Below are 72,089 nucleotides of genomic sequence, written 5' to 3'. Positions count from 1 at the left end.
TAATGGCCATGGAACCAAGCCAAAACCCAAGGCTAAACATAGCTAGACACAACCCGATATGAGAAACCTACCTCATATTGGCTGGGCAGAGCCACAAAACAACCCTCACTCCATATCCCTCGAAGACACTAGGACCCATTGGACGAATTCAAAGAGATGCTTGAACTCTAATAGTCTCAATGTGGGATTGCAAATGGCACCAAGGGGTGGATTTGGAGCTAATTTGTGCTCTTGGTGTGGGAGGAATGATGCCGATGATAAACATCAATGGGAGCACTTGCTACGGCGAGGGAATGGCCAAGGAGAGGCTCAATTGGTTTCCAAAGTAACGATTGCAATGCCAGACCACGAAAACTGATCTAAGCCATTTTTCAATGACGAAAAGGGCTAAAATTTGAAAATGTTGAGGTTGATCTGCTGCTTGGAAAAATACTAGGATGATTTGGGAGGAAAAACGCTAGGCTGATTTGCAGCTATGATAGCGCTTTCTCAACTTGTCCAATCGGTGAAGTATCTATCCTCTTTAGAGAAAAAGTTTGGGGTTCATAATCTCCTTAAGGTTGAGGTAGGGCAAAACCTATCAAGTTCTTACAAATAAAATCGTCAAAATGATTAATATGTAATTTTGATCGAGGGTTAGTGAGTGAAACTATCACACATCCACACCCGAGAATCCGATTGACATGCAGAATGACTCGTTGGATTCCTCAAACCGAAGACTATATACATGTCATGCCAAATATCCACCATAGTGTAATAACATCCGTGAAAACATGTGTACAAACCATTTACGCAAGAGGGTTCCAATAACTAGAAAACCTAATAAAATGAGCTTGTCGGGACATGCAAGCCAAACAAGCTCACGAAATTGTCGGTACTAATCCTCCTAAGATTTTAGACACTCCTATTTAGGGATAGGTGGAAAATTGGCTCCGACAGTCCATGAAGCATGTCCACATGGCACATAGAGCCATGTGCTCATGAAATCCATCAAAGTGAATTCCATCCACTCTTGACACTTTGTATCCTTTCATAATCTCTCCCAAACCGACTGTGTAAATAGCATTCTTGATCTCAAACAATGGAAAAGGGGAACCTATTTAAATGCCAACACCTTGGATGTGCCTCTTGAGCCACAATTTTTCTTGAAAGAAGGGGGTAAGTGTAGACAAAATTATGCCAAAGGCATCTCGACCAAGGGCTAAGATTTTCTTCACAATACATTGTCCTTGGAGTCATCAGCCTTCGAATATGGGAAACCGTGTATTAAAAAAATTGGCAGTGGTTCTTCTATGGATATGTATGTCTGTGTTTTATTGAACCAAGATTAATTGGATATGGTTCCATCTTGAAGTGGGGCAGTATGAAATGGCCATCTGATATACTTCACTTTACAATAGGGAAGTACGAATTGGACATGCTTGTAAAGCATATAGTACGGCCTGCCGACTTCGGCGGCCTCTCTCTTTCTCTCTTCCTTTTTCTCACGTGCACATGGGCTTCTCCTTCATGTCATAAATTTCAACACGTGCAAAGAGCTCCCCTTTCCTCTCTTTCTCTCTTCCTTTTTCTCACGTGCACATGGGCTTCTCCTTCATGTCATAAATTTCAACACGTGCAAAGAGCTCCCCCTTCCGCCGTATTATGTTAGTTTAGATACATCTCTTACCATCTATGAACTTTAGAAAACCGTCCAGCCAATTTATTTTCCTTTTACGGTTGACTCTACATGATGGCAGCTATAGGCTTGAGAATGGCGTAGGCCACAACATGTCCCCAGCTTCCCCTCACCAGAAACCACTCATATAGGGGAAACATTTTACATTCACTTTTGTTATGCAGTGATAACAGAAAAGATATTCTACTACATGCTAAGCTGGAAGCACAACTTATCAAAGTATCCCACCACGCTATGGGTTTAACAAGAGCAAAATATCTAGGGGCTATTTATTTTTTTTGTAATGGACTTCTGTTTTGAGATCATACTACTGGGAACAAAGGAGGTAGCCTGCTGGGGTTACAAGTTTTGTCAAACCTTTTGTAATGAGACTTACCTTTGGCCGATGTGAAGACAGCTATACTTGCACACGGCCGAAAACATCCCAGCGGACTGGATGTTATTCACCAATAGAAATTGGTAGGGAAAAACACACATGAACCGTGGTGAACTGGTGAGTGTGGCATATGCATGAGTGAGTGGGTTGACTGCAATGTCTTGTTAAATTTTGTGGAGTCTCATTCCACCTTTGTGAGCTAAGCACCAAAAGATAAATGAAAGATCTCGAATGGCAATGATCTAGGCATGTAAACAACTCAGAATTAAACCCATGAATGGATTCCCACTAGCAATATAGGAAGCGTGTTAGCATCCCAGATTCAGCTAAGAAAATCTAGCGAGCAGCAAAAGGACCACTTGCCCCCACTTGCCTGCTTAATCATGGCTGCTGCTTCAGCTCCAGTGATCAATTCAGCTGTAGTGAACCAAGTAAGAATCCCATTTAAGCAGCCAACTCAGCACCCGCACACCCATGACTATGTACGAGGAATGTGGTTGAAATTCTACCCACAATGCAACACAGAGAAGACCACAACAATGTGCAACCTTCAGTATACAGAATACAAAGAGCAGGAATGGTTTGAAAGCTACACGTACAAGGAGTATGAGATATTCCCTATTCTCTTTTGAACTTGGCTGGAGGACCCATTTGGGTCCGATGGGTTGAACCAATTTCCCCTAATCAAATTTTAACTGAATGCAAGTATGCTTTGCAAGACGCTTCATCCATCAAAATGTAGAAGAAAGAAAGCCGGAACTCTTTCATGCAGTGGACCCTTGCCATTCTGAAACGGGAAGGGTCTCTGTATCAATTGTACTGGAGCTCATGTCGCCGTACCTGGTACCAGCAGCGCAATTTTCATGAAATACAGCTTCCAATTCTTTCAGCTCTCTTTTTGAAAGCTTGACATCGAGAGCGCCAACATTCTCTTTCAAGTTTTCTAGCCTGGTGGTGCCTGGTATTGGAACAACATCATCCCCTTGATGATACAACCATGCAAGCGCAAGCTGTCCAGGTCTACAACGCTTTCTTGACGCTAGTTCATTCAGCTTCATATAGAGCTCCACATTGTGTTTCAAGTTCTCAGATGCAAACCTTGGTTGCTCTTTCTGTACAAACAATAAAATGCTTCTCACATCACTAGAACACAGTTGCCAATCATTAGTACAGTACTACGCAGCTGACATACATGTTTACGTTGAAGTACCTTGCGCATGTCTGTCTCCAATAGTCCTTCCAATATCTTTTCTCCCTTTGAAAAGAAGCCCCGCCCTAAGGGACTGAAAGGAACAATTCCAATGCCCAATTCCCTGCACTAGTCAAACATCAGAATGTTGCGAAAAATAAAGGTAGCCATTCAGCAATATATAGAAGAAAGGAATCCAAACCTGCATGTGGGGATCACTTCTTTCTCTGCATTACGGCTCCATAGTGACCACTCTAATTGGACAGCAGAAATAGGATGCACTGCATGAGCTCGTCGAATTGTAGAAGGAGACGCCTCAGAAAGGCCCACATACTTTATCTTTCCTTCTTGCACAAGCTGCTTCAGCTCCCTCATCTATGCACCATCACAATTTCTCCTCAAACCACTCAGCTTACATGTGATTTGAAAGCAGCAATGATCCAAAAGCAAGCCCACTTTGTCCCTTTTGAAAGCTACAACTAATCCCTTTTGCAGAATTTTATGTAGATGAATCTGCCAAGATCCAGCTCTACTGTTTGTAAAATTAAACAACAAGAAAAGATCCTTAACTGTGATTTCAATAGGAACCCTGGCATCAACGCGATGCACATAATATAAATCTATGCAGTCTATGTCAAGTCTTCTTAAGCTTGCTTCACAGCACGCTCGAACATATTCTGGGTTTCCTCTGTATGAACGTCGCCCATTTTCCACATGTATTCCGAACTTGGTGGCTATTTGAACCTTTTCACGGATCACTCCCTTTAAAGCCTGCCAAAGATCCGGGGAAACAGATTAAAACAACAAAGGCAAATGAGAGTCTTGATTTCTCCTGCAAAAAAAATTTAATCTGTATCAAGCATAATCTCGGGCTGAAAATTTTCCTTAAGCATAATGCAGTGAAAACAGTGTTTATTTTCACATTACATTTCAAAAAGTGCAGCTCTTGGTCGAAGTGCATGCTTGCAGCTTCTCTCCATAATCCGGCATCAAGCTAACCTGCAGGCTTTTGGGTGACACTGACTCAAATTGATACATGTCTCTAGATCACATATGCCAAGCGACCTTATTCATGAGCAAATTCACAAACAGAAATCTTCTGTTGTGCCAAGTAGAACTTTGCGATCTGTGCATGAGCATTGGACGAAGAAAGTCTCGCTACAGGAAAATAATCAACATGCAGAAGACCAGCATGGAAGCAATGCAAATAGAGTAGCATGTAAAAGCACCACAGCCAGTATTTGAGGCAGTTCCCTAGAACACAACGTGGGGATTTTCAAACGTAAGCTTGACCAATTAGAGTAGGCAGCTCCATGCAGGATGTGTGTGTGTGTGTGTGTGTGTGTGTGTGTGTGTGTGTGTGAGAGAGAGAGAGAGAGAGAGAGAGAGAGAGAGAGAGAGATCTACCTTACCAAGAAGACGCTCGTTGAGGAAAGGTCCATAAGCGTCTGCGGTGTCGAGGAAGGTAAGGCCGAGCTCGTTAACAGCAAAATGGAGGAGGTTGATCATGTCGAGTTCTGGTTTTGGGGGACCAAAGGCGAAGGACATGCCCATGCAGCCAAGGCCCTGCGCGGACACCTCCAGCCCCTGCGAGCCCAGGGACTTGCTTGGAGCCATCGCAGCTGCCGCTGCTCCTGCTCCTCCTCCTCCTCCTTTTTCCGAGCAAGCTAGCCAAACGCTCATATTGTCGCATCCAGGTGGTTGGGCTTGGCGCATTAGTTTACCATTAATGGTCTCATCATTCAGATTTCAATGCTGCAAAAGAGATTTCCCCTGTCAAATCTATACTAGCTATCAGGGTTGACCAATGACCACAGCGTGGCAAAGTTGAACGAAGCCTTCCAAGTTCCAACTTCCCTATCTCCACTCTGCCAAAAACGACAGAGTTGCTCTTGAGTTTCCTTCCTCGTTAACCGGCAGCGCATATGGAGGCCCACCTTTGCATTCAAGTCAATCAGGTCCGCATACAATCTCTGCACCACAAATAGCACCGTCTAGCCCACGACCTATAAGGGCATGGTCACGCGAGGCTTAGTTTCAACTAAATCTCGATCGTTTTTGACAGAGGCGTAAGAGCATTCACCGCTTGCAACAACAGGTAGAGAGAGGAAGAACCTTGCGCAGGCAGGAGAGAGAAGCCTAAGATTGACTTGCTGTGGACGGGCATAGTTGTGTGACTATGCCTTTTTAGGCATAGTTAGTGTACAATGCCGATCGACGCCTGTGAAAAGCTGCCTCACGTCAGAATTGGTCTGCTCAGGTTACGGAAAACTAAGCCTCGTGTGACCATAGCCTAGTACCTCCTCCCACGAGCAAAGGACAACAGGCGGTTGCCGATGCTGCCACGTGGAGTAAACGCGCTCTGTGTGAATGCACTCCCTCATCTTGGCAGCATGAGAAGCAAGGTTGGGCAGCAGTAGCATGAGTGGGGGGTAGCACCCCCCCACGTGCGGATACACAATTTTAAAAAATTCGTTAATAGTTGGAATCCTTGGCGATGCCCTCTCAAAGGTTGCATGACATTGACGGGGAGGCTTTTGCAAACGCTAAGACAACATTTGGAATACATCGGAGGGATATCGACGGAGGGAAGCCACTGCATCCCCATAGGCGAAGCGAGCTATAACACAGGGTTGCAGAGGTCACGAGGGAGGATTATATTTGTATAACGTAAGCAAGGCGTAGTGTTGCAGCATGGTGAATCCATTCGGATGGCTTAGGCCAACAGTCGTAGGGCCATTCGCACGATCGGGTGAGGGTTCGAGTCTAAGCATCTTCTTTTTGATGGATCACTCAAAAGGGAAAGATTGCACCGAATGGCATGTAGGCAGATTCCAGCCAATAAATTGAAGAACCTACCATTTTATACACTGTATTTGGCTCATACATCCTATAAGCTGGAATCTGCGCAAATTCCATTCACTCCCGCCTCCTACACTTGCTTTCACAGTCACCAACAAAAATTGACATGTTTGGTGTCGAGCTCTGGGCGATTTATCCTCACCAGTCAGTGAAATCTATGCTAAGCCGCGCAACCGGATGCCCGAGCTGCAGTAAAGGCGCATCACTTTATTTATTGAAAAAAATGTGTCCCCCTGACAGCACGTTCCCCTCACTCGATTTCGCTACCCTTGCTCATGACAAGTGATGCCCACGCGTCTGCAACAATTGATGGTGTTGCTAGCTGTTGACAACACACACTGCTATAGGATGTCGCCGACTGCAACAACGTTGACGATGCATCGTTCCTCTTTTTTCTTCTTCTGGATTCCATTTCTGAACGATTTTCTCAAAATCGTTGAGACATGATAATGGCAAAGAGTATGACTTTTACGTAAAGCCTTAACGGTTACTATTAAAATAGCTGGTTGTGAGTCCCAAGGCTTAGGAAAATGATTTTATGAAGCCGGTTTTGGATCCTTTTTGCCCCTTCACGAGAGATGAGAACCATTATTTGAGAAGGAAAATTCAATATAAATTTGAACTTTTCAATTAAAAATCTTGAAATTTAGTCTAGCCTCAAATGCTTTTTCAAAAATTGAGATGCCCAATTTTTTATTTGATCAGGTTTTGGATAAAGCGAACCTACCTTTCCCCTGGTTATGGCTATGACATAAAGCTTCTAACTCTTAATGTAGAGATTGCTTTTTCAATTTTAGGAAGAGCAATAAATTGTGGTTTGCCGACATCTACGAAGGTAAATTTAGGCCACTCTTTGCCCTAAGGACGATAGGTTGTCCTTTATTTTGATGAGAGATTCTATGGCCATATAATTGCAAGGGCCATAAGTTGCACTACCATTGTAATGAGAGACCGTATGGCCCTCGAGCCATAGGGTTGCCATGCTGTCAATGTAGGTGCCCTTGAATGGCCTAGATGCTCTTTGAGACCTTTTACGTTGACACCTAAGCTGACCTCTGGCCACAGGACCATAGGTTGCTCTCTATTTTGATGAGAGATCCTATGGCATTAGGGCCATATGACACCAATGTATAAGCTCATGGGTTATAAGTTGCCCTCTCTTTCAATGAAAGATCCTATGGCGCAAGAGATATAGAGGTTCCATGGTGCCCATGTAGGTGCCCTTGAATGGCCTAAATACTCTTGAGAGCTTCTACATTGACTCTTAGGCCACCCTTTGTCCCTAGGGCCATAGGTTGCCTTCTATTCTAATGAGAGATCATACGGCCTTAGAGTGCCAATGTGTAAACTGGAGGGCCATATGTTACCCTCTATTGTAATGAGAGATTCTATGGCCTTAGGGAGATAGGGTTCAAGGGCCATATATTTTTCTCTATTCTAATGAGAAATCATATGGCCCTAGGGTCTTATGGTGCCAATGTATAAGCTCAATGACCATAAGTTGCCCTCTATTATAATGAGATATTCTATGGCTCTAGGGCCATAGTGCTGCCATGGTGACCATCTAGACACACTAGAATAGCCTAATGCTTTTAAAGAGCTTTTACATTGACACCTAGGCCACCCTCTAGCCCTAGGGCCATAGGGTGCCCTCTATTCTAATGAGGGATCATATGGCCCTAGGGCCATAGGGTGCCAATGTATAATCTCAGGGTGAGAGATCATATGACCCTAGAGCCATAGGGCTCAAGTGATTTAGGTTGACCTCTTTTCAAAAGAGAGATCATGTGGCCCTAGGGCCATAGGGTGCCAATGCTAAGCTCAAGGGCCATAGGATTCTGTTTGTCCCAATGAGAGATCCTATGGCCGTAGGGATACCATGGTGCCCATGTAGGTGCCTTTGAATGGCCTAAATGCTCTTAGAGAGATTTTAGATTGATACTCTATGTTTTTTTGGGACACATGATGTTAATCATAGGTTTCTCTAAGAGTTTGCAAGAGCCTACAATACACCTTTTCATGGCCTTATGGCTATATGGATATGAATTTTTTATAGGTATAAACGGAGATAACTCTATATCCTTACGTCTATAGGATGCACCTCTATATTTGTACCATGCGGCCCAAGGGCTAGAGGATTTTTGCTAGAGCAGAGAGTGTGATAATATGTTTCTTCATGGAAACCATTCTTCATCCTATGGCTTTGTTTAGGTATCTTTAAGAATCTACGAGAGCCTAAAATATTTCTATCTTTCGCTTTAGGGCCATAGAGATAGGGGTTTTTGTAGGTATAATACAAAGAGAACTCTATAACCTTAGGATTGTAGTAGAGTACTTTTTGCATATGTCACCCTATAGCCCTAAGGCCATAGGACATGTACGGAAAAGTCTACAACCTTAGAATTGTAGGGTACTTTTTGTAGGTATAAAATAGAGAGAACTCTATAACCTCATCATTGTAGGGTACTTTTTGCTTGTAGCATCCTATGGCCCTAAGGCCATAGGGTGGTCTATGCATGTACCATTGTATGGTGCTAGGTCCATAGGACATTTATGAAGCACTTTATACATAAAGAAAAATAATAATAGCCTTTGGGCCAAATGATATACTTTAGTGAAACAACTCTTTTGTCTATTTACTTAGCATTATGTAGATCCTAAAGACAAAGGGTTCCTTTTATGTATGTCATAGCCTTATTTCCCTAAGGCCATATCTTAGCCAAGGTGCCCATTAAGAGAATAATATAATATATCTGAAGAGTATCTGATGGCCCCAAGGGTAATGGGTGGATTAGGTGTCCTTCTAGAGCATCTATATTGACACCCTTTGGCCATGGAACCATAGATACCCTCTATATGATTTTATGACCATAACATTTTTTGTTTTGAACCTAAGGGATTGTGGCCTTATTTTTATGTATCGGTATATTGGAACCCTAAGGACCGAGTTCCATAAGACTTAATCTATATTTTTTGATACAAGGATGTTGATAATAGGTTTCTAGAAGAAACTCACATTTTACCCTATGGCCTAAGGGCTATAGGATGCTCTTAAAGAACTCTATTATCCTCGAGTCATAGGGTGTTCTGACCAAACATCTACCTTTATCTGACTCACTATAAATGAGTTATAATAAACATCATATGATCACTCAACTTTAAAGTATTACATAATATATCTTATGACCATATATATGTAGGATGCTATTTGCCACAATATGTCCATATAATATCATACACTTAAGTCTAATTCATTTATTGTGCAAAAACTCAAACTCACAAGTTCACTTTTTTTTCAAAGAAAACAAATTGAGAAAAAAAACAAACTAAACATCAATGTTTTGAACATCATGGGTGGATTTGAGATGGGAAAAGTAAATAATCTAAACATCAATGATGTAATATCATGGGTGGCTAGCTTAACCTGTTTCCATTGGAATTTCTAGAATGGCATCAAAACTTGCATCCAATGGTTCTTCAATTTCTTCTTCCTCTGACTCCTTGGCATTCACTTCCTTTGTGGTATCCACACTTGCCCACCTTCTAAGATCAAGGTCTGAATGGAAAAGAGCTTCCAATTGCGTCATTTGATCACTAGTACATGCAACTAATATCACCTTTCTCTGTTGTTATATTCCTCTTTAGTCCCATAGCCTAATGAGAAAATGTCTATCACTTACCTTCTTTGACACAGATGATTTTGATTCCACGATGCACAAAAAAAAAGCTTTGGCCATGGTCACAACATCATACTCCTCGTCATTGATGCAGAGAGTATGCATTGGCTCCAATAGTGATCTTTTACACTAGAGTAGTTCATGTACTGCTTCCTTGACTAAAGAACGTATATTATGTCATGCCAAGGGATGAAAGCATGAGCAGGATGATGATATATCAAGGAACTCATCAACATGACATGAGGGATGGTACGTCGGAAGGGCTCACCGATAAAACCAAAGAAATCGTTGCACCAGCTCTCATTGTAGATAGACATGCATGCACACGAAACATACAAATGTGTGTGGCAAAGGAAATTGTGACAACAACTTTGATGCAAGTGGGGGGACTCTAGCCATGTACTTGGCGAGCAAGAATCTCTAAATGTAGATGAAGCAATGGGTCCCTTAGTGGAGGACAATTGGTGAGGATGATTACTTGTTTCTCTTGTTGTGCATATTATTTCAAAGTAACTTAACTCTGTTATATAGGTTTCGAAGGTCTATTGAAACAACAAGAAATGGGCCAACAAAGGAGAGCTTCGGTGTGGACTCCTTGTTGCGGCTAAAAAGGGATTGTACAAATGATTTTTTCACGGAACCAGGTTTCCTGAGCAAGGAGCGGAAGGGGAGCTGTGCTTTGTGTTCAAGATATCTACGGTCGTTCCTACATCTGGATTGGATTTGGTTAATCAAATACGATGAAGTGGACCTAGAGATCTTTGACACGCTTGGGTGCTCTGTGACCATGGGTATTATTTTAGGAACATATTTCTCAAGTTTGACATATCTTAAGAAACAACCAACAATATGTATACTAATATGAATGTCTTACGTTATAACATGCAAGATCTACAAATTATTTCTTTGGCATTGCATAAATGAAGTTATGGAGGGGCATGGATGTAGAAGAGCGGATTTTCTCGGATTCATGGCCAACGAAGCTCAAGCCAACTCGAATGCAGTTCACACCGTGTTCAATGGTGGGAAAGACAATGTTATACAACATCAAGAGCGATATTACCTTCTTCATTGGAAACATAGCATGGTGGCACACAGAACAAAGTACATTGTCTCTTCATCTCAACAAACTCACAAAGACATGTGCAAAAATTAGCATTTAATCCCCCTTTAGAGAGGCAGCTACAATAGAGTCTTGTCTCCTTCAACAATGGCGGCGCAATGAAAATTGCATGGATAGAAACATCCCTGCAATGGACTCTTGGTTGAGTTGGTGGGAGATGCGTATTGTACACCCGGGGCAGTCACTTATCAAAAGACCCCTATATCACGTGCATTCAAGAGGTAATTAATAATACTTCAATATACATACTATACTTACACTGTGAGCCTATTTAAAAAACCCCCACCCCCCTCTGTATGTATACATTTTTATACATTTTGGTCTTTTAATAATCCTCTCCGGTTAACTCACGTAATATCATACATTCTAAAAAGTGACCGCCCCGGAATTGTACATTGGGGGAGCATCATGAAAGCAGTAGAGAGAAGTGCTAATGGGGCAAACACTCCAAGAACCAACTTGGTCAAGAGTAAGCATGGGAGCTGGCTTGCAAAGAAAAATTAAAAAAAAAAACTCATTGTATGACGCATGTACTTCAGAGATGGCGAATGCAATACTATAAAGCACGAAGGCAGTTTCTTACTCTCAAGGTAAGCATATTGGAAATGGTCCTTCACTAGAGAGACTCAAGGAAAGAGTTTCCTCTAGTCCAACACAAGTGATAAGAGTAGTAAATGAGGCTACATCTAGAACACCCATATATAAAGCTCGTACCCCACTTGAAGGAGACAAAGGAACCGTTTGGAAAAGGCGAGGGCCATCGATTGTGATTGATGTTGAGGATGAATCGACACATAGACCAGAGTGCAATGCAAAAACACGACACACATAAGGCCAAGGAAGATTATTTTCATGGAAGATTCAGGGGTAGTAGATGGGAGTGAGAATTTCAAAGAGAAGACAAAGTCCTGTGTTTTGGAACGAAGGGTCAATGAAGCTATGTGGGCAATCGGAAGAACTCCTCTTGGCAGTCGTGTAACATATAGTGGCACCCCCAGCGGTAGAAAAAGATGTCGACAAAGTATAGTGGCATGTAGTAACGAGACTCTTGCACCATCCTTTGAGGGGTATAGAAAACATCCAAATGGGCTACTTAGGCAGTGATTTTGGTTATGTCCCAGACATGTTATTCATTGCTATGTGGTGGATCATAACATAGAACCAAGGCAAGCTACTCCTCCAACACTTTAGCCGGTTGATCTAGGAACAAATCTCATCGGATGAAGAAGTTGATGAAGAAGGATTTAAAGTGGAGATAGTTGGAAAAGAACAAATGAGTGAAACCACAATGCAGACTCATCCTATGGGTGGAGGTGATTTCTCTTTTGCTTCAACAAAATCAGGCAGGAGTGGAGAGTCGAATTTCGTACTTCCATTTTAGAGGAAGCAGCAAAGAAAATTGGTTTGGCTCTTTGTTTAAAGGCTAAGGTGATTGAAGAGAAATGCATTGTAGACAAAGCACATGGAGTCTTAAGGGTTGAGTCTCATGTAGTAGAAGGACATGTAGGGGTGTTTGAGGTGCACATCAAGGATGAACCATACTATACATGCCTTGATTTCACTGACAGGGAGGCCAAGAAAAAATCTTATTTGGCTTGCAAGAACTTGTACTTCATTTTCTTGAGAGTGCTTGGATTGAGCCAAAATGAAAACATGTTCGTACATCAACCTGTGCTAAGCAAAGTAGATGTCTACAATGCTCTTAGCCGTGAACGCACATATCCAAACTTAGAGTAAAGCCCCATGATTGTATAATTTTGTGTTCATTTTCTGCCATGTATTGAAACTGGCAAAGTTGATATGGACTGGGTAGGTATTGGACCTTTGGCAAAGATGTTTTGGATTATCTTGGTTTATAAATCATTTTGTCTCTCTTTTTGTTAGCATTAATCTTGATGTAAAATGATTTAGGTGTATACTTCTCCTTGTGTGTGTGTGTGTGTGTGTGTGTGTGTGTGTGAGAGAGAGAGAGAGAGAGAGAGAGAGAGAGAGAGAGAGGGTATGAGGCTGTTGAGGTGTCAGAGCAGTAAGAAAGTAATGAATAATAAATTAATATTCTCCCAATTGCTATAAAATTGATAGTTCCTTCAATTATTTTATGTAAGCATTCAACAACATCTTTGAGAGCTTCTCTATCTCGCTATAATGTCTGTCAACGATCTTGAGAATAGCATCAAGTCTGCTTGGGATGCCATGAAGGCCATCCCCAATGGAGGGGAAACATATGGAGCCAAATGGTTTAGGGAGGCTCACAAGGCAACATTAGAGGTGTATCGTCTTTATCGATGCCGCACGAAACTCAACTTGCACTCATTGTTGAACTTGAACGATAAGGGACAATTTACATTCTCTTGCTGGAAAAGAGTTGGAATCATCATAGAAGAGGATGAGAGGAGATATAAGATGCAACTTGAAGAAGAGGATGAGAGTAGATATAAGATGCAACTAGGGTCCGTGGTGAATCATCTCTTGCCTATAGAGGGCAGCACTCCTACAAAGCTCAAGGCCTCCAAAAAATGAATGTGGCCGCACCATATAAAATGCTGATGTATGTACTCCAAGCAACATAAATATAATGTTATCTCTCACTAATGGATGTTCTCTCCTCTCTCTCCCTCTATATTTCTATGAGAGAGAGAGAGAGAGCGAAAGCAATGGTGATGACGATGCTTGATCGAGGTGTATTTGCCAAGGGAAAAAATCAGAGAGAGAGAGAGAGAGAGAGAGAGAGAGGCCGAGGCCGACAAAGGATCAAGAGAGAGAAAAAAGGAGCAAAAGTGATGGTGACGACGACGTTTGATTGAGGTGTATTTGCGAAGGACAATAATGAGAGAGAGAGAGAGAGAGAGGCTGACGGAGGATCATGAGAGAATCTTTTTTGAAATCTACTCGTCGGATTCCAAAAAAGCGCTTGCCGAAAAATGCTCCACAAAAAATATTCCCCCTTTGGAAGGAATGTATATCAATCAGACATTGTGAGTGCTTTCTTAAATCGTGTTTTTTTTTTGAGGAAGTATATGTAACATAGCCTCGCGATTTTGTCAAGAAAGGACAAGAAAAGAAAGCGTGCAAAGGTAAGAATGCTTTATATAGGTTGAAACAGTCTTCTCGTGCTTGGTATAAGAAAGCTAACACTCATTTGGTCAAACAAAGCTTTCGTAACAGTCCAATCGAAAGCACTTTGATTCAAACATGTATTTCTCATCGTTGTTTGTATGCCTTGTCCAAATGAGATACATTTTATTAAATTCAAGGATTACAACTTTCAAGATGAAAAACTTGGGGCTTTTGCATTGAGGACTGCAAAGCTATTGCTACTCCAATGGAAACATTCTCTCACTAGGAGTTTTCCCCCCTGATGCATTGTATATACGTTCATCACTCTAGGAGTAACTTATCTTTCTATTTGCGCACTAAGCAACACACTCTCTATTGTGTGCCTTGAGCTTGTGTGCATCCTTGCAACCCTAATTCCAACAATTATGTCACTTCTAAGATTTTTCTTGCATGACTAGACAATGATATTATCCCCAAAATACGCACACAAGGGCAAGAGGGAAAGAATTAAATAAGTATGCACAAAAAAGGGAAGGGCTTCAATCAAATTTTGAATTTTCTTTTGCAAGCGTGCTAGTGTCTGAGAAGACTTAGAAACTAACTTATGCAATTTCGCCAATTTCCTTTCAAGAAAATGCAATTCCACCATTTGATAATTACTTTCAAGCACTTCAGGTTTAGGTTTTGTCTGATCAAATACTTTAACATAAGCAACAATGAAGATTTTAGTATCTTTAGAGATAGCAAAATCTTTGCCTTCAATCATACAAAACCGAATAGAATATGCAAAGGGAGATGTAGAAGTGCTACCCATGAGTCTTAGACAATGTTTATGAAGTGCGCAAGCGAGAGTGTGTGTGAGTGTGTGCAACAATGGGGAAGAGAGAAGAAGAGGAGACGTGTTCGCAGTGGCAACAACTCACCATGAATATGTGAGCCCCTTATTCTATTATGTACATAAAAGTATAAGTGTAGTGGATGGGCGCTTGTCCTAACGAGTCACATGGGGCTTGACCCCAACAACCTCCCACATAAAGGCCAATGTGGTCATGAGGGAGAAAACAAAAGAAAACCATATAGAACCTATACAAGGTCGTCATCAAGTATGAACTTAGCCAACGTCCACTGACTCACTGAATCCAACCATCTCAAATCGTAGGGAAAGTATAGAGCAATTGACCACATACTCCTCAACCAAAGTTGCACACATTTCGCATGTATCTGACAATAGGCTGCAAAGTGCCTCTGTGCTCAAATCTAGTATAAGCCACTGCACGGTTGACTGCTCCCACTACAAATGTACCTACCACAAATACAATCTCGAGACTCGAGATCAGTATTCCATACATGAGACTGCCGAATCTTGATCCAATCCTAGAAATCTCTGTCAATCTGACCATCTCAATCAAATCTGGCTCAGAACTCCACTCATGGCAATCATCTTGACACCCGAACTCTGATCCCAAGAATCCATCCTCGTGTCTACCGCATATCACATGTGCACCAAAAGAATTTGCTTGTCATGAACCATTTGTGTCAAGAGCAATGTCTAGCTCTGACTCACATGCATCAGCCTCCTCTAGCCTAAGCATATCCATGAATGACTGAACCATGGTTGAATCCTTAGCGCTCGAGTCATCCATATCTGTTATCGCATCCATGAATGAAAAACCCTACTACACAATTGTCTGCACAACTGGCTCAACATGCTCACCAATTGGATCATCTTGCATCCTATCCTCAAAGGAGAGAGATCTCCTCTCTACATGGTTGCATGCTCATATCGTCTCGAACGTGAAGTACTTGCATCACATGAATCATGCCAACATTAGCACCTCTCGCTATGACTAGTTGTCTGCAATGCAATCTGAAATAGTGCTTGTCCAACACTACATGGCATTTGATGTCTTGTTGACTGACTCACATAGATTAAGCTTTGCATCAAACCTAGAGCATGGGGTACATCTTGCAGCATGTATGATGCACCACTCAGCAATGATAGTATGAAATCTCCTGTACCGACTATGTCATACGTTGAACCATCAACTAGACACACATGTCCAAGCATACCACTAGCATATGTTCTAAACCACTCACAACTTGACATGACATGAAACCTAGCACTCACATATAGTATCAAACACAAAGTTAATGTGTCGCTAACCAACATTAGAAAGTCAAGAGTAAACATGGATGCAAACTTGACATCTTCGTCATGTGTGGCTTTATATGCTACCTCTACTCCCACATTAGTCGAAGTGATATTATATCTCCTGTGTTGTCTCCTACGCTGTCTCATCTGCCAAAAACAATGCCTACACACATGCCCTATATGACCACAATGCCAGCATACAATGTCTCTATGTCTACAAGATCGTCCTCTAACTGTACCATATCTCTAGACTCATCTGTGCCAAAAGCATTCCACAATCTTTGCCATAAATCTCTAGATGTACATGAACCCAAACCAATGTGATAGGCAGACGCACCAAGGTGTAACATGATCGTCAAACGTACAAGCTCATCCAAGTCCTCCCACTCATCATTAATCATAGACTCTAGCCTAGCATCCATGCCTTGCAATGGCAACATCTGGCCAACTGAGTCAATGCATCATGCATACCTACTCTCCAATGCTCAAAGTTTGGCCCATCAAACCTCCTATGTAAAAGTGTAAACTTTGACAAGGATGTACTTACCAAATCCATGGCAATCACCTACGAACAAGATCAAGCACAAATTGCAATAGCCAAAGCCTGGCTAATTCATATACCAAGCACTGTAAAAAGTATCATATATTCTGGCATAAGCTATCCAAGAGAACTGTCAGCACATATGGCGGTCAATGTAATGAGACAAGTGACTTGATGCCAAAACCACTCTAATCCAAGAGCCTATGTAACCAAGAGCTCTATGTGGTAATCGATGAATCTATCATTAACAATCTCCCTCCTAAAGACAGTAACGCATACATGTCAAATGACATAATCTGATGAGCAAATGCTTAAGCCCACAAGGGCAAACAATCTCACAATACAATGCCAAAACGTTATGGCAAAGCAGCCACTAAGTGCCAAAATGCAATCAAACATGATTGCAAACCATGTGCATGAACAAACAAAATTGCAAAAAAATCCGGAGAATTTTGATAGTATTTTAACTATCTGATCATATAACCATACATGCCATAGACATGCTCAACATGAGCAAAATCCGCACTCAAAATTACATGAGTTTTCCCAAAATCTCAACTCTCTGAACCTAGAAAACAATCCTATAATCCAAAACAAAAAGTGCATCAACCACACTCTACAAGCAAGGCAATTACTAGGAACAAACCTGGATGCAAACCAACCAAATATGACATAAATTGATGCTCAAATATAGCTGAAAATCAATACACATATCTCATTACAAAATGGATAAGATCATCGTTGAAAAGCACACATCATGTGTATCCACATGGAAATACAAACGAGTATCAAAACATGCATCAAATGAACATCTGAATCAGCTCACAATCATGCCATAAATGCCTGCAAAACTCTTTGCAAATCCATTCACCACACTCTCTGAAATCGGCTCAATCACACAAATCAATGCGCATAACCTATGATGAATCCGCTCTCTAATCCTGAGAGTGCACAAGAGTGCATACATCCACCAAATGTCCTCAACTTATGCACATGGAATTTTCAGCCCACACTCTCTTCACTTAGAGAAAACCATAAATGCATAAAATAAGAGAACGACTAAGCTCAGTCCAAAGTCTCTAGATGTTGCAGATCAGCTTTGAAAGCACTCTAAGTCACCACAATATGCATACATATTTTGCATATCAATATGCAAATGTATATGCGTATGCATACATATGCACACACCAAAAGCTCCTACAATGCAAAGAACATGTACACAAAAGAACCTGCAAAAGTAGACCACCCTTCTGTCTAAAAGAGATAACTCCCAAACCATGGAAAATTTGTAGAAATTTCCTTCTGCAAAGTTGTAGAGCATTCAAAACAGTTACGAATAGTGGGAATTGACCTAAAACGATGATTCTAACCAAGAAAAATCTGATTTGCAAAATTTGCAACCTGTCCTACACGACTTGTAGGCAGTTTGAGCAACATAAGTCAAAATTGATGAGGATTCTGAGAAAACTTTCTTTTGCAAAGAGCACAAAGAATTAGTCAGATATGAGGGAATCTACCTGAACAGACACCTTTTGACATATAAAAATAGATCTGCAAAAACGTAATGAAATTTTGCTATGTTTTGTCTGCTTCCCGCCTACTTCCTTGCCACGCTCCCATGGTGCTCTCCAATCCTCAAGCTTTGATACGAGTTGAAGTGCACGAGCGAGAGCGTGTGTGAGTGTGTGCAACAATGGGGAGAGAGAAAAAGAGGAGACATGTGTTTGCAGGGGCAACAAATCACCATGAATATGTGAGCCTCTTATTTTATTATGTACATAAGAGAATAAGTGTAGTGGACGGGCGCCTTGCCTAGCGAGCCACATGGAATATATAAAGTTTCTCATTAGACTCGAATGTTTCTAAGTGCTAGCTGGGTTTTTTTCACAATGCTCTAGATTTAGCTAGAGACTTTGGCCCAAGAGAAAATACAACTCTAGCTTCTTTGAAGTAATCGTATAATGAGAGGAATCCCAACCACCGAGCGAATATTTTTGAGAACGCAATAATCCGAGCTAGCAAATAGAAAAATATATGGACATGCGGTATGGTTCATCATCATTAAGGAAACCAACTCTTTCCTTGTCAATTTTGGGTTAAGGGATATCCAACATAGAACTTCAATTTACAGCTTTTATCCTCAAAAGTTTCTTAAGCACATCTAGTCAACCATATAGACTGGCACCTCTCTTACAAGGAAAAGCCAAGAGTTAAGATATGAAGCTTATAAACTCTCAAGCTTTGCAAATGGGAAACCCTCTTTTAAATACATTATTGCTTAGCAATTCTCTTACAATGCAAAACCTACAAGTTAAAGACGTAGTCAATAAGGGCATGATCATGTGAGGCTTAATTAACAATAAGCCATGATAGGTTCTGACTACGCTAGGTACAGAGGCTCAAATCATCACAGGCAGCAAAAGGTAGTGAGAGGGAGAGTGATGCACATACAAAAGAGAGGAAAAGAGAGTTGATCGGAAAGAGAGTGATGCACATACAAGAGAGAGGGAGAGTGATGGACATACAAGAGAGTGATGCACATACAAGAGAGAGGAAAAGAGAGTTGATCGGAAAGGGACCGACATCTCTGACAGTAGAGAAATTTCCACTGACACAATTGTGTTACTATGCCTAAAAAGGCACAATTCTCTCTCTCTCTCTCTCTCTCTCTCTCTCTCTCTCTCTCTCTCTCTCTCTCTCTCTCCTACTCACAAACAGGTATTGTCATAATCGCAATTGATGAACCACAATGTTATAATGAACAACTTCTAGATGACGTCAAACATACAATTCTCAATATATACAGTTATTGCACATAATAGCAGCCTGCCATTTAAGTCTCGATCGACACAATTAGTTCATGGAAAATGTAGTGGGATGCTGATAGTACAGAGACACCAACTTGATTGAAGATCCCACAAAACAACAATAGGAATTAGACCATACAGTAGACTAGCTGACACACCTTGGATGCCACCACTAGAGTAGGCAATGCCACCGCCTTCAAGAATGTCCCTAGGAGTCTGGAGCAAGATCATGAATAGGCCCTCTAGCTGACCACAAAGTAGATCATGCTGCCCTTTGCCCTCCTTAGGAGGAGACAGGACGGGCGACATCTCTCGCAGGTCCAAAAAGAATGGGCGTCAACAAAGGAGAAGCGTCGTTGGAGAAAAATACCACGCCTACGATAGACCACCCCAGCTCTGCCGCGCTTTGTTTCCCCACACAAGAGTCCCTTGCCGATCTTGACCTCTAGCTTGCTCTACCGTAGCACCCTCTTTGAGCATCTAAATCTGAGGCCTTGTAGGGAGAAAACAGAGAACGCAAATGCTCTAGCAAACCCTCTTATTCACTCTTGAAAGTTTACCAAGGTTTTCAAAAAAATATTTATTTTGAGCCTTGCTGGCAAAACAATGGTGGGTTACAGAATAGCAACGCACGCTGTTGTGCGGTTGTGGAGGCAAGTGCGGCAAGGAAGGAGGCAACTACGACAGAAGGAGGATGGGAGGAGGCAACTATGGTCATGGAGATATGTGCGACAACAATGGCACAGTATGGTGCAGGGAGAAGAAACGCTGATAGTGACATTTCAATTCTAGGTTTTCGTAGGGGAGCGCACAGCGGAGTGCGTTCATATAAGCTGTGCTCATTTATTTTTTTAAAATACTTCATTAGGAAAGCATAAGCTCATGCAGCAGAGATGCGCGCACACACACACACACACACACACATAGAGTGAGAGAGAGAGATAATGAGAAGAGTCTAAATTATATATACTTAGAACTCTATTTACTAAATTTTATTTTTGGGTAGGTTGTATATTTTTTGTCCAATTTTTTGTTAGTTTAACCTCATAACAAAAAATCTGATCACATTTTAACATCTGTGAATGATCATATGAATGCATAATAAATTTTTGACCCTTTATGATCGTTCTTTTCACTGGATGTTAGAGAAAGAAGCCTTGACACCATATGAGCATATTCTACTGTTTTGTTTTGGTTCATATCTATCTTATTGTAGTTGTTGTTTTAAGATGTGTACTTTCAACCCTTTTAATAGTAGTCTATGTGGTTTTGTTATTGCAGTCTTTTAATGTTGTTCATATTCGAATTGGATTATTATGGATTGTTAACCATTGAAATTGGCTTGTTGCAAACGATTTTTGTGCATGTGTCATTGTCTGGTTGATGGATAATCTTGTTGCACGATGTATATTATGATGTTTGAAAAGAGTGTGTGTGCTCTGATCTGGGTACATTTTTCGTGTTTGTATACGAGTGTGCATGTGTATGAGTGCACACAAGTGTGACGGAAAAGAGAGACACTTATCGAGTTGGTGGTTAAGCTTGTTGCCCAACAGTTATCAGAACATGACAAAATCGAAGCCATAAAAAAAGGCTATCATTTTGTACATCTTGGATGTGTATAGATAGGCATGATTAGAAATTTCTTGTCTTATGCCAATTCTATATACAAGACATAGGAACTTGCAAGATCCATTCATTGGCATAATTGAACGTAACCTTGCAAATGGTCCAGCCTTCTTGCAAGTAAGGCCTAAGTATAATGTGTCTCTAGAAGACCCTTATTTTGGTGAATCCTTAACACTTGGTATAAAAATAACCGACTGTGACCTAAAGTATCTAGCTCCTTATGTAGAGATTTTTTCTTTCTCTTTTAGGAAGAGTAATAAATTCTAGTTTTCCAGCAATCTACAAAGGCAAAATAACATCCAGTAAAGGGCAAAATATTATTATGCGTTTAGATGATCATTCACAGATGTTAAAATGTGATGAGATTGTTTGGTATGAGGATAAACAACCAAAAAACTGGGTGATCATGTAATCTTTAATTGATTTCCTTGCAAGTGGTGACAACTTGGGGTAATTTAACAAAGTGGGGTGGATTTTGAGAATCAGTTGGTGGCTTTCCCAACTTTGATCTTGTGGCATGGGACATAAAGTGGGATATTTTTTAATATTTGGTGAAGCTTGTTGTAGAGGATCAAGTATTGTGGATGCCAAGTGAGCTAGATTTTTCTTCACTTTTAATGGTTCAAACTTTATTAGTGGGTAGGGCAAGGAGTTTGCCATGTATAAATGATCTACTTTGACATCAATTGGGCCACATTTGTAGATTGCAAAATGAGTTCTTCCCACATCATTACTTCCTTCTAGATCTCCTTTGTTTCTTGTACTATGTTTACTTTTAGAGCCTTTTCTGCTTCCACAGTTACACTGCCAAGTGGCCTTGCTTTGCTTGTCTCTATCTCTATTAGAGCTATGTCTGGGAGCGAGGCGGTCCCTTCGGTCTCGTCCATAGAGTGTAAAAATTTCAATGTCTTGATGTCTTTCATGGGCTCTCAGATTTCCTCTTTGATGGTTGATTGTTTACCTTTGATCATTTCTTGGGGTTTTTGTAAGTCCTCTTTGCTTGTGATAATCTTATGCTTTTTGAGTAAAACTCAGTGAGAGTTCTCGCCTCTGTATTTGTTCTGGTTTGAGTTCTATTTCTAAGTCTTTGATCTTCTTCTCCATGGCTTGATAGGCTTCATCTATTCTTTGCAAGGAGACTAACATAAGGTTGGTTCTTGATTGAGTGAGAATCTGCTTTTGACCTCTTTTTCTCATCTCCGCATTGGCCCATTGGATATTTGCAACCTCAAGCTAAACTTGTAGCCATTGAGCATGTGCACTTGTGTTGGGAAATACGGTGGTCATTTTTTTATGTCGCTTTTCCTAGTCTTCAGTCGCCGTGGAGAGGCTTTCAATGACGCTATCCATTTTTCATAGCTCTTGTTGTTGGCTCTCATTCTATCTCTTGTTGATTTTTTTCATGTAAGTTGCTGAATTCATCATAGAAGGCATTTGCAACGTCCAATCGTGTTAGAGTGTGCCTAAGGGTTATTTCTTGGTCTTGAATGTGATCTTGCTTAGCATATTTATCTTGTTAATGATGTAGTAGAAAAAACTGGTGTAATCTTCAATGTCCTTCATCAGTGCCATTAGAGAGATGCTAGCCCCTTCTTGTCTTTCTACATCTTCAACTCTTTGGTCTCCCTTGTTTTTATTAGCTTTCTCATTTCCTTTGTCTTCATTTAATTTGTATTTATCTTGATCATTTGAGCTATTTCCCTCTTTGTCAATGGTTTCTTTAACTTCTTCCAATGATTGGGACAGAGATGTACTTTTTGGCAAGCTTTCTTCTAAAGGCTCTTTGGGGATGGGAGAGATGACCTTGTGCTAAGTTACATGCTCAATAGTGGTAGCGATTGTCCCCGACTCCTGTGGTTGTTCCCTTGGATTGGTATTCTCTCGTTGTGGGTTAGCTTGTGAGTTTATAAGTGTCTTGATTGCTTCATAATCCCTTCCTCTTTCTTGTAGACCATAAAGGAATTCCAATCCTTCTAATTGATGGGCTCCTTGTTGAAGCATTGGAGTTTTTCTCTCGAGCTTTCTAAGGTGGGATTTCCTCTCCTCAAAGCCCACTTTCCCTTTCAAATGATTTTGTTTCTCTTTCTAGTTGGAAACTTGTTGTGATGGCTCCTCAATGCCCTCCATAGCCAATGCCTTAAGACTCTCTCTCTCTCTCTCTCTCTCTCTCTCTCTCTCTCTCTCTCTCTCTCTCTCTCTCTCTCTCTCTCTCTCTCTCTCTCTCTCTCTCTCTCTCTCTCTCTCCCCCTTCAAGCCTTTGGATGTTGTCATTGACAGTAAGTTGCAACAACATGCGTCAAGTGGCTACCAAGTTAGTCTCCACCTCCCTTATTTTATCATTACACAAAGGGCTTTGTCATTGCAACTCAACAAGTCGTGCGTTGTATCCCACAATATCATCCTTCTCTTTGCTCCACAATATTTGAGCCTTCATACCACAGTAGAGTCTCCTTCTTCTGCTGGATATTAGCCCTTAGTGATGTTAGTCTAGTCATGGAAATTGTATTCTTACAAGGAATCCTATAAAGTAATGCTTGAAAATCAACGATGTAATCAACTACTGGCCCAAGGTATAAATGCTCTCTCTCTCTCTCTCTCTCTCTCTCTCTCTCTCTCTCTCTCTCTCTCTCTCTCTCTCTCTCTCTCTCTCTCTCTCTCTCTACAAATGTTACTGCCAATTTGTGTCATTCAAGGCTTCTTTTTTGTATTGGGAAAACCTCCATGGGAGGCACCATTAGCCCTCCATGTTTCAACGTTTCTCTTCAAACTTTCCACCTTGCTACTACACAAGATAAAATAGGAAAAAAAAAAGACTCTCACCAAAGCGGAGCCATGGAACCTTATGGGTGGTAGGGTTCTTCGTCTCACTGCATGACACCTTTTGAATGTGTAGCACCGTGCAGACTTACTTGTGTTGGGGTAAAGGTGTTGTGCCTTATGAGTTGTAGGGCTCTTTATCATTGCATGACACCTTTCAAATGTGTGGCACCATGCAAACTTACTTGTGTTGGGTTAAAGGTGTTGTGGCTTTGCCATGGGCCATACGTCCTAGCTCCTCCATACATATTCTTGAGGTTGCTCCACCCACACACATTGCCTCTTGCTTCTCCCTTTCCCTGCACACGCCGCACCACATCGTGCACTCATGCTTTCACGCACGAGCGCACTCACAAGTGGTATGAAAGCATTGGCGATCAATGGTGGTGGTCTCTCAATGGATTTACGATGAGATTGCTAGCTATGATGGAGCTTGGAGCTTGATTTCAAGCTTGGAGGTGGTAAATCCATCATGGAGGTGTTGGATCGGAGTGTTTTGGTGAGGACCTAGCATGGATCGGGGGTGAGATCTTGGATCTCAGACCACTGGGCGCACGTAGCTCCTCTTGAGAAGCTTGGAATCTTGAGAGGGCATCTTTATAGGAAATTAGGGATTTTTAGGAAAAATCCGGGCAAGTATACAGAGAGAGGAATCGAGTGCAGAGCATTTGGGTAAAGCTTGGGAACATGTGTGTGAACACACACACACACACACACACACATACTCATCACTTGTAGAAAATCGAGCTACAATAGTGCAATTGAGCGGAGGAGGAGAGCTTAGATGAGCTAGCATGGGAACCTTATAGTGGTGAAGCTTAGACAACAAGAAATCAAGCTCTATATGTGATTGTGTGTGTATACACACACTTCACACACATTAAAGCTAACTTTGCAGTGCACATGGGGATCCTGTAGCTTTTGGGAAAAGCAACGAGCCACCAATACCTAGAGTTGGGGAATTGAAGGCTTTTTCAACACCACTCAAAAGCTTTGAAGCAAGCTAGATAGAAAGGCTTCCGAGCTTTGAGAGCTTGTAGCCGAGTGACAATTGGGCAACAAAAGCCCAACAACAAGATCACACACACAATCAAAGGCATTGTGCAATCGATTGACAAGCAGAGAATCTGCTTGCAGTGTGTAGGAGGATGATCACTTACCCGCTACAAGGAGTATAAAATTGGGTTTCTCCAGCTAGTGTTAGATATCCTATATGGGTAGATGGTTTAATAGGTACTCTCTAGTGTAAGAACTGTCGTCGACTATGCTTTTTGCTAGTCCTTACTTTTTAGCCTCTAACCTTTCTCTGGTTTTTTCTGTGTTGGTTTTGGGTTGATGCTTTTTAAGTGCTTAGACATGCCAGGCTTGTTGTGTTTCGGAGTTTTAGCACTGTGGCATACACTATCATTACATAATTTTTTCCATACCAAGAAGAATAAGACTGTCACTTTTTTCAAAAAAAAGAGGGAAGGAATTTGTATTATATGATTAACATGGAATTTGTAACAGGTTGTGTAAAATATATGTCGGACATGACATAAGTTAAGAGACTGTGGAATTTGAAGATGGCAATTAATATGATTGAATCATCTTGCAAATCATAAAAGGAAATTTGCAAATGCCAAACATACGGGTTGTGACGCCTCTGGTCGTTTTGTTGGTTTCCAGAGAGCTGAACATTATAGTGTCGGTTTTTCTTTGAGGACATCACCTTAGAAAGTTGAATTTTTTTATGGCTTTTCTTTCTCTTTAATGCTACAGTAAACATTTAGGCTCCGTTAGTGAAATAAAATCTAGGTGGTTCATGTGTAATCAGTGATCCTCGAACACTTCTTGAGATGTGTTGAAATTGATTAGCTGTAAAAATATGATGCCTACTTTAATTTTTTTTGTCTCGAGCCAACTTGTGCTTGATCATGTGGTGAAAATTCTCCCTATATGGTTTTAAGAATGATTTCAAAAGTGTTGAACATAGTTTGTTTGAGAGAACCTCCTAAAGTTTTGTAAAAAACACTTAAAATTGGCTCTGGATTGTTTCGAAAAATTGGGAAATACTTTGAGCATTTACTATGGGAATCTCACTTTCTAAGAAAGATTTACGAAATACCAAAGACTTTTGTATAGTAAGAACTTGGCTTTTTTTTTTGTATCAAATTACAAATACATTACGACAACTGTTGTTTTTTCCATTGGGACATGGATAACAACTGGGATCCCCAAGCATAACTTGTACACAGTAACAATTGCTAACCGAGCGTTTTATTGTTTACTATAGGTGCATGTGAGGGCTACCTTCTTTGAAAAAAACATATTGTTCAACGTGGTTGATACATGTGGATTATCTTTTACCTTAAAGCAACATCACTCCTAAATTGGGGATTACTTTTTCCCTTGTTATACTTTGTTCTCTTCACTACCTTGTACAAAATTTATTTTCAATAGCAAATGAATTATTGTACAATTCCATTATATTTACCTATAATTTTTGGCCTGTGAACATGTCTGTTCTTTTGCGTATATGTATTTATTTAGAACTGCTACACACACAATAATCGCAAAAGAGAGATTGACTTGTCTATCTCTCTCAAACTTTAGTTCTAGGTCTTAGCGCATGTTACAGTATAATTTATTATATTCTAATAGGCAGGGATGCTAACACACAATCGTAGTGGTCCCCTTTGACCTGACTGGTGAAGGTTGATAGCACTACCATTCTATTCGAACTGTTCTCGTTCTCTCTTTCTAATGACCTTTTTGCCTTGTCTTTTCACTTTTTTTAAAAAAAATTCTGTCCACTAAGATACTCGAAAACTCACAACAAGAATGAAGGTCTGCTCTGACCTAGTAAAAAGGGCTTTGATCTCGGAGAAATTACAACTTGCTAGAGAATTAAAGATTGTCTTTCCAAATATCTCACTTAGGATTAGGCCCTATCTTCATAGGGCTGTAAAACTCAAAAAGAAGTTATTCTCTGTATAATCTATGTTGATCTGTCGACTCTTCTCATCAAAAAGGTGTCAATCTAACTTTTGTTATTAAATCTTTACAGATTATCTCCCTTTCCCAAGGTCTTGCTCTCCCTATGGAACCCCTCTCCTTTGCTTCTCTACTTGTGTTGAAATGTATCCAAGATTGTGAAGCTTCATCTTTAATTGTTGATGCCTCAAAAGATTCTAGTCTATCTCTTGTCCAGCTTATTTCGTTTGACCAATGGGTGAAAGTTCTTGCTCTCCTCTTTAAGAATAAAACTGAGGGTATCAAGCTGCTGCTCGAATTTACTTCTAACTTGGCTAGGCTTTCCAAAGCACATATTCAGGACTTAGCATCCTTCTCTTCTAAAGGCTCAGAATTATCCAATCTCCTCAGAAAATTTTGTGGGCTAAGTCCCAACTTTGTTACTACTCCCTCCACTCCAATAGCCCCTCCTCCTAATAACAACCTTTTTTGTAGAGATGCTGCAGCTTTGGAAGCTGTAAAAGAATTTCAAAAGGACCTTTATTCACTCAGTGAGGCTTCCCTTTTGGATATGGTGCCAAAAGTCTCTGGAGCCTTTCCGTTTTTACCTTCACGTCAGATTGAAGTTGAATCCCTGGGTGTAGAACACAGACTTTGGTTGTTCCCGAATAAAGGGTTTCTTGCTCCCATTTCTATGGAAACTTGGGTCTTCCTTGCCAACCTGTCACCTACCATTATTGAAGAATGCAAGCTTAAAGTTCTGAAAGGGATTCAGCTTCTGGACAAAGGAGATCTGATTAAAGCTACATTCAATATGAATTTCCTTGATGAAAAAAATGCGGATCTAATACAGGTTTATATGCAAGAACAAAAGGTGTGATGACCTTTAGTAAAAATAATGCTGATTACTACACTGAAACGGTGTGGAATGTGTTCATACCTTACCTTAAGTGTACATGCAGATTTTTAGATCCGAAAGCTGCTTGTGAGTCGAGCATCATTTGGTTTGACCATGCTATTTGGCATGCCCTCAACAATCTTCCAGATATCTTTCTTGACAAAGCTGAAGAGTTTCACCTTTCCCTCTTCTGTTCGTGGCTGGGTAGACAAGCTAGGGATCTGGTCTTAACTCAAATCGCCTTTATACATTACAAATCTTTTATGTGTGACACCCTCCAGGAGCTGGGTTCTGAAGGTTGTGGCACAATGTTAACCACTTGTGGAGGTTATAAAGAAATCAAAGGTATGGTTGGGCAAATCAAGCCGAATATTGATGATGAAGATACTCAAGTATCCAAACACCCCAACACTCTTGTCTCCCCGTCGGCTTCTTACACCTTTCTTGACTCCCCCCTCTAATGATTCTTTATTTGGTAGAGGGAGGGCTAAAAATTTTACTAGAGGCCGTGGCAGAAACCTACCAATCCAAAATCTTTTGGAAATGTGATGTGCAGGTACGAAGGAACGCCTATGGCAGAATTTACCTACCTCCAAAGGAAGAAGCTTGTAATAGAATACTTACACGCTGCTTATTTACTAGCAAGATTTTGGAAATTTTTACTTCCCAATCTATTTTTACTAAATGCTTTAGACATGTTTTTGGACCAAATCTAGTGCTAAAAGATGTTATGATTGGTTGGAAATACTTGCCATCTATCAAAAATCTTATTTATTCTAATGATTTCCTCCACAATGAAGAGGTTACTGTCTGTGTTTGTCACTTGTATCCTAAGTTTTGTCAGTCTTTTACTAATTTTGGCATACATGTGTGTACTTCGAACTTAGAAATCATATCTGATACACGTGTGAGGAGCCTCCTGGGTAAGGGCTTGAATCATATCCCTCCATTTTTGCTAAATCCTCAGCTTGCCTTCTTGGCCCTACTCGAATGCCTGGCCGACTTGGCCTTAAAAACTCCAACTGGAGGTTGATGTTCACTTTCTACTTACATCTACACTTAAAGAAATTTTCTGGAAAAAGATCAGTCTTTTACCACATGAGTGGTTAAGTATTGAGACTACCTGCCTGACTCCTAGTATTAAGACTTCCATCTTTGAGATTAAGGAGAGATAGTTCATTGCAAGCCTAGATAAAGCGTGTAACACTGCTTCCTTTATCTGTAAAAAAATAGCATTTGATGCTGCCTTTTTCAGACTCAATGGAATTGATTTTTTTAAACTTGATACCTCTCCTCTTAGAACTTCTACACTTCTAAAAGATAAATTATCAGAATTTGGCTATTATCCTAACTCTCAAAAAATACATGTACTCTTCCCAACATATAAAGTTCATAAACATAAGTTTAGATGGATCTCTGATGCATCTAATAGCCTGGATTTTATGTATTACTAATGACATCACCCTTTGCTTAAACTTTATTCTACTAGAAATTGAAGTAATTGCGCCATCAAGCATAATGATCTAAGACGATTTGTGACTTTAGACTGCTGCCCTTGTTGGATTGTAAAGAATGCAGCTAAGGTTTCTATTAACTTCCCAAAAAACATTTTCTCTATCTTTACGGCAAGCATAACACAATGTTATGAAAATAATCCTCTAACAGCGTCTATTGGTCTGTTTAATACCCTATCAAATCTTATAAAGATTGCTTTCTCCTACAGAGTGACGCTTGGATATACTTGTATCTCAACTAAAAAGAATAGAGGTTGGGTTAAAAATTCTAAAATGACAAAACCTATCGTCTTTAGAGAAGATGATCTATATAAATGTATTTTTTGGCTCCTTAATAATTGATGTCTCCAAAGTTGCTACAAACAAATTTTACGGATCCCAATGGGATTTTCTTGTTCTCATGTTATGTGTAATCTTTATCTTTGTCATTTTGAATACTAATGGCCCTTAAAAATGATGAGTGACCCTGACAGGGGTTCGCTACTCTCACACTTTGTTCATACATTTAGGTTTATGGATGACCTGTGTAGCCTTAACAATCCCATGTTCGAAGAAACGCTTAGAGAGATATATTCGACCTGTCTTAATATTGAACCTACCTTCTCTAATCGAATAATAAGGCTTGATAAATGGTTTGTCCCTAGGACTCGCTTCTTGAATATCGAGGTTACTTTAACTCCCCCATTCTTTGGTAGCTTTTATACTCGTTTCTTCTGGAAAAGAGAAAATTCCAAGCTCAAATCTTCTGAATTTACAAAAAGGAAAAGCAATAGACCCTTTAAAAATTCCTTACACACATGTCTAGGAATGGTATATCTTATATTGTATGCCTCGTCAGACAGTTTTTCACCGTATGAAGAAATCAACACTTTGATTACCATGTTTATCAATAATGGGTTTCCTAGAAAAGACCTTGTTTCATGTATCTGCAATTCCTTAAAAACGCATAAATGGTCCGGCCTTAAGTTCTACAAAACTTGATTATCTCATTAAACCAGAATGAGATACTCTTGAGTAAATATTTTCTTGAAGGAAACCCTCTTTACCTTAATTTTTTTTTTCTCTCTTGTTGAGGTAGTAGGCCCATATTCTATGGGTCTACTACCTCTTAGAGTATGGTGCCTAGGAATGGGTGGGCACACACACACACAAAATTGCATGGGGCCTTACTCATGCTTCACTACAAAAAAATTGGAGTGAAAGAGCATGGCCTTGAGTCTAAAAAACCTCTTTCCCCTTTTTTTCACCATTACATCTCTATTAACCCATCCATTACATGATCACACAGGCAGCTGTCACAATAGTAACAAATGTTTGGACAATCAGCCAAAGGTAAGATATGTTTGACTAAAATTACTCCTAACTCCCTGGTATAGGGTGTTTGGTTAAAATATCCTCATAAGGGTATGCCAAAATGGGGATACAAATATATTTATGATGAGGTAGGAACTATGCTAGCAAAATTCAAATATAACCGCTCAAAAAATCCACGCTTCATTAAATGTCCCACATAATAAAATTGTGGCCCTAACCCTAGGGCTTCCTTTACCATCACCATACGGATGTTGTTCCTGAAGTGTTCTTGACCCCAAAGGGTCACCCGTGTTACTTTATTTTGATATGTCCACCATTTTGTCTGCGCAACTGATGTTCCTAATCGAGGGAATAGAAGACGCTCATAATGGAGTATGGTGTTTTTTCGGATGGATTCTCTTGACTGTTGCAGATGAGCAAGGGATATCGCTAATACCTGTTCTTGAATGTAAGCCATAGCTGATGAAGTATAAAGACACAGCTTAAGACGAGCTATTGAAGAAACTTGTAAACTATGGGTGAGATAAGAAGTGCCCAAGTCGGTTACAATGCACTCTAAGGTATAATATGCATGTCTTATATAGACCCACATTGCAACCTCTATTCAGTGATTATCCGTACTAAATACCCGCATTACGTGCTCACTCTTCTTGAATCTTGCTACACTTTAACTCTTCTTTTGTTTTCATGACTCTTGTTTCTCCTAGGAACATACCCATTTGGCCATCCTACCGATATTAGTCTCATATAAAATGTCGGCACTATTAGTAATTGTTTGTTTGCAACCTTCCAGTGTCGGAGTCCTTACCTCATAAATATTTTTTGAGCCATGCATTGATTATAGTTTGAAGTGTCAAAACTAGCTACTGCGACTCATTTACTATTGCTCTTATGTTCACCACTAGCAGTAATGATGATGGCATTCATTGTAGCATTTTTTTTTGTAATTGTTTAAACTGGTTATTAATTGCCGTATATAAACCCTAACCTTTTTTTATCTCCTGTATAGCGTTTTCTTACTTATTGTATTATCGCCTGCGAATCGTGACCCTGACCATACGTTTGCTCTGTCGCACGCTACCTTCTGCTTACGAATGGAGTGTATACTGACTCGCGTCTTTTGCGCTCACGATTCACGGATCTTGTGCCATCAAAATCCCTAGAGACCCGGGTTGTAAGAGATACCATGATTGCGGGGATGCTGGCTATTGTCGGGTCCCATCACCTACAGTTGGACTTCATCTTCTATAAATCCCACACTGATGTGGATTAGGTGAGGATTAGGTGAGTTCTTGACTCACTTAGCAATTGTTATTCTGTGCATGTGCGTTCTAAATTATAAGCTGTGGGGACTGCAACATGCCTAAAAACAAAGAGAAAGCAGTGGTGGAGTTGTCATCTCCTCCGAGTTTACAGGTGCTTTATTTTTGGTGGTAGTTGTCACTTTGCTTGCTTTTAAGATGGGACTGAGCTGATTTAGTTAAATATTATGATAATTGGGATAAAATTAAGTAAATAGCATGTTTGGTGGTTTTAACTACTGCTCATTAGACAGTTTTATGATTGATTGGAGGTTTTGACTCTAGGGGGTTTGTCTACTCTGGAATCCTTAAAATAGTTGCTCAATATTGAATGAGTTCTGGGTACTGAGGTACTGCCAGTTTTTGAAAAGTTTTGGAAGGGTTAAAAACATCATGGCTTTTTTGTGCGGGGTTGGTTTGTCTAATATGATTGTTAAAAATTTGGGTAAATAGTAAAATCTTGGTATGTTTGACATTGGCTAATTGGACAGATTTAAGATCGAATGTGTTGCTCGATATCGGGGGTTTTTTTCACTGAATTTTCTAAGAAATTAGGAAGCTCACTATCATATGGTTACTGGTTTCTGAGGTGCTACCTTATCTTGAAAAGATTTGTAATGGTTGAAAAGCATCACATACCCTAATGATGTAGTATTTTTACATTAGAGCTTGATCTCTTTTACCTTCTTATGTCACCTACCCGTAAGATATTTGGCTGTTTTTGTGACTGACCACTTGCATGGTTTGTTGACTTATGATATCTGGTTACAGCTTGCTTGGTTATGGTTTGGGCCCTCCACTATACAATAATATAAGCTTTAATCTTTTAAGTTGGCCATTATTGGCTCACATTTTATTTCATTTCAGTGTGTAGGAGGATGATCACTTACCCGCATGATGCGACTACAAGGAGTATAAAACTGGGTTTCTCCAGCTAGTGTTAGATAGCCTATATGGGTAGATGGTTTAATAGGTACTCTCTAGTGTAAGAATTGTCGTCTATTATGCTTTTTGCCGGTCCTTACTTTTTAGCCTTACTCTAACTTTTCTCTGGTTTTTTCTATGTTGGTTTTGGGTTAATGCTTTTTTAGTGCTTAGACATGCCAGGCTTGTTGTGTTTCGGAGTTTTAGCACTGTGGCATACACTATCATTACATAATTTTTTCCATATCAAGAAGAATAAGACTGACACTTTTTTTCTTAAAAAAGAGGGAAGGAATTTGTATTATATGGTTAACATGGAATAAAATGGAATTTGTAACAGGTTGTGTAAAATATATGTCGGACATGATATAAGTTAAGAGACTGTGGAATTTGAAGATGGCAGTTAATATGATTGAATTAGCTCACAAATCATAAAAGAAAATTTGCAAAGGCCAGATATACGGGTTGTGACGCCTCTGGTCGTTTTCCTGGTTTCTAGAGATCTGAACATTATAGTGTCGGTTTTTCTTTGAGGACATCACCTTAGGAAGTTGAATTTTTTTTTGGCTTTGCTTTCTCTTTCATGCTACAGTAAACGTTTAGGCTCTGTATAAAATAAAATCTGGGTTCAACATGGTTCATGAGTAATCGACGATCCTCTAACACTTCTTGAGATGTGTTGAAATTGATTAGCTGTAAAAAATTGATGCCTACTATAAGATGGTTTGTCTCGAGCCAACTTGTGCTTGATCATGTGGAAAATTCTCTCTATACGGTTTTAAGAATGATTTCGAAAGTTTTGAACATAGTGTGTTTGAGAAAACCTCCTAAAATTTTGTTAAAAAAACTTAAAATTGGCTCTGGATTGTTTTGAAAAATCGGGAAATACTTTGATAATGGGAGCATTTACTATGGGAATCTCACTTTCTAAGAAAGATTTGCAAAATACCAAAGACTTTCGTATATTAAGAACTTGGCTTTTTTTTGTATCAAATTACAAATAAATTATGAGAACCGTTGTTTTTTTCATTGGGACATGGATAACAACTGGGAAGCCCATGCATCACCTGTACACAGTAACAATTGCTAACCGAGCGTTTTCTTGTTTAGTATGGGTGCAGGTGAGGGCTACCTTCTTTGAAAAAAACATATTGTTCGACGTGGTTGATGGCATGTGGATTATCTTTTACCTTAAAGCAACATCACTCCTAAATTGGGGATTACTTTTTCCCTTGTTATACTTTGTTCTCTTCACTACCTTGTAAAATTTTTATTTTCAACAACAAATGAATTATTGTACAATTCCATTGTATTTACCTAGAATTTTTGGTATGTGAATAGGTTCTGTTCTTATGCGTATATTTAGATCTGCTACACACACACACACACACACACACACACACACACACACACACACACACAGTTTACCCTTAGTAGATGGTAGCTTTTTACCTCATTCCTTCTTGTTCGAAATCTCTATCCTGTATTTTCAGCATGATTATCCTTGACAAGGGTTGGTAGCCCATACCCATTTTTGTTCTTGTCCATGTTCAGACTTCCCTCGATGGATCTTATGACACAAATTGCAAAGTTCTATCGCGTTATCTACTCCTCTTGCCACATGGTCCAACAATAGGAATCACATGCATTCTGTTTGTCCCAAACCGGGCGCATGGCACCTCTTAAATTGCGTATAAAGCATGATATACCTGTACAATTACACAATTTGTTAACCTGCACTTAACTCATTGCATGTGCACTCCTTTCTTGATCATTTGGCATATGAACACTAGAGGCTAATATTATGCTGATTTTACAATTTCACTCACCCACCGTATTAACCTCCTGTGGATGCCTTCATCACTAGCACATGCACATTCTGTGCCAAGCTTCTGTGGCTACCCTATCTACACACATATGCATAAATGGGTTCTTGCATGGCTCATCTGCCGTAGATACAATTCACTCACTCTCTTACTTAACCGGCCCCAGGAAATTTGAGAGACCGCCATAACTACTCGCCCTAACCAGCTCAAAGCTGATGCGTGAGGATAGTTCAACACGTACACACACACACACACACACACACACACACACACACACACACACACACACACACACACACACAAACACAAACACAAACACAAACACAAACACACACATTTTGGGCAAAAATGCCCAGAGCAAGGGCATGACCATAACTCTGACATAGCTAAAAATACTCGAGCACACTCACACAAACTTTGGATTTGTCGACATACTTCTTTGTCAAAGGAGGCTTCATTAAACCCATGTGAAGGGACTTTTTTTGGTTAGTTGCTCATCTGTAAATATTGATGATGGCTCACAAGGGGCAATAATTTGGTTAATTTCCCACCACATGGTTTTTAAAAAAAGGTTTGCACATAAGGCCTCACTGAGCACACGCAGGGCGTCTTTCTGCGGCTCACTTGTAGAGAGAGCATTTTCTGCACTCGGTACATCCACCCTCATGCCATACTAAGTATGTTCACACACAAACACACACACACACACACACAAGCAACATGCTTCTGTAGGGTTGCGCTCCACATTCACACACAAATGTTGTAGACTCCCTATACGCTGTAGAGTTTCCTACACCCATTATGGCCACATTGATCTGGCGCACATAAAGGGGAGAGATGTACTCGCCATACAACACCGTCCTTCATACCTTCCACACACAGGCATGGTCACATGATCATGACAAGACCATGGATACCGTGTTCAGTGATAGGTTTGTGCTCGTTTGATGTGCACACCCACATTAACTTCCTCATACGTGCAAGCAAGTGGAATGATATCAACCTTTATGAACCTTGGCGACACCAATCGACAATAGTACAGGCAGGTGCTTATGCACCTACTCAGTATATCATGTTTTTAATAGATGAGAGTACTTTTGAATGCTTCTCTGTTACTATGGGATCTAGTTTTTCACACACTCGAACTAGGGATTTTACTTGCTAATATGGTAATCCCCCAATGCTTGGTTGTTAATACATCACCTTATTGACAGGATCTGACCTACATACAATAGGTAACTCAAGTTAAAATGTAATAATCGTGATTGATGTTGTAAATGACTATGATGTATATCTCGACTTTGAGATAATTGATTCAGGGATTTCAATAGATACTCTTGCACATACTTAGTAGTTAAGTTTTTCATGATGGGCGAGCTACTGCTTCTTTAACACATGCATATGGGGACTCGTATGGGTTTTTGTGATAGCTAGCAGGCTGTGGTTGACTCGATAACATATGTATCACTACATATATGAACGTAAAAATTTGTAGGTCATGGTAATGATTTCAATATGGAAGACGATTAGCTGTGAGATTGTAAACTCTCATCATGGTGACTCGAGATCTGAAACCTTTGTCATGTTGAACATTCAAATTATTTTCATAAAACTTTGTACATTTGAGAATTGGAATCTCATGGTTTTTAGATAACAGATTTTATATGCTCCAAAAATTGGAGGTTCTTTGTTGGAATTAGGGTTGCAAGGAAACCTACACAGCTTGGAGAAGATGAAGGAAGCTCAAGGCACACTATAGAGAGTGTGTTACTTAGTGTGAAATGGAAAGATAGATAGCCCTAGAGTGATGGGCGCATATACAATGCACGGGGGAAAAAACCTCCTAAAGAGGGAAAAATTGCCCTGACGGTCCTAGTGTGTTCACACACATCACTGCCACACGTATATGATAACAAATCCCCCTTGGAGTCATGCGGTGAATGAGAGATGGCACATGAGTAAAGGGAAGTGCCATGCCCTAAGGACATGATCAGTCCACAAAGGGGAGTAAGCCCAAAGCTTTGTGGAAAGCTTCGAGCTTCTCACGAGACAATGCCTTTAAGAAAAGATCTACAAGGTTGTCTTGTGTTGGCACATAAGCCAAGATGATCTCTCTTGCTGAGAGCCTCTCCCTGACATAATGGTAATGCACCTCAATGTGCTTTGTGCGAGTAGGAAAAACTGGGTTCCTCGCAACTGCCAATGCGCTCTGACTGTCAGTGTAGATAGTGTTGGCAGTGTACTCAGCCTCACAACTCGAAGTGGCCACAATAGGTTGCTTCTTACTCAACCATGATATACATGAACTGCCAAGAATGAAACAAAAACCACTTGTGGACACTTGCGTGTCAAAACAACTAGCCCAATCTGAGTCCGAAAAAGCATGTAAATGTGGTGGCAATGATCCCCCCTTGGGATAAAACAAGCCAAGATGTAAACTGCCACTAAGGTAGCAAAAAATCCTCTTGACAGTCTGCCAATGGTTAGACCCTGGGCTATGCATAAATCTGCTGACCTGTGAGACTGCAAACTGAATATCCGGCCTCGTGTTGCATACATAAATGAGGCATCCAACAATAGTTTGATAAAGAGTGACATCTGCAGGATCATCAACATCATGAAGACTCAATTTCAAACATGTTTCCATGGGAGTGGCAATAGGTTTTCAATCCTCAAGTCCAAACTTACATAGCAATGTCTCTATGTAACTTTTTTGACACAAGGCAAAACCACCATCACACTGCTTAAACTGTATACCCAAGTAATGATGCAACAGCCCCAAATATTTCATCTTGAAAGTAGCATTCAAATCAGCCTTAAATTCAGCAATATGTCTCTCATTTGGTCCAGTGATCAGCAAAGCATCGACATAAAGAACCACAATGAGAAGTACATCACCCTCACGCTTTACATACGATGTGTTTTCCGTTGGACTGCTACAAAATCCTTGTTTAACCAAATGAGTGTCAACTTTCTCATACCAAGCATGAGGAGATTGCTTCAACCCATACAAAGCCTTCTTACATCTGCACACTTTGTTCTATTGTCCTTTCTTGACAAAATCGCGAGGCTGCGTTACATAAACTTTCTCAAATATGTTACCATTCAAGAAAGCAACAACAATGTCTAATTGATGTACATCCCAACCAAAATGAGTTGCCAATGCACATAGAAAACACACAGTAGTCATACAACAAGTGGGAGCAAAAGCTCTTCATAATCTATGCCTTTTTGTTGTGCATAACCCTTTGCAACAAGTCGAGCCTTATGGCGATCGATCTCACCATCCGGCTTGCGTTTCAACTTGTAAACTCACTTCGTACCAATGGCCTTTTTGCTAGGAGGCAAATCAAATAAAGTCCACGTGACATTTTCTATAAGTGCATCATATTCTGATTGCATGGCAGCCATCCAATTTTCTGAATTTTGTGCTTCATCAAAAGATAGAGGTTCCTCAACATCATGTAAGCTAGACACAGGCAAAGCATAACAATCTAATGCATAAGATGCATGGCAAGAGCCTGAACGAGTACGACTAGACAAAGGTGCATCCAATTTACAGTCATGTAATGTATGCACCAGCCATTTTGGCATACCTCTAGCCTGCTCATTTTCAGCCCTTTCCTCATCAAGTACATCATGTACATCTGCATTTGTAATAGGCTGATCTGTAACATTTTCAGAAACCCCCAAGGCTGTACATTTGCCTCATTGGAATTTACATTCGTATTTCCACCACTGAAAAGAGGCAACAAAGTGTCATAAATGTCCTGTGAGCTTACATTACTGTCTCTAGTACATGACAACAAGGGCTGAATAGAATCTTCCACAAACAATACACTTTGTTTGCGGATGATACAACCTGTAATCTTTGCTTTTAGCACTATAACCAACAAAAATACATTTGACAGCCTTATCATCCAATTTTCTGTGCTATGTTTGTGGCACCAAAGCATATGTCAAACAACCAAAAACACGCATGTGCTCAATAGAAGGTTTTCTATCATGCCATGCTTCATATGGAGTAACAGATTGCAAAGCTTTTGTAGGACACCTGTTTAGTACATAAGTGGCACACATGATGCAAGCCAAAAAGAATGCGGCAAAGCTTGACTTTTGACCATACATCGTGCCATTTTTGTAAGTGACCTGTTTTTCCTCTCAGCAACACCATTTTGATGAGGTGTATAAGGCACTGTACGTTGGTGTTTTATCCATGAGTAGCCAGAAATGCATTAAGTTCATGAGACATATACCCCCCCTCGATCGGAACAAAGGGTGCCCATAGTACATTTCGAGACATTTTCAGCCATAGCCAGAAATTGTTTCAAGCACATCAAAACTTCGAACTGGTCTTTAAGCGGAAATACCCGTGCATATGTGGAGTAATTATCAATGAAAGTCATGAAGTAAAGGTAATTGCCAAAGGACGGAGTTTGCATGGGCCCACAAACATCACTATGCACAAGGTGCAACCTGCATGTGGCCCTAATTGAACCATCCTTTGGAAACTTCCAACGCTACATCTTACCCAAAATAAAACCTTCACAAAAATGTTTGAAATGTTCTTCAAGAGGCGGCAAAGAAGCAACCATATCAGATTTTTGCAAACGCAGCAAACTAGCAAAATTCAGATGACCAAAACGTGCATGCCAAATGTTTGCATCTAAAATAGCCCTTGAATCAGAAACTGCATTTGCAAAATTTTGTCCACACTTGTCATACAAAGTTTGCTTAGACAACTCACGACACAAAAGCCCAGATGCAACAATTTCATCACTAAAACTGAGATCATGAACTATACATATGTCATCCACAAATTTGACTACAAGTCGAAGTTTAGCAAGTGCAAATACAGACAAAAGATTCTTTTTGATCCCAGGTACATAAAGTGCATCAACAAGTGTGAAAGAATTGCCATTTACAGTAGTAAGCACAATCTTTCCAACTCCCTGAACCGGATAAGAGGCATAGTTGGCACAAGTGACTAAATTCCCATGAGGGTTAGACTCGAGAGAGGTAAACAATTTACTATGTGAGGTAATGTGCTTTGTAGCACCACTGTCAAAATACTACACATGTGAATTTGCAACAACTGACATGCATGCATCATGGACAATAGAATTGTAAGTGCACTTTGCACTAAAAGCCCATTTTGCATCAACATCAACATCACAGTCTCCTTTCACAAAAAACTCAACAATGGTCGCATTTGTAGTGGAACCAGTATTTGCAGTGGAACCACCCTCTTTCTTCTTAGCCTCTTTGGACTTCAACTTAGGACACTGCTTGATCAAGTGATCATTAGCTTTATAATAATGGCAACGCATCTTCTTTTTGCCCTTATCACAAAAATTTCCAGACGAATTGCTGCTAGCAGAAGGATTATGAACATAATTTTTGCCACTCGTAGCAGAACCATAAGAGTGGATGCATTGCTGTTACCACCCTTTCTTTGAGAAGCAATAAGAGCCTGTTCAATTGCACGCTTCCTGGTCCTTTTTTTTTTGGAAAGTGACTCTTGCAACAGTTATGTGCATAATGCATCAAACTTGACAACTTTAGGGGTTCCTTGGGTCATAAGTCTCCAAGTACTAGCAAAAGTCTGGTAAGAATCTGGTAAGGCATCAAGAACAATCTGCACAAGGGAACTGTCTGAAATGACTTCACCTGCAGAAATAAGTTGCGCATTGATATCCTTGACACTAGCAAGGAAAGTGTCCATATCATCTTCCTCATGCATAATCTTCGACTCCAGCTCTTTATGCAGCAAAGCAATTTTAGCCTCATTGCGACTTGCATAAAGACCAGTCAAAATATCCCAAGCCTGTTTTGCAGATTTTGCTGAACAAATGTGAGGAACGATGGTGCGCTTCATAGACAACACAATCAATGCATGAGCTTGCGCATCCTTTACATCCCAACGAGATTGTTCTGTCATAGGCAAAACAACTTTAATAGCAGCAAGATCTCCTACATCCTCAACATCTCCTACATCCTCAGAACCAGGACGTACATCAATGCCCTACACAATATTCTAGACACCCTTTGACACAAGAACATGTTGCATCATATAAGCCCACATAGGGTAATTATCCCCATCCAATTTGTCCTCATCAGCAAACATCTTGAATACATTTGTGTTATTATCAGCCATGGTAAATGCTGCACTTGATGTGAAAATTGCTCGAAAAGAGGAGAAACGAAGCGGGTATAGCACAAACCGTAGAAGACTGTAAGGCACCTGTTATGCAAAAAACGGCACTAACATAAATTTTGCACAAAATGACAAAATAGCTCGTGCAGTACTCCTTGTAGTGAAAACGGAGGCCGAAATGAGCCGGAATCAAAAATCTGAGCAGACTAAGCTCTACAAGCAATCCGAAAATTTTCATCGACCTACGAAGCTCGCCAAAGCTCACAGAAATCGGAGAAAGTGAGCAGCATGTGCTAGAGCTGCTGGCGATTGAGCTCGGGAGGACACAACCTGCTCTGATACCAATTGTTGGAATTAGGGTTGCAAGGAAACACACACAGCTTGGAGAAGATGAAGGAAGCTCAAGGCACACAATAGAGAGTGTGTTACTTAGTGTGCAAGGGAAAGATAGATAGACCTAGAGTGATGGGCGTATATACAATGCACGGGGGGAAAAACCTCCTAAACAGGGAAAAAATGGTCCTAGTGTGTTCACACACATCACTACCACATGTATATGGTAACATTCTTGAGGCTGAAAGAGGATCGCTGTTTGGATGATGGTCTAGATCCACAAACATGTCTCTTTGATATAAAACTTCACACATTTGGTGAAGTATTGGTTTGTGGGCTTTGAGCTGAGATTTTGGTAATGATATATTTAGACTTACATAAGTAAAGCAAGCTCGAGCTGGTATTTGTGGCATGTCTATACTAATGATATGTGTACAAGGGGTTCTCAACATAAGATATATGTGGATTATCCTTAATGGTGTTCACAAGAAATCTATTTACATTAAATCGTAAAACCTCATGTGAGGATCTTGTTGGGGATGGGTATGACTGGTGATTTTTGAAAGAATTAGACTTGAACAAACAAGATACTGTCAAAAATTTCTCATGAATTGTGATAATTGGGGTTTGGAACATAAAAACATGAACAGTTTTTATGGATATATCTGACTTATTAATTATATATGTGAAGGTTTACTCAAATGTAAATCACTCATTACTTTTTACGGTAGCTCATACCTAAAGCCATAGCTATGGACACTTAGATCTGGTTTACATAGATTGGGTTAATTTTGATTTTTTACTTACTAGCTTGAGGTATTATTGATCTTTCCATATTGTCCAATATTTTTGTTATTTTTGGTTTGTTCACTTTGAGACTTGCAGGAAAAAGTCTACGTAAATTGACATGGTCTAGTTGGGAAATGGTTTTTGGAAATTATTGTCACTACTTGGGTTGCCTACAACCTCATGTGAGAGTCTCAGTAGGATGGCATTGATGATTTTTTAAACATAATGATCAGATACTAAAGGATGGCTTGTAATTCAAGAAAACGTGCCCATCATGTGTATTGTAGCGTCATTTAAGGGCTACCATACCCAACTTTATTAGCTGGGCACTACTTTAACTAGTGTTCAAGGCCACCAATACCGTATGCGTAGCCATAACATAGTAGATAAATGCTGTAACATAGTACCATAATGTTAGATGAACTTGGTCCGGGACACAAAGTTCTTATACTTCTATCTTTTTACATAGGAACTCACTTTTGATGAAGGTAAGTATATAGTGGTGAATTCACAATTGTAATGTGCTTTTTGATGCTATAATTTACTTTGAAATTTGTCCATTGATTGTTAAAAGAGCCTTAATCCTCAAGTGGGGGTCTAGGATGAGATGGCATTAGATTGGACTTTTGAGAATTGATCCAATTTGCAAAGGAGATGCTGTTCGATTTTTTTCTGGAAATAAACGATGAAGACATTATTGTAAATAAATGGCTCATTCTCTAAACATAATATTTGATTTATGTTATGCTATGAGTTTTTGTTGTAATTTTTGAAACCGATAACAATGGGAGGGAGTTGTTGACACCTGTCTTCCCAAGTAATGCCAGTTTTGACAGGCTTGTGTTTCTTGGATGGTGACAGGTAAGAGATTCTTTCCTTGGGATTACAACAACAACTGCAGCAATAATAGAAGATCATCCATTGTTTAGTTATTTTTATTAGTGATAGATGACCCTTGTATATGATTCTTTGATAATAACATGTAATACACTTTATGTCAGTATTATCTAGTTTAAATGACAATTGTAGTCTTAACTTTATCTAATTGTTATCTAATGTATACATAAAGTTTGGTTATATACACGTTGACCGGTCTCTAGTCCCATTGTATGGTTCCATAGTTTGTGAAACCAAACTATTGTTATATAATCTTTCTTACACACACACACACACACACACATGGCTGTTTATAGCATGTTGCTATTTCCCTAGTATATTTCTGCTGGGACTTTTGGCCTGGGGTACCTTAGTGAATGACTCGCTTAAATTCACTACGTAATTTTTGTAAGGTAGTACCTTAATGGTACCTACCCCTTAGATACTAAATAGGTTATGGGCGGTTTACCCGGCTTTGTAAATGATGTCGTCTTTTGCTTAGTAGTGAGGTGGCTCCCACCTAACATAGGATTTTACCTGCAAAGGGGTAGTGTTAAGTGTCGGATCTATGGCAAATGGCAAGGATAAGCAGGCTATCATGGAGTTGACTGCTCCAACTCAATCTCAGGCGACTTTTGGCATTGAAATGGACTTCTATCCAAACTGTTTGATGGTTGTGAGTATTCGTCATGCATATGCCGGTAGAGGCACTTGAATAGCTTCTTCTGTTGAACTTTATCTCATGAGAGCTTGTAAAGCACAAGGGGCTTCATGTGTTCTTTTCCCCTTGTAAATGATTTCAACTTTGAATATATGATTAGCTTGACCTTTCTTATTATTTATTTTTGAAAGCAATCTAGTTGGGTGACATCTATAACATGTGGAATACCCATGCATCACTTGCATACGGTACTAATGCTAACTAAATGGTGTGCTGTTTCCATGGGTGCAGGTGAGGGTTACCTTATCATCTATGGTTTTCAAAGTTCCTTGGCTTGAAGATGAGGACTATTATATCTTCTGGCTCTTTTCTAGTGGTCTTTGGTGTATATGTTATATTGTTATGGAACACACACACACACACACACACACCTTGCAAGCTATGATAAACATCATCAAAGAAGAAAATTTTCTTTTTTATTTCTCTTAGAGTGTGTTCCCACACACACACAAAAAGAGAGAGAAAGAAAGTGAAGATCTGGCATCGACGGCGAAAAGATTGAGAGAGGAGAGATTTTTTTCTGGATTTGGCTAAAGTGTGAGAGAGCCTGTAGCTCTTGGATAGCTACACTTCCATCAAGTAGTGGAAGGCGACATTGACCTCTTCTTGGCGATTCGACGGTTTTGCTTTGCCTTGGCTCGTCCTTGGCGATTTGTGGTAGCTCTTGGCATTGTCGTAGGAAACTATCCCAAGAAACCTTAATGATCTATCTGGTGGGGAGAGTCGAACTCAAGAGGGAAATGGCATAACCAATCACACTTGGATGATACAAAGGTTATACCATTTTTCTCTTTTTATTAGTGCGTGCGTGCACACACACACACACACACACACACACACAAACAAAATGAGGGACATCGATGGATCTATCATTGTTCATCAAACCTACACCTCTTGCGGTTCAACAGATGGCACCTGCTCCTGACGTTGATGTTTTATGCCTATCTTGAAGTTGTGCTACTATTCGCCTATGTTGAAGCCTGTTGTTTGACGGGCTGATGGTTGATGGGTGGCCCTACAACTGCCTACATCTGCTGCTTAGTGTCTAGTCTCCATCGGCTGCTGGTGCTGATGCTCGACCGACGGCTCTGTTGTTGGTTCTACGTTCGTCGGCTCGATGGACAACGCTTATGCCTATGCCCCTGTTATTTAATGAACGGGGTGGTGCTGCTATGTTTGTTGGAAGCTCTCTTGCGAAGCGGCTTTGCAAGCTACCTAAAGTGCTACCCTAAATGTGTGTGTGTGTGTGTGTGTGTGTGTGAGAGAGAGAGAGAGAGAGAGAGAGAGAGAGAGAGAGAGAGAGAGAGAGAGAGAGAGAGAGAGAGAGAGAGAGAGAGAGAGGAAGAAGAAGAAGAAGAAGAAGAAGAAGAGAATTATAACATCGTAGGAAACTATCCCAAGAAACCTTAAAGATCTATCCGGTGGGGAGAGTTGGACCTATGGTTGATTTTAGGGAAAATTACCAAAATACCCCTCTAATTTGTGGAAATTCCCAAAATACCCCTCAAATTTCAAAAATTCCCAAAACACCCCCAATATTTTGTCATAAATTCCCAAAATGCCCTTTAGGTTAAATTCCCAAAATACCCCTGGTTGTGAAATTAAATTTCTCCAAAGATTAAAAAATTTGTAGCTTTTCATAAGAAGACTCATTGCTTATCAATATAAGAAGGTAAATCTAGAATTTGAGTCGATTATGTAGGCTTTGGAGATGAATTGGTTCATTATCTTTAGACATAATTGCCTGTTTTTGCGAGGTAATTTGTGGCAAATTACATGTTAAGCATGCAAAAACGGATATCAATTATAAAAAAGGAATAAAGATTAAAAAATCTATAACAATCCAACCAAAATAGATACAAGGGTATTTTGGGAATTTTTGAAAATTGAGGGGTATTTTGGGAATTTCCACAAATTAGAGGGGTATTTTGGTAATTTTCCCTTGATTTTATGTAATGCATAGGGGTCAAAGCCCCGTATGCAAGACATTTTTACTCTCTTATTGCAGTAGCAGCCAACTTTTGACATATCTCGCCAGTCTACCCATCTAGTCTGACATGAATCCAGATTCCAAGCCCAATTGATGATTTTCTCCCCCACCTCCATTTCCTTTGTTTCTATTTGCTACTATCTATTAGTCCTTAAACTCTCCCTTGCCTTCTCTCGCATCCCTCTAAAGCTGATGCCTTTCTTGTAGTAATGTTTCTTCTCTGTTCCTGATTATATGAAATTAGGAAGAGACTAAATAATTACTTAAAATGACTCCGACGAATCTTCTGGCAGCAATAGACCTAAGACAATAAGAAGAGGCCAATTGTTGGGCACAGTCGGTGGGAGGGCCAAAAATGCACTCATGCTATCTTGCGCTCCTACTGTTGCATATACTCTTGGACACATATTTGCTTTGCTGCTTGGGAACACCAACGACTACTTTACTTTTGCCAACATGAGTGTTGCTTTTCGGTAGCAATTGACGTGCAATGCTTAAACTTTAAAAAACTCCCTTGTCAACTAACAACCACGTGGAATGGTGTGTCTCACCAAAACAATCTTAGAGAATCATGGTAATAAAAAGAGAGAAATCATGTCCAAGACCATAACTAGGGAGACTCTCCCTTGTTACAAAACATGATACCCAACTGTATGCCGACCTAGATCAAATACAAAACAATTTTACACCCCATCAGCATTTAAGAGTTGATCATATCTTGGATCTTTTCCATGAAGTCTCCAGCTTCGGAGACAGCCTCATAAGCCTCCTGAGTAGCTTCTTGATTAGCAGCCAATCATGTAGGGTATGATTTCACTGTTGTAATTTTGTCTTCTCTCTCTTCTTTTGTTAATATAAATTTCATTGCTTTGCTAGAAGAGAGAGAGAGAGAGAGAGAGAGAGAGAGAGAGAGAGAGAGAGAGAGAGAGAGAGAGAAAAGCTTGAAGTTAGAGAGAGAAAGAGGGGGCGAGCGAGATTGCCTACCAAAAACTAACCAAAGAAAATAAGGGCATACTTAAAAATATTGGGAATTTTAGTTTAAATTAGAAGCATTTTTTAGCACTTAAACTAGTAATTTTATATCAATTTTCTTCAAGACAAGCTCAACCTTTAGCTGAGATTTTTCGATTTCAGTTGGTTAATATACACTAGGCTAAACCCGAGTTTTCTATCGAACATCGGAGGAGGAAGAGCAAACATAAAAAAATCCTTCCAAGCACATTCTTAAGCGTTACTTTTTCAAATCAAAGCATTTTCTTTCAAAATCCAAGCAGATTTTTTTCCTGTTGGTTACCTTTGATTTCAAGATGAGATAAATATCCTCGAACATTGGAGGGGAGGGAAAGAACTAGGTTAGTATAGTCCCACCTAGAATTCTCTGAATTTTCAATTTGAAGATAAGAAGCGTACAAAATTTACAAAAGTTTGGTGCAAAAATTTTCAAATATAGTATACCTAATGGCTTCAAAAGAAATAAATTCAATAGATCTACATGGTGCATAGGTTAAGTGTACCAGTAAGGCCAAGTGTGAGAGGCCCATTAGTAAGCATTCCTTGTGCTAGTAAAAGTACAAAATCCTAAAAGGTGATTGGTTGAGAGCCGACCTTTTTGTGACTTCTTTTGGACCAAAAGTGCCTCTTTAGAGTCAATTTTCAAAATTTTGAAATACTAACTTGCACAAATTTTTAAAAAATATCAATGTTAGTCTTGAAAAATGCGCCTTGAAAAGACAAATCTTCATATATGAGATTTGCATTGAATTAAAAAATCCTCCCCAATTTACCTCTTTTTTGTTAGATGCACATTTAGTGGCACCTTTACCCTAGCGCAAAGAAGCTACGATAGGAAGAAAGCGTCACAGGAAAGGTAAACATGGAGAAAATGCACACTTTAAATTCCAACATCTTTTTATATGGATGAAAAGTCCTTTCCAATTCCATGAGGCTTTTCATTTCCCAACTCACCCTCATTTCCTCACTATGTTCCTACAATCTTTTTTCCATTAGTTTTAGTGAGAATATTGGAAGATTCCCTTTCAATTTTAAAGAGAAAGTCAAGGGGAATGGGATTACTTGCCAGCGAAGCAGGAGGCTAAAGGGGCTTGGTGGAGAGAGAAGAGAGAGAGAGAGATTTTTATGGACATGTGTTAAAATTGCAGTATGTCTTTCTAATTTTCAAACCATTAGTTTTAGTGAAAAATTGAGAATACTGGGAGAGTATTTCTGTGTCTGTATCATGCAATTTTAGTGGGAATATTGGGAGATCTTCATGGACGTGTCAGCATTGCAGTGGGGCTTGGCAATGCTGCTTTGTGGCCTCTCTGGGGTATGAAAAGAGATGGAGAGAGATGACATGTGGCATAATTTAGGTGTTTTATCGAGCGGTGCAAAATCGTGTGAAGTGTGTGAGGGGGAAGATGAACCACACGGGCGTATTGACTACAGGGCGAATGCAGAGAGGGAAGTATGGGGAATATGTGAAGTCCTTGATGGGCTTGCAGACAATGTGCTCCCTCTTGCGTGCTCCTTTGCAGGTGGTCTAAGGCTGAAGGCTCTCTGTCTCTCACGATGATCTGCAGGGTGCACCCCGCATGGAGCGTGCAGTGCAAGAGTGGATGGTGAAGGCGCATGGAGTAGAGCAGGGGGATGAGGGTTTTCGTGATGCTCATATAGCAGACCTTGGTTCTGTTGTAATGTAGCGAGAGTTGCACAAAATAATCGCTCCAACAATTGAGCGGGCAAAGCAAGGCTACGACCCGGACTATGGTCAAGCGTAGGGAGGTGGGCAAGGTGCATAGTGCACATCAAAGGGTGCAAGGACAAGAGTTTCGTGTGGGAGAAGAGAGGACAAAGACGATGGCAATCGATAGCTAAGACAAAGCAGGGGACGTGCAACTATGCAATGGCAGCAACAAGGGTGAGGGCAAATGCACCGTGGGAACGAGTGAATCTGAGACATTTGCTTTTAGGGCTGGGATGCGAGAGGAATCTTACACCTTAATTAATTAATGAAATGCAAGAAGACCCAAATATGTAATACAAATGATTTGCAGGCACTTATGCATTTACAATGTTGTGGGAGAATTTTTATTTTTTTCAGATTGGGGAGTTCTACTTAGCTTATGTTAAAAAAAAACTCATTTGTAGGTGCTTCAAGTAGTATAGTATGTTGCTAGTATTTTGAAGTCATTTGATTGGCACGAATAAAGGGAGATTCTTTGGCAAACTTAGTGGATGAAAGCAAAAAGAAGTGAAAGAAAAGGGAGGGGGTGGGGGGGGGGAATGGAAAGGTGGACAATGACCTAGGCTGGGTTCAGACGAGGGACGATGGAAGAAACTCTGGGTGCAAGCTTGCTACCGCTCTGTCTGAAGGATGCTGGAGGAGGAACCAAAGAGAGAGAAGTTGGGAGCAGTCAGCAGCTCTTCCGAGGGGAGGGGGGTCGGAAGAAGATTGGCCGGCCCGGAGGAAGACTATTTAAACTGCAGCCAATCAACCTTCGCCATCCAAGCTCGATGCCCCTGTGCGTAGAATTGCCGTCGCTTCGTTTGAACCCAGCCTTAGTGTCTAGTCGTCCCGACATGGGACGGATGACGCAAGCAAAAAGGAGATCTTTTGCCTCATGCTCTCTCTCTCTCTCTCTCTCTCTCTCTCTCATGGATGCAGGCCATTGCAGGGCAATTTTTTGCTTGGGTGTGCAGGGGAGGCTTCGAGAGCAAACGGCAAGGGCAACATTCCTTAGTTAGAGATCGTGCTTTCGACCATTCTCTCTCTCTCTCTCTCTCTCTCTCTCTCTCTCTCTGTGGCGTGCACAGGGGCCGGAGGTATGTGGATTGGGAGAGTGAATAAGGTCGCGGATGTTGAGGTCGCATGGAGCTTGGGGGTTTGCAAGCGAAAGATTTCTCTCTGCCTGTTCTGCAGCCCGTGGGCCTATGCCGGATTGTGATACCTCGTTGCCGCCTAGCCCGATTTGCGCGCATGCGTCCACCTTGGACAACCACTATCCCACACACCTCCACCTTGCGTCCAGGGTCCCCTCCCTACGCGCGTCGCCCCCGTCCGTGCTCCCTCGTTAATAAAGCACACGGGGTGGATTCAAGGGATCAACGGCCCAAGTGCAATCGACCGTTGATCTGAGCTGGTTGAGATCAAAAATTTAGGCACCCTTCGTCGTGCTCTCTGCTGGAGTCCACGACCTCCTCCGATAGACGTCCACGCCCTATCCAGCCCGCCTATCACGCATCCGTGCCAGGGTGACGAGCCCTTTGCATGATAAATCTTGCCCCCTCTGGTCGCGTGGATCCGACGGCCTAAAGTCCCCCCGCCCTACCAAGAGGGTTCCCTGCTGTAGATCCCTTAAGTGACACCCTGTGTCACTTATAAGCGAGGGTCCCCTCCCTGCGTGCGTCATCTGCATCGCTACTGTCACCTGGGGGGGGGGGGGGGGGGGAGGGGGGTGGTGGTGGTTTCGTTGGTCTGGTCTACGACGTCTCCTGCATCTATGAAGAACAACAAAGAGAGAGAGAGAGAGAGAGAGAGAGAGAGAGAGAGAGAGAGAGAGTGGGTGGGAAAGGGGGGTTTCAAGAAATAGTAGGATCCGGGGAGATTCCATCTAATGAAAAGGAATGGAGCCACAGGTAGTACCAACGTAGTACCAACGTTTGCATTAGATGGAATCTAAAGAGATCCCTCGGTTTGGGCTCAAGAGGAAAATGGAAGGCCAAAAAAACAAAACAAAAAAAACTTCTTGCTTCGACGTGTAGTATCTCTCATTCGGATAGATATTTAAGGTCTCTTAGGATAGTTTCGAGCGATGTTGAAACTCTCTTCTTCTTCTTCTTTTTGGCCTGCCCAAAGGGCAAGGCTATAGCGATGCATTCTCTTTTTACTTACTAAATTTTTTAAAAAATGAAGTTGTATTTTCAAGCATTTTTCTATAAGTAAAAAATGTTGATTGGTCGAAACAAAATAGTGGGCACTCATTTAGATGACTGGTGTGTTATTTTTTTTTTAAAAAAATGAAGTATTTTTAAGCATTTTTTTATAAATAAAAAATGTTGATTGGTCGAAATAAGATAGTGGGCACTCGTTTAGATGAATGGTGTGTATTTTTCAAAAATTGGACAGAGTTATTTGTTGTTTTATTGGACCGTGGACAGAGAGATAGTGGACATTTACTTAGATAGTTATGGGACTTGTGACCGTGCCTCGAAGTCGTGAACTGTCTCTTGCAATAATTCGTAGGGAATTTTGGAAATCAGAAGGAAAGGAAGTGTGTCGTCTGAAGGTGCTGGCACATTGGTTCTCTGTGGGGGGCTCGGCCAAGGAGCGGGGTTTCTCGGGGTAGGAGACCCGACAGCTCCAGCCATGGTGTGGCCCTGTGCCCTTGCCATCCGCCCTTATTTTTTAGTTGCTGCTTCCCTCACCTCCTTCCGGAGGTTCAATGGCGGCTTCGTGTGCCTAGGCGTGCTGCCAGGGCAGCTTCGTCGGTCTTCCTCAGCAGGGGCGTGGCCCCCCTAAAGCCTGTTCACGTTCGTGTGGCGGAAGGTGGTCCCAGTTGGTGTGCTAATGATGGGCCAGGAGTCTTGGTGATTGGGGACGGTCGTGGCAGGGCTGTCCTTAATGGTGGCATCAAGCTGTATGTACGCAGGGTCTTCATCATGGACAACTGTGAAGAGATTATTCCGGAGTATTTAAGTTTTGTGAAAGGTGTAGTTGATTCTGAGGATCTGCCTCTCAACATTTCTCGAGAGATGCTCCAGCAGAACAAGGTGATTAGGAAGAATCTGGTGAAGAAATGTGTAGGTTCTTTGAAATCGCTGAGAACAAAGACAAGTTCTATAAAGGTTTTTCCAAGAATATGAAGCTTGGAATTCATGAAGACAACCAAAACAGGGCGAAGCTTGCTGAGCTCCTCAGATTTCACTCTACTAAGAGTGGAGATGAGATGACCAGCCTAAAGGATTATGTCACCAGAATGAAAGATGGGCAGAGTGATATTTACTACATTACAGGTGAGAGTAAGAAAGCCGTGGAGAACTCTCCTTTCTTGGAGAAATTGAAGAAGAAAGGTTATGAGGTGCTGTTCATGGTTGATGCCATTGATGAATATGTTGTGGGGCAGTTGAAGGAGTTTGATGGGAAGAAGCTTGTGTCTGCCACCAAGGAGGGTCTGAAACTTGAAGATTCTGAAGATGAGAAGCAGAAGAAAGAAGAACTGAAGAGCAAATTCGAGCCATTGTGTAAGATAATGAAAGATATATTGGGTGACAGGGTGGAGAAAGTCGTGGTCTCAGATCGTGTTGTCGACTCTCCATGCTGCCTTGTAACTCGAGAGTATGGGTGGACCGCGAACATGGAGAGGATTATGAAGGCTCAGGCATTGAGGGATAGTAGCATGTCTAGTTACATGTCTTCGAAGAAGACTATGGAGATAAACCCTGAGAACCCAATCATGGAGGAGTTGAGGAAGAGGGCTGATGCAGACAAGAATGATAAGTCTGTGAAAGATCTTGTGCTGCTCCTATTTGAAACTGCTTTGCTAACCTCAGGTTTCAGCCTGGATGATCCTAACACCTTTGGTAACAGAATCCACAGAATGCTCAAGCTTGTTTTATTGATTCTCAATAGAAGTTTGCAGCCCATCTTAAAACAAATTGAAATGTTGCGACGCTCTCTTGTCCTTCTCAGGTGCCAAACTCTTTAGGTAGTCCAGTAAGTGTTTTAAGGGTTTCTTTTCCTCGCCCACCATATTGTTTGGCAGTTTGTATCCCAGCTCTTGGCCTCTTCACCGATAGGACCAGCCTGGTTCAAGTGTACTCGTGAGTAGTAACTCTCTCTCTCTCTCTCTCTATATATATTAACAAACACACGAACACGCAGTGCGCACACACACATTGTACGCTCTCTATAAAGAATTGCTAGCGATCCGGTTCCATGCATACACATTTCGGAGTTGAGATTTTCTCGTTTTTGTACATCCACAGAGAGAGAGAGAGAAACAGATCAGAAGCCATGGCCAATTACTTCACCTTGTTGCAGAACGTGGTGGTAGTGTTGGCGGTAGTGATGATGGTGATAATGAAGGCAACTGCACAGGATCTGATAACAACGCCCGACACGGAGAGTGCGTCGCCTCTAGCTCTACTCCACCTCCACCTGTGTATGGTGCCTTTATTCATCTCCGTTCTTGCCTACTACTTTCAATAATCTGGACATTTCTCCACAAGCTTGAGTAAATATTGTGAGGATATTGTGAGCCACTATCTGTCGCAATTGTTTTGGAGGTTCCATCTCAAAAGAAACTGTAACCCTCCAGTGCCTGGACTCTTTGCTGCCTTACTTAATAAAAAAGATCTCTATTTTAATGTAAGTGTAAACCTGCTATTGGTATATCATTTATCACTCAATAGATCAAGGTTTACTTTGCAAGTGGTCTTGTAAAGGAATAGTTATTCGATCACTTAGAGGCGAGGCCTATTCCTATTACCTACCTAGGGGCTCGTTTCTAATCCTTGTAGCTGAAGGGTTGGAATGACACTTTGGCCTCTAAAATGGAAGACCCCTAAACTCACACACATAAGGGCCAACAACTTTCTTGCTACTGCTGTAAGCCATGTGGGACAACACCCTCTGTATTGAGATCTGCATCCCTTTAAATAAAAAACAAAATTGAAATAGTCTCTTGGCCTCTTCATTGATAGGACCAACTAGTTCATGCAATGACTGAGGGCCGTTCTCTCTCCTCGTGCTGACAAAAGATACCTACCTCCTAAATTCTCTCAATATCTACATGCAATAAACTGTTTGCTTCTTTGTGCAGGTCTTGCTCATGAGCATATGCATGTACACCAGGGACCAGGGTGACCGACCATCAACAGATTTTTGAGATGCAGCACCACGATTGTCATAGAAGAGAGACTCTATTTCCTTGAATGCACACTTGGTTCAGAACCCTCGACCTTTCTTCTTCGGCGCGGCCCACACAAAGACAACGGCGATGATGGACTTTAGCTTTGAGATAGTAGGGGTTGACGCTACCTTGGCTTCCTCCATCGTTGTGTCCTCCTCAGCTTTGGTGTTTGGTTGTTTTTGTGAATCACACACTCATGAACACACATGCATGCACTCACAATTGTACACACAATACTTTTTCTTTGACTACCGCTGGTAAACATATTTCTTTTGTATTTATATGTAACTCAAAAATGGCTCTTTTGTTAAGTTCCTCCCGCAGGCCTTGTGATTTTATCACTTGTTTTTTTTCCGTTCTTCTCTCTCTCTCACACACAGCCGGATGGTGTCGTACAACGATATTTCTCTCTCTTTTGTGAGGCAAGGTAGACGTCAATAGGGGAGATCGGATTCGGTTTCCCACTGCCACTGAGTGGGGCTAGATCGAACCCCTCTCTCTCTCTCTCTCTCTCTCTAAAAGGCTGAAGCGGGGCTCTCTGTAGCATGCAATACAGGCAAAAAGAGCTCTCACTTGCATTCGATGCAGGCCCAGATCGCCAACCTTAGGCTGGTGCCCTTAAAAAATGTTAGTGGTGGGTGCCTTGCAAGCACACACTGCATCGTCGAGAACCTCTCATACTGTAGGGGACTGAGGAGGATGGGCCTCATGCATGCTAATGAGGGCAGTGCGCTTCTCTTCCAGCATCGCCTGCGGACGAGGGCAAGGAGCGCTCTTTAGGGTAGATGACGGCTGTGCTGGGGTTGCGGCCTCCCCACAACCAGGGCTTCTCTCTAAACATCACACACAAGCAGGTTGCAACAGGAGACGGGGGCACCATGTTGTTCTTTCCTTTGGGAAAGGAGCGACGAGGGGAGGGAATCTATGTAGATTCCTCTTAATAGAAGAGAGTAGAGCGAGACGTATGTATGAAAAACAAGTTTACCTCTCTATATTTAGCTCTAAATTTAAATTTGACAAAGAAATGGAAAGACCTCTAGTTATTCTCAACAAGGTGAAGAGGACCGGCGAAGCACAAGGTATGGGGGGAGCCCTGAGCCCTGGGATTGGAAGGCTTGAAAATTGATTTTTTCACTCCATAAATGATGACTCATATGAGAGAGAGAGAGAGAGAGAGAGACTCAAAAGACACCACACTTGGTACATGCTCAATGCATTTAAAAGATTTGAATCCAATGGAAGGAGTCAATTCCATAATGGTGATCTTTAAAATAAAATATGTTAGTTTGAAGATTCCCCCTCGTCACCTCATTCGCTCTCTTGCTTCCATCTTACGTGCATATAATTTTAAAAGTTGATTGTTCACATCATGACTTGCCTAATAAACTATAAAGAAAAATTCAATGTTAAATGCTCTCTCTCTCTCTCTCTCTCTCACACACACACACACACACACACACACACACACACATGAGAAATAACCTTACAAATGTGTTGGCAATCATGTGTATCTCTTTCTCTCTCTCTCTCTCTCTCTCTCTCTCTCTATATATATATATATATATATATATATATATATATAAATAATCTTCTTCCATTAACATGTCAAATGTGTACTAATAATCGTTCAATTTATTACAACAAAAATTTTTGTCTTCTTAAGACCATCGTGAAGTCTTCACCTTGTTTTTTTGTTCCTTGTACCATGTTACTATATCCAAGTAGTAATTTTTTGGCTTTCTAAAGAAGCCTTAATGTTGAGTTGGGTTATGCATACTTTCATTGCTTTCAGTGCTATGATGGAGACTTACCTTAAATGTCATTTTAAAATATTAGATAAATCTTTTTATTTCACCTTTTATTTCACATCCTTACACGGCTTGACTTCACTTGCATTCTATTCTTTTAGAATGCTAAAGTGAAACTTCACCTTGCATAAAATTAGTAAATTCTGGTTCCTTGTTTGCCATACATTATGAAAGAAGAAGTATCTGACAATCTGAGTGCTGACGAGGAGTGCATGATTACCTGAGTTTTTACCTCCAAAGCATAGGTCAGTCTTGAAAAATCTGTTCTTTGGACCCACTTGCATACTTTCCCTGTGAGGCCTTTTATAGCTGGGCAGTCCATGAACAGGTGGGCCTGATCTTCACTAGTCAACCTGCACCCCAAGCATCGATCTGACCCAATCTCTCTCTCCTGAATCTTCACCCCCGTCGGTAGAGCACCTCAAGTAACCTTCCATAAGAAAACCTTCATGTATTGTGGAACCTTTGGCTTCCATATGTTCTCCATTACATGCTCCCACCTTTTCTCCGGCCATTGCTTTTTCCATAGCTTATTAAGGGGGCTAGAGCAATTATTCTTTTGTATCATTGTCTGATAAATGATTTTAGTATAGGGTTTCCACAAGAGATTGCTTCCGGGCCATTTCCAAGCTTTCCAGTCCAATCTCGAGTCACAAATTGGCATCACTAGATTGTCAAGTTCTTTCATCACTTTGTGGACAAGCAAGACCTCCAAGCTATTGAGTTGGTACTGTGCAATCATAAGGTCAATGGTTTTCCAACTCTTGTTGACACTGTCCCAGAAGTGCTCAAGTCGGATCAGACCCTTATTATTCAGCTTCCTTGCTGTCTCAATCCAATAGGGATTTTGTGGCGAATCTACAACTTTGGAGAGCCAGGGGGACCAATGTAAAATGGAGTTCTTGAAATATCTAGCTTCTTCCCCCCACTTTAAGACTCCTGCTACTCTATTGCATTTTCTTACCAATTCTCCTCAGGTGCCCCCCAGTCTTAAGGTAGACCACGTCGGGGCAAGCAGCTTGTCATGAACCTCTACCCCTCTCCACTTTCCTCCTTCGAGCCGAGTTTAGCTGCTTCTATCATATCACTGATCATAACTACCCAAACTTGATTCTGTTTAGCCAAGGAAACCACAAATTTGGCGCAACAAGCAAAGCATGGGTCACAGGGTTAAGAATCCCAAGGCCTCCTTGATTCCCCGGCCGAGCAACCGACTCCCAATTGGTCCATTGCCATGGCCTGTAAGATTTTGTGTTATGACACATACATATATTTATTTATTTTACACACACATGCGCGTGCACACACACACACACACACATATATACTTAATGAGCATACCATGATAAAGGGAAGAAAAAAATGGTGAAATATATGAGACCTTAGTTCAAAAATCTTACAAATTAAAAAATTCGACTATTATTTCCGATTTGTTTCTTTGCAAGTAGGAAACTTAGTTCCTTAATAAAAGAGATATTCCTGACCAATGCTTTACCTTATATAATTTTAGTTAAACTCAACGTAATGATTTTATCATTTTCTTGTTATTTGAGAAAGCCACCATGACTTTTTCACTTGTTTCTTTTGAAGCCATGAATAAGTATCTTACTATATACTAAAGGACGTTGAACACCCTAAAAGTAGAGAGCTTTATATGGTTGACACATAGCGGCAGCTTTTCACTGAGAGAGAGAGAGAGAGAGAGAGAGAGAGAGTGAGTGAGGCCCTCTTCCGTCCGTAGGACGGGTATTGCACTCGTACCTCATAATAAACTTTACATTCATTCTTTGATCATGATAAATGGGCAACAACGCAGGTTTCCAAGGAATTTACAAGTCACGTCAATGTCACGTAAACCCTTTGAGCTTCCCTTACCTCCACACTATCTCGCACGTGCATGCTCAAATGGGATCGATGGCTGAGGCGATCTGGGTCCTCGAATGCACAATTGGTAAATTCGAGGCGTTTGGTAAATTCGGGAAGAAAAGTAAATTCGAGCAAGCTTGTAAATTCGGGTCGATCCGCACCCCATGTCTCGAACCTCCAACCTCCCCACCACGAGCGATGTGCACTAACCACTACACCGTCATGTGTACGTTAAAATATAGGCGATTCGAGTATGTCATATTGTAAATGTGGGTCGATCAGTAAATTCGAAGAAAATTGGTAAATTTTGGGCAACTTCAGATCTGACGGTCCATAATTGACGCACATCGCTTTTTCCTCCTCCACCATTGATCCCATTTGACCATGCCCATGTGATATAGTGATGAGGCTTCCCTTAGCTAAGCAAAGAAAATGATATCTTCATTTACCTATTTATCATATAGCGTTGGAGGGGGTGGCCTTTACAGATGTCAAAATTTGCGAGATGAAGGCTAAAGTCTAGTATTTCTTGGCTTGACCTTGGAGAGGTGTGAGAGGAAAGATAGACAGAGAGAGCGATGCAAATGCAATGGACACGTGTCTTCAAATTCACTTCAATCTTGTGGTTGCTTTTGGCAGGTTCTTGGTAAAGATTAAGAGAGAGAGAGAGAGAGAGAGAGAGAGAGAGAGAGATCTTCTAAAGCTCTTAGAAGTGAGCTTGAATGTACAGACAACAAGATAGGTCCACCCCTGCAAGCTGCAACTATTCTTTCCCTCTTTCCTCCCTCCCTCCCTCTCTCTCTCTCTCTCTCTCTCTCTCTCTCTCTCTCTCTTCCCCTAAGCTCCCCGTAGCTCCAGCCTTCAATCTACCACAGCTTTTGAGAGTCATCTCTCTCTTTCTCTCTCTCTCTCTCTCTCTCTCTCTCTCATTGTGGGCATCTTCTCGAGACATGTCCAACTATTCAAAAGTTGGCGGCCTCAAGCTGTGTCAATGAACCGATAGCTATGATTTCCCTTCTGCCTGCAATCCGTCATACACTTGAGAGCAAGTCAACAAGGTACACCGAATCACTTATTCATGACCTTGCGAGCAAGTTCATCACTCCATGGGACATGATGTTGCTCCAAAGTGATGAAGGGCATGATGATGGTGGTTAGGTAGTGTGTGGCCTTGCACTCCCATCCACTCCCCTTGTTGCTCTTCTATACATCCCCATAATATAAGGTCTCTTATGGTGGCTTATGATTGTCACCGTTCCTTTAAAAAAAAAAAAAAAGAGAGAGAGCAAAACTCACAATTGTGAGTGAATTATATTGAGCAGCCAAAAAATTACAAGGTCTTGTCACTCTCATGTTAAGCCATGACAACATCCAGGGATCATAATTACATGGGGGCTTATGATTGTCACCACTCCTTAAAAAAAAAACTTCTTTCCATATAGAAAATTTAGAGGTAAGCTCACTAAATGTGAAGGTTTTACACTATATTACACTAAACTTATTGAATTTGAAGTTTTTAACACTAAATTACCCTAGATTCTTTTAATTTGTAGGTTCTCTCACCTTCAAATTAAAAAATTAGAGGTAAATCACAATATTTGTAGGTTGGATTACACTCAACATAGTTGTTTTTAGTATTGATTGCCAATAAGTTGAAACGGGTCACAATGTATTCAATTTCAATCACGATACTTTGAGCAAAATTTGTATGGCACCTCCATCAATTGGCCTCTAGGGCATGAAGGTGGTACTAGACCCCTGCTTCTGCGTGAATATAGTTTTTCCTTGAAGCATGTGATCAATGCCACAAAATCTGCAGTAGCCTACAAGCTCGATGCATCACCAAAATAGAGAGAGGCTAAGAGCATGGAGAAGTGATTACTATCTCACTTGCTACTTATGGTAGGGACGAATATTCGTCTTTGAAGCTAAGCCACAAAGAGAGAGAGAGAGAGAGAGAGAGAGAGAGAGAGAGAGAGAGAGAGAGAGAGAAGAAGAAGAAGAAGAAGAAGAAGAAGAGAGTTTTAACGTCGTAGGAAACTATCCCAAGAGACCTTAAAGATCTAGCTGACGAGGAGAGTTGAGCTCAAGACCTGTTATTCAAGAGGGAAATGGCATAACCAATCTACCACACTTGGGTGATAAAAAGGTTAGAGAGAGAGAGAGAGAGAGAGAGAGAGAGAGAGAGAGAGAGGGAGAGAGAGAGAGAGAGATTCATAATGTTGCATATATAGAGATAGTGCATTAAACCTGAAGATAATTAGAGATGTGGACCTCAGAGAGCAAGATGCATTGGGAAGAGTGTGATTGTCTTCCTACTTGGGTTGCCATTGGGTAGAACCTTTCTTCTTCTAGATTCTTACCTTTTTTATGCTCTATATAGATAATCCTTTCTAGGTTTAATTCTGGATTTCCCATTCATCTATTGCTTGAGCAAAGTTTAGAAACTTTGTCGAGTCGCCAATCCATTGGTAAACTTCTATGCTGATAGAATTGATCCTTGCTTTCTTTAAGTTTCAAGAATGATTGGCATAATTTGTTCAACATAAAACTGCTTAGGAGGGTTTTCTTATTCAAAGACATTTGATTCTTCATCGAAGTCTGCAGCTTTATCATAATTAGAATGAGCTCTGAGAGGGTCTTTCGGATTTTAAATGGTTTCATATTTTTCAGAAGAATCTTGGATTGAAGAGTACACCTTTTCTTTAGGCATGAGTAGGGGTAGGTCCTTTGCAGGAATGGAGATTCTAAGATAACTTCTTTCTCCTTTTCACTTATTTCTCTTAGTGTTATTGAGGCACAATCTTTTGCTGGAGACTCTTTATCTTTACTTTTGGAGAATTTGGATGTGATTTTTCTAGTGCAAGAGTTTTGCACTTACTACAACATCTATTACCACCAGCTTGGATTTGTTGGCTATTTGTAACTTTGCAGATTCACATGAAAAAAATTATTAATTCCTTAAGGCTTCAAACATCTTCTGGAAAGAGTTGGTTACATCTTGTAGGTGCAGTTGCTGATATTGATGGAAGTGTTTCACTTGTTGATGTTGAGGGTAGTATTCACTTGTTTCACCCCCCATTAGAGAAGAGTTTGTTCTCTAATTGTGAGATCGGACTACCATCAAAGTAGTGCTTCTTGTTTTGCAAGAAGTTCTTTCTCCCTTCTTTGTCATGGCATGGAAGTCTCAATCTCTTTGTCACACGTGTTTTACAATGTGTCCCTCTCTCTCTCTCTCTCTCTCTCTCTCTCTCTCTCTCTCTCTCTCTCTCTCTTTGTAGCTACCCTTGTATTCACCTATCTTCGTCTACACATGGCATGCATAGCTCCAGAACATCCATGATCTCGAGCCCCCAATGAGAGCTTGTGCTCCCACATCACAATAGGATAGAGTGTCTTTGTGTCGATTGCCAACAATAGGAGACACATACTCTCTCTCTCTCTCTCTCTCTCTCTCTCTCTCTCTCTCTCTCTCTCTCTCTCTCTCTCTCTCTCTCTCTGGGCTTGTGTGTGTGATTGCTTTGTTGCCATGTAGTTCCCTTCAACTCTTGCCAGTCGGGCCCTCTATTAGACCTTTGTCTCTCTCAAAATTGCCGACTATGTTTGACATTTGTGTGTGTGTGTGTGTGTGTGTGTGTGTGTGTGTGTGTGTGTGTGTGTGTGTGTGTGTGTGTGTGTTTATCTAGCAGCTCACTTTCTCTCTATCTTTCAACCCTGGAGTCTGTAATGGGATGTAGCTGGTTAGAGGGAGGCACACGGAGAGTGGGGGGCTGACGAATCTTAGAGGGGGAGGGGTGCAGGTAGGGGTTGGTTGAAACAGAATTTGTATAGATTCTCTATATCAACTCTCAATTTAGATAGAGCCAGTAAGTCAAGTAGGTGGGGAAAATGTGTTTTAGCAGGTTGATTAAGGGGAATCAACCTAGGTTTGAGGAGAGAAAAAGGGACAGAATCCACGTGGAGCAAAGAGATAGATAGATAGATAGATAGATTTATCATCCATTGAGGTCAGATATGACCTATGGGACCAAAACAAAAAACAATACAACGATTCCTTTGAGTGAAGGTGTGGGATACAAATCAAGTAAGGTCTGAGGGACCATCGATAGGGTAAAAGAAAATAGTTCAAAACTAAGGGAAAGAAAAAACTAAGAGGGGTCAAGGGATGGATGCGCCATTTTAGGAGTACAAAACTCTTAAATGACCGCTTTACCACCCCAGTAGACCGCCCATTTACCTTGCTTGCGGGCTTCGTGTATCTTCTTGAGCTCGTTTGCCTTGAGTTTCAACTAGTTGGTAGTCAATTCCTTTGCTATCCAAAACTTGGTTCCTGAGAGAGAGAGAGAGAGAGAGAGAGAGAGAGAGAGAGAGAGAGAGAGAGAGAGAGAGAGAGAGAGAGAGAGAGAGGCTGAAAGCATGGTTTGGTGGTACAAAAAGGATTGTCCTTGACATAACATAGGATTGGTGGTTCACATGTGTAAAAAGAGAGGACCTTTTAATTGGAATTGGGGAGGGGCCATGTATTTCTTTTTCTTTGTTTTTGAAGATGTTTTCATCTTTTGAAAATGGCCACTCTGGAGAAGAGGTGGGAGTTGAGAGCGGGATCCAAAGGGTTATCGTTCGGTGCTTTGATGCCCTCTCTCTCTCTCTCTCTCTCGCTCTGTGTGTGAGTGCTAATCGACAAAGGAGACCCTTGTGGTGATGTGGTAATTACATCTCATGCAATGGAGTCAGCAACAGGCAAACGAATAGGAGGCTTGTTGGTGACTGCCCAACGGTCCCCATCGCTTGGTGCTGACCTTGGTGTTAAATTCGTCACAAGCGACAGTGGAGTCAGCACCGAGCAAATAGGAGGCTTGCTGATTGCCCATCAACGCTCCCCATTGCTTGGTTTTGACCTTGGCAAATGGACATCAACTCAGTTAACACCCACGAACGCCATATCACATTGTTTTGAGTTAGGGGCCGGGCTTGTTGGTCCTATAGGTTCTTGGGTGATCGCCGATGAGAGGTGCACCACATATCTCATTTGACACTATTTTTACTTTGATCTGCCAGTGTGGACACCTATGTGTGAATGGGCCAAACTCATATAAAAGGGCCATTGTAATCTAAATTATCTCCTATTCTGAAGGGTGCATGCTAAAGAAGAGTGCTCTTGACTTATCTCCATCTCCTTTTCTATTGTATGCTCACGAGTGTGTGTGTGTGTGTGTGTATGTGTGTGTGTGTGCTAGAGAGAGAGAGAGAGAGAGAGAGAGAGAGAGAGAGAGAGAGAGAGAGAGAGAGAGAGAGAGAGATTAAGCATTGAGGTGGAATCCTTCATGGTGTCAAGCATAGAGCGGTGAGCGACACACCCTTGCTCCCTTTGAGCTTGCCAGGTTAGCCTTGTTGAGTGCTTGGAGCCCTCTGTGGCTCGCACACGGTGCTCAGCAAGTCCCTAGCCTGACACGTGCGGCATACGTGCACATTTTTGGCATCGTTTCCAAGGAGTTTTCTTGCACCAAGCTCGAGAAACACTCTGTGCTGCCTCATGAAGTCACTCAATGTATGTAGGCAAGGTAGAGAAAGGTGTGTGTGTGTGTTTTTGGTGTAAGTATGTTAGGAATGTTCTGTCTATCCTGTTAAGGTATGCTCTATTTTGTTGTTCAGTCAAATTCTATTGTAATTTGTCTATTTCGTTGTTCAGTCAAGCTCTGTTGTAGTTCTGCTAGTTTCAAGTGTTACTTTTGTCTTGCACGCTTAATTCTGGCTCTGGCAGGTCCACACGCGGCTGCTTAGTGTGCGGCCCAAGGAAAGTGCATATTAAAAAAAGGATCAAGATCAGGATCATTGCCCAAGCCCAAGCCCAAACCCAAACCTCAGTCCCTTGTCTTATGATATAGTATAGACCCAAGACTATATATATAGTCTACCCCCACAAGAGGGAGTGAGGGCATGTGGGACAAGTCCTCCACCGTCCCCTTCACACTTGCACCCTTGGACTTTCTATTTTAAACTTAGTTTCCAACTTGAAATAGACTATTCTGAGGGTGTAAAGTAACCAAATCTAGGGTTGTAAAGCACACCACATCCCTTTGATCGAGAGAGTCATTTTGAGCTATCACACGCTATATTCCATAGCTTGGTCAGAAGAAAAGACCAAAAAATAAAAAAATTGAGAGTAAAACCAGGTTGCAAAACACCAAAAAAACTAGGTGAGCAGCCTTCACAGGCACTCACCCCAACACTTCTAGGGTGCCAAGATCACATGCACCTATGCTCTGGTCGTGTGCTAGAGCACGAGCATATAGAAAGTGCCTCTATTTACATGGGCACCCATTATCCCTCCATATTAGGCTCTAGGTCCTCAGCGAGAATCCAAGGATGTACTACTCAAGACCCCACCTAGCATCTAGTGACTCTTCCTCTCACTCAGACGTGATGGAAGGTTATCCTATATAGAACCCTGATAAAGTAGGACACACATCCTCCAGGACTCCACAACCTAGTGCTATCATGTTTAGTCGTTTTATGGAGACATTTAGTAGAGCTACTCGCTCCGAACTCAAGGCCAATGAGGCGTATGAAGAGGGTGGGGAAGTAGATTCTCTGTTCACCTCTCACGTGGACCCCACACCCCCTAAGAGCGTCCATGTGAATATTCTACCTACCTCCTTTAATGTAGGCCCTACCAAGCTACCTCCCTTGGAAGTTCCTTCTAAAGTACCAACCACGAAAGACAAAACCATGGGGAGCAACATTGCTTTCACCTCACAAGGGACCTTTGACACAACAAGTCTAGAAGGGATATTCCTTAATGAAAATTAGAGATATGACCTCCACGCTGAGATGTTGATGGATCTATACTCTGGCCGCTCCTACCATGTAGGATGTATAGAGATTGTACAATCCACATCTAGTGCTATTAATATTGAGGAGCAACAAAGAATGATTTGTGATGTTTTCCATGGCATCATCCACTCGGAGAGGCAAAATCGAGGTGTAAATGTACCCTCAATTGGCCCCATGAGATTTTTGGATACGAGTAGGGCCAAACAACCTACTCTATCACAAATGGAGACTCCTATGATGAGTCCCATGGACCCTCATATGACATTTTTCCTGGAGTGCATTCTGAGCCAATGAACAACAACTTTAGTTTTCCTAGTTTGGCTCAACCTCCTCTCAGAGAAATCGCAACACCTCCTTTAGTGATGAACCTAACAGAGAATGCACCTATGGACTCTAGGGCTAGTGCAGAACCATTACCTAGAGGCATGGTACCTACCATGGGCCTCGACCGTATGTGCCTGTAGCCACTTATGATCACCTGGCTCCTACACCTCCTATTGTACCGACAACAGATGCTCCACGAGTGCCATTCTCAAGCCCTTATCCGAGTGGACCTATGCCAAGGCATATTCCATATCCTATGCCGGCTATATATGCTAGGGTGAGTAACCACCCATGTCCCACATGTGATTCCAATAGGAGTGCCTCCACCCACCTTACCTCCTCACAATGGTGATTTGGGAAAATTTGCTCAAACGATAGGTTGATTTATTGTGGAAAATATGCATCACACGTATGAAAGAGAACCTAGGAGTAAAGCGGTAAAATTGCAAAGCTTACGCAAAAGTTCAATGGATACGAAGATGCTTGAAAGCACATCGAAGTATTTGAACAAGTACGTGATTCCCTTGGAGAGCACAATGAACTACATAAGTGCAATGCTTTTAGCTCTACTTTGAATGGGAAGGCTGGGGATTGGTATAGGACTTTAAGGATAGTGGAGAAAATAGTTTACCCTACTCTTTGGAGATTGTTCCTAAAGGAGTATATACGAGAAGGTGTGCTTTGGGGTCAACTACAAAAGTCTGAATGTGATGAAGGCGAGTCAGTGAGAGACTTTATCAATCGTTCAAAGAACTTAAATTCTCATTGTCCTGTAAATGAGAGTTTCAACAATAACCAATTGCTCGATAGATTCCTCCGAGGATTGCAACATGAAACTATCTATAATGGCCTAGTCATTACAGGTATTACTTCCTGGGAGGCAATCCAATTGGAAGACAATTTAATGATTGTAGGTGAAAGAGTCTCTTCTTAGCCAAAGTTTAGTAGCTCGCAAGCATCAGGGCATGAGCCAATGACCATAAAGCCTATTGTTAAAGAGCCAAAGATATATGAGATGACTTTCGCATATTTACCAAGGCCATTCAAGAAAGTCTTAGGGATAATTGTGCTCCTAAAAACAATCATATGTATACGAGAAGGGAACAACAATGGTGCTCAATTTGCTTTTCTCCACATAGCAGTAGTGAATGTCCTACATTTAGGGTAAAATTCAACGGGAATTGCAATGCATATGGTAAGTACAGTCACCAAGCTAAGGGTTGCATAATATTCAAACGTGTGATGGCGAATAGACCACCTTTGGCCTGCCCCACCTGTCAAACAAATGTCGCAACATATGGTTCCTAGATCCCAAAATGTTGTTCAAGCTAGACCACTACCACCTCCAATGCTAGGACCATAGCACCCGCATCCAAGAGTCACCCATGTGAATCATATGGGTTGCGAGCCAGCTAGTGCTTCTTTGGAAGGCTGTGAGGAAGATATAGACACTATTATTGCCTATGGGGAGGATACTCATGAAGAGTGTCCTATATACTACATGGAAGATTTTTGGGGACAAGTCAAACCTATTTATCAAGTAGCTGCTCTTGCAACAAGAGGCCAAAATATCAATCTCACTTCCAAGAGACCACCGCTTCAATGCTATGAGTGTGGGGGGTCCACATCGTGTAGTTGAGTGTCCTATTAGACTACAAAAGAATGCCACACTAGTGCAAACCAATCAAGGGAGCACATCTACAATGTCGATACTCATGTGTAATTGATGTGGCATAGATCATTTCATTGCCCAATGTCCAAATAATCCAAATGCATTGAGGATCATGCCATTGAACATAATTGAGATTACTAAGGCGCCATCACAAAGTACACCAGTGGTACCGATAAATGTACTCACATGATCGATGCTCCAAAACCAAAATTATATTCTTGAAGAAAGAGACGTGGCATCAATCGCCCAATCCAAGAAGAAGAAGAAAACACAAAGGAAGAAATCACAACAGGAAACGAAGTCAAGACTAACATAGGGACTGGCGATGACCCTGTGTATATGAACGACGCTGAAAATGATTCTGATTTAGAGGAGACCATAGAGACTAAAACAACCATTACAAAAGAAAAAAACAAGGAGGATCATGATGAGCCACAATGGACACAACCCATGGAACATAGGAAAAAGATTGGAACTTACCCAAACCCTATAGAGGAGATCAAACGCGTCAAGCAATTAAGGAGTTTGGTAGACGAGACCCAAAGGGAGCTAGAACCAACACCTACGAAGATCCAAATTACAGACACAATGTTTCCTACACCAAATCAACCTCACAAGGACCATAGACCACTAGCCATACGTAGAGTCATCCAAGCATAAAGTGACTTTTAGAGTGACAAATTCTACTTGGTGTTTGAGAGACATTGTCAACACAAACATGATTCTAAGCATGCATAGTATTTAAATTTGTGCACAATAAAAAGAGAACTAGTCTTATAAGACAAAAATATTGGTCATTTAAAAGAATTTGTACATGTGCTTACTCTAATGTAGTATTGTAAGCATTGACAAGGTTCATACAATCCTTAAGCTGTATTCCTTTCATCCACTAGCATCTTCAAAAGGATATTTTTTTAACTTAATAAGATATCGTTAGATAATCTTACCATGTCGTAGTACCTTGTCTTCATGCCAAAGAATAGCTTCGGGTTGTAGCACCTCTTCTTGGTCTTCAACTTTCGGAGGGTCTTCAATAATTGGTTCACTTGGTGGCTCTCCTTTGTAGGTCTTGAGTAGGCTCACATGAAAAGCATAGTGTATGAGCCAATGGTTGGCCAACTAGAGTTGGTAAGCCATGTCATTGATAGGCTTCAAAATTTGGAAAGGACCATAGTATCTTTTTGCTAGCTTAGCATAATACTTTTGATGGCCCGTAGGATTTTTGCCCGTCGTTTGCCTTAATCGAGCCTCAGGAAACTTAAGTAAGACCCAATCATTTTCTTTGAATGTTAAGGCTCTTCTGTGCTTGTTAGCAACAGCTTTTTGCCTTTGTTGAGAGATGGATATAGCCTCAATCTTTTGAAAATATTCTTGTAGCTAACAAAGATCTTCCCATGTACTTTGAGTAGCAAAGGGACTTTTAGGTCTTCCCTCAATGATTTCAAAGGTGCTTTTTCCGTCAAAGTATGTACATTATTAATCTACAAGAGGAAAGTACTTTTCCCATTGTGAGCGTTGATCTACTTCTGTAACATAAGTTTTTAGTAGATCGAGTATCGTAAGATTGGCTATCTCACTTTGGCCATCCGTTTGTGGGTGATAGGCTGAAGAGAAATTCAATTTTGTTCCTAGATTTTCAAAGAGACCTTTCCAAAAATTAATGGTCATTCTAGGATCTCTATCTGACACGATGGATGTTGGTAATCCATGGTGTTTGAAAATCTTTGATATGAAGAGACTTTCCATTTGGTGTGCCTTAATAGTCTTTTTGACAGGAATAAAGTATGCTTGCTTGCTAAACCTGTCAACTATTGTCCATATTCTCGTATTGCCATGGATAGACTTGGGTAATCCAAAGATGAAATCCATGGATATACTCTCCCATGCTGAATTTGGGAAAGGCAATGGCTGGAGTAATCCAGGTTGCTTCCCTCTATCATACTTGGTCTTTTGGCATACTACACATTTTGAAACATACTCTTGTATGTCCACTTTCATGGTAGGCCAATAGAAATACGCCTCTACTCCTCAGAGAGTAGGTTGAATGCCCCGCATAGGGCGGAGCATTGGATTCATACATAACTTTCTCATGAAGGGAATGGGTAACACATAGCCTATTGCCGTGGAGAAGATAGCCATCCTGCAAGGTGAATGGTTTCTCTTTCTTCCCCAAAGCAAGGACTGACATTACGTCTCTAAAGTCAGGGTTAGTAGCATATTCATCTATCATAGAAGATAGATCATTGTGAGTAGCTATAGAGACCGCATTAACTTTTGGTCATTCGCAAAAGTGCATCGGCCACTTGATTGTCCTTAGCAGCAATGTGAGCAATATGGAAATTAAATTGCAAAAACAAATTTTCCCACCTCATTTATTTGTCGGAAAGCTTGGTTTGCATCATGAAATACTTGAGACTTTGGTGGTCGGTTTGTAGAATAAATGGAGTCCCCAATAAGTAGTGCTTCCATGTGTCTAGGGCATGTAGAACAACTAAAAGCTCTTTCTCATAAATGCCCAAGACTCGTTCATCCGTATTGAGCCTTCGGCTCTCATATGCTATGCCATGCCCTTCTTGAAGTAAAACTGCTCCAAGGCAATCACCGCAAGCATCACATTGGACCTCAAATGGCTTTGAGAGACCCGGAAGCATGGGGATTGGTTGGGAGGTAAGCTTTTCTTTGAGCTTACCAAAAGCATTTTGCTCCTTAGCAGTCCATACATACTTAATGTTCTTCTTTGTTAAGTCATGTAATGGTCCTGCTATTAGAGAGAATTTTGCTATAAAATGTGTCTATAGTATGCGCACATACCAATAAAGCTTCTTATCTCATGTTGATTCCTTCGATTAGGCCATGCTTTTTTTACCTCTAACTTTGATGGATCCATATGGATACCATCTTGATAGATGATATGACCTAGGTATTGAATCTCTTGAAGGAAAAATTCGCTTTTCTTTTGGTTGAGAAAAATCTTTCTCCCTCAATGCTTGAAAAATCACTTGGAGATGTTGCTTATGTTCCTCCAAAGACTTGGAGTAGATGACGATATCATCAAAGAACACTCCAGTGAATTTGCGATAAGGTCGATGATTGAACGTAGCTAGTGCATTAGTCAAGGAAAAAGGCATGACTAGATATTCATAAAGACCAAACTTTGTGCGAAACACGGTCTTTAGGATATCTTCATCCACTATCCTTATTTGATGATAGCCACTTTTATGGTCAATCCTACCCAAGGCACGGGAATTTCTTTTTAGATAGTGATATGGTTTAGTGTTTGATAGTCCACACACATACGGTATGTTCCATTTTTCTTTTGCACTAAAAGGATTGGAGAACAAAAGGGAGAGGAGCTAGGCCTCACCACCCCTTTGTCTACCAATTCCTGTACTTGCCTTATGATCTCTTCTTGTTGGGCTTGAGAAACTCGATAACGAGGCTTGTTAGGAGGTGAGCTTCCTAGAAGGAGCTTACTGCGATGGTCATCATCCCTCATTTTGGAGGTAAGTCCATAGGGATATCATCGATGAACAAATTTTGGAATCCTTTTAGAGAATTAGACAAGTCTAACTCTTCTTGATTTCTACCATTTACATTTGACAAAACATTAGGATCTTTTTGGGACTCTTTGACAAAAATCATGGACGCAGAAAATGAGCTCTTCATTGATTTATCAAAAGCAAGAGGATTTACAAGTGGTATAGTACGATCACACTCACTAGCATCTATATACATGTTCTTTCCCCTATAGGTGAAGTAGATTCTCCTTTTAGGGAACTTCAGGTTGGTAGCCATGCGATCAAACCATTGCGCCCCTAGAATAGCATCCTCATGTTGGAGAGGAGAGATAAAAAATTCTTCTTTTTCGACATAGATTTGGACATGGAGCCTCAACTTCCCAATCAAGGGAGTAACGAAGGCTTGCTGTCCCTTGAAAGCAGTGTCAACCATTACAACATCTCCCATCTCAAAAGCTTGAATGCCCAACTTGGTGGCCAACTCCGTTGATATGAAGTTGTGAGTAGAGCAAGGGCCAAACAAGATGAAGTCATGATGCTCTCTTACCTTTTTCCAAGCATAGGAGAGAGATGCACCTTTGCAATGAGCATCCTCTTTTGGAGCTTCGATGGTGGAAGCTCTAGGAGTCTCATTGCGAACATTCTTCTTGGGGCAAGAACGATAATCATGTCCTTGCTCCCCGCACTTAAAACACTTATGGTCCTTGCAAAAAGCTTCAAGCTCTTCAGGAGAGAGTTTTTTTTTGCGTATGTAAGTTCCCTTCTCCTTGGACCGATTGTTGTTGTTGTTGTTGTTGGAAGTGCCTTGGGAAGAATTTTGGGCATTGGTTTTCCCCTTGGCATCATCTTTGTCTTTATTTTCCATGGGCTTGACATTCCATCTAGCCCCTTGTTGGAAGTTGATGCGCGAAGCAACCATGGTGTGATGGATTACTTTGGTGACAGTACCAGGCATTGAGAGTTGATGTATTGGCCATCTCTTCAGGTAATACCGCACAGATTTGTTGCTTTTGCTTGACAAAGTCTATCTTTTGGAAGATAGTAGCCTTGAGATGTAAATCCAAAACTTGTCTACATATTTGTGGATAGACTCGTGGGAGACAAGCTTCAAACTGCACCATTCGGTGAGCACTTTATCCTTTGCATCACTTGCAAGGAATTGCTTCATGATGGAAACTCGTAGAGTTTTCCATGTCTTTGGGGCTTCGCTGTTGCCACAAAGGCTACCCCACCTTTGACGAGCCAATTTTGGGAAATGCATAGCTACATGGTGTAGCTTGGAGGACTCCGTAAAGCCCTCGTCTCCAAAGGCCGCATCAAATCACTGGATGAAGGCCAACACTTTGTCAGTAGCACCAAAGGTGCCATCATAGGTGAGAATAGAGATACTCTCTCCTCCCTCTTTGAACTTCTTGAGCTTTTGTGACCTTCTCCATGCAGAGTATGATTTGAGATGTCCTTCCCCCCTGTATTCTCTAGGAGAATAGCCATAGCTTTTATCGGAAGAGGAGGAGGGTGAAGAAGAAGGAGAAGGGGGTGACCTCTTTCTTGCCCTTTGTTTCCTCTCTTCCCTTTTGGAATGATGAGGTGAAGGATTGTGTGTTGATCTTTTCCTCTTGGGAGGAGTTGGCAATCGTCTAAACCACCACATCTTTAGAGGAACTTAAAGTTTCATTGCTTTCTTGCTCTTTGGATTCCTCCTCTCATATGGGAGAGAGTCTTCTTTTGGGGGTCTCTTCAAGAGGCCTGCTAAATCTCTCTCTCCTCTTAGAGAGGAAGGAAAATCCCATAAGCGTGAAGTTGTTGAGTAACTTTGGCTTGCAAAGCAGGGTTGCCCATAGCTTGCTACAACCTAGTAACGAGATAATTGACAAACATGGGGACATCATCATTAGTACCTTCATGTGCAAAATCAAAGCTATCAATGTTCAGTCTACTCTCTTGGTTATTGTCAGCCATGTTAATAAAATTTGTGTACGTACTTAGTGTATGCTTTGGCAATTCAAAACCTTAGTTGCTCCTTTCGGACCTCTTATGGTTCAATAATGGTAGAGCCGTTGGAAAGTCTTAAAAGACTCCATTATTAAGTCCAAGCTCCAGAGTTGTGCACCATATCACACATAATGGTCTCAACAAAACTGATAATAGATCCCAGTCCCACTTACCCTAAATAATTAACAAAATCCACCATTTATAGGCTACTTAAGGACCTCTCTTCTTAAGCAAGTAAAGAGAAACCAAATGCTCTGATACCAATGTAACGGAATTGGCAAATTAACTTGAGAGTAGCGGAAATCAGAGAGATTACTTTTGTGAAATTACTTTGAGCGTTGCGGGTGAACATAATGGATGGTAGCAACATAGACATAGCATTTAATTAACTTGGCATGAACAATAGTTTTGCAAGAGAGAGAGTTTAAAAAACATGACAACAGTTGAGGATCGGATTTATGTGGAGGCGGTCCCCCCTCCAATAGGCATTTGTATTATAGTTTCCCCCATCAAGAGAGACTTGTTACAATACAATCTTTGTGTTCCTTGTGACCTAGGTGATGCAATGAAGAGGGAAAACTTCATGCATGAGCATAACATAAACTTTGTGGAAAGCATTAACTATCGCAAGCAGTCCCAAGACCTCAAACACCTTCGAA

At 41.0% G+C, this 72,089-nt stretch overlaps 1 protein-coding gene and 1 pseudogene across 3 annotated transcripts; one reads left to right on the top strand and one right to left on the bottom strand.

Annotated features, from left to right (window-relative positions):
* Positions 1-2,213: 2,213 nt before the first annotated feature.
* Positions 2,214-5,159, bottom strand: LOC147451854 (auxin-induced protein PCNT115-like). 2 transcript variants are annotated; one of them, XM_086517724.1, is made up of 5 exons: positions 4,651-5,159; positions 3,814-4,014; positions 3,446-3,618; positions 3,247-3,367; positions 2,214-3,166 (listed from the first exon to the last, which is right to left on the bottom strand). In XM_086517724.1, the coding sequence occupies exons 1-5, from the start codon at positions 4,957-4,959 to the stop codon at positions 2,819-2,821; spliced, it is 1,152 nt and encodes a 383-aa protein (XP_086373850.1). In that variant the 5' UTR covers positions 4,960-5,159; the 3' UTR covers positions 2,214-2,818. The 2 variants fall into 2 exon arrangements, with proteins under 2 accessions (XP_086373850.1, XP_086373851.1); XM_086517725.1 differs by having other exon boundaries at positions 3,265-3,367; positions 4,651-5,153.
* A 45,518-nt stretch (positions 5,160-50,677) lies between these two features.
* On the top strand, positions 50,678-53,728 carry LOC147451853 (heat shock protein 81-1-like; annotated as a pseudogene). The gene is made up of 6 exons (XR_015188842.1): positions 50,678-50,847; positions 50,969-52,085; positions 52,195-52,210; positions 52,319-52,325; positions 52,546-52,666; positions 53,327-53,728. The product of XR_015188842.1 is annotated as a heat shock protein 81-1-like (transcript).
* The last annotated feature ends 18,361 nt before the right edge of the window (positions 53,729-72,089 follow it).

The sequence above is a fragment of the Adiantum capillus-veneris genome, chromosome 8, assembly GCF_014529385.1.
Source record: "Adiantum capillus-veneris isolate H3 chromosome 8, ASM1452938v2, whole genome shotgun sequence".
NCBI classification, from domain to species: domain Eukaryota; kingdom Viridiplantae; phylum Streptophyta; class Polypodiopsida; order Polypodiales; family Pteridaceae; genus Adiantum; species Adiantum capillus-veneris.
Note: the sequence above shows the minus strand (reverse complement) of the source record. Positions and strands in the feature narration are given on the sequence as shown.

What these genes read in the sequence shown, in the direction of transcription:
- LOC147451854 (XM_086517724.1), bottom strand. Translation starts at nt 4,959, where the DNA reads ATGCGCCAAGCCCAACCACCTGGATGCGACAATATGAGCGTTTGGCTA. An exon ending in GGGTTCCTATTGAAATCACA is followed by an intron (nt 3,619 to 3,813) that starts GTTAAGGATCTT and finishes GATGGTGCATAG; the next exon opens with ATGAGGGAGCTGAAGCAGCT. An exon ending in GAAGTGATCCCCACATGCAG is followed by an intron (nt 3,368 to 3,445) that starts GTTTGGATTCCT and finishes TGACTAGTGCAG; the next exon opens with GGAATTGGGCATTGGAATTG.